General features: G+C 29.8%; 5 protein-coding genes across 8 annotated transcripts in view; 3 read left to right on the forward strand and 2 right to left on the reverse strand.

The window, feature by feature from the left end:
- LOC100160261 overlaps positions 1-4,596 on the forward strand; it is a 21,566-nt gene extending 16,970 nt beyond the window's left edge. Inside the window, exons 17-21 of the mRNA XM_001951933.5 lie at positions 297-479; positions 1,474-1,626; positions 3,050-3,287; positions 3,405-3,587; positions 4,338-4,596. Coding sequence (XP_001951968.4) covers positions 297-479; positions 1,474-1,626; positions 3,050-3,287; positions 3,405-3,587; positions 4,338-4,456 — 876 coding nt within the window. The 3' untranslated portion in view covers positions 4,457-4,596. The remainder of the gene's footprint in view (positions 1-296; positions 480-1,473; positions 1,627-3,049; positions 3,288-3,404; positions 3,588-4,337) is intronic.
- Positions 4,597-23,745: 19,149 nt separating this feature from the next.
- LOC100159915 (transcription initiation factor TFIID subunit 4) lies at positions 23,746-34,979 on the forward strand. 3 transcript variants are annotated; one of them, XM_001952631.5, is made up of 15 exons: positions 23,746-24,167; positions 25,141-25,400; positions 26,244-26,557; positions 27,124-27,288; positions 28,253-28,318; positions 28,383-28,604; positions 28,871-28,990; positions 30,502-30,633; positions 30,919-31,343; positions 31,435-31,601; positions 32,430-32,560; positions 32,622-32,804; positions 32,875-32,991; positions 34,168-34,212; positions 34,280-34,979. In XM_001952631.5, exons 1-15 carry the CDS (start codon positions 23,836-23,838, stop codon positions 34,391-34,393), a joined length of 2,793 nt encoding a protein of 930 aa, XP_001952666.2. In that variant the 5' UTR covers positions 23,746-23,835; the 3' UTR covers positions 34,394-34,979. The 3 variants fall into 3 exon arrangements, with proteins under 3 accessions (XP_001952666.2, XP_029344902.1, XP_008179199.1); XM_029489042.1 differs by lacking the exon at positions 23,746-24,167 and adding an exon at positions 24,191-24,930; XM_008180977.3 differs by lacking the exons at positions 23,746-24,167; positions 25,141-25,400 and adding an exon at positions 25,419-25,861.
- Positions 34,980-39,892: 4,913 nt separating this feature from the next.
- Positions 39,893-46,789, reverse strand: LOC100161954 (blood vessel epicardial substance). 2 transcript variants are annotated; one of them, XM_003241840.4, is made up of 8 exons: positions 46,019-46,462; positions 45,532-45,914; positions 44,783-44,940; positions 43,841-43,943; positions 43,634-43,774; positions 43,373-43,538; positions 41,395-41,507; positions 39,923-40,783 (listed from the first exon to the last, which is right to left on the reverse strand). In XM_003241840.4, the coding sequence occupies exons 1-7, from the start codon at positions 46,056-46,058 to the stop codon at positions 41,404-41,406; spliced, it is 1,095 nt and encodes a 364-aa protein (XP_003241888.1). In that variant the 5' UTR covers positions 46,059-46,462; the 3' UTR covers positions 39,923-40,783; positions 41,395-41,403. The 2 variants fall into 2 exon arrangements, with proteins under 2 accessions (XP_001952663.1, XP_003241888.1); XM_001952628.5 differs by lacking the exon at positions 41,395-41,507 and having other exon boundaries at positions 39,893-40,783; positions 46,019-46,789.
- Positions 46,790-58,491: 11,702 nt separating this feature from the next.
- Positions 58,492-61,656, forward strand: LOC100165359 (hsp90 co-chaperone Cdc37). The gene is made up of 7 exons (XM_001952373.5): positions 58,492-58,822; positions 58,886-59,019; positions 59,086-59,239; positions 60,252-60,530; positions 60,593-60,708; positions 60,967-61,156; positions 61,223-61,656. The coding sequence occupies exons 1-7, from the start codon at positions 58,790-58,792 to the stop codon at positions 61,427-61,429; spliced, it is 1,113 nt and encodes a 370-aa protein (XP_001952408.1). The 5' UTR covers positions 58,492-58,789; the 3' UTR covers positions 61,430-61,656.
- Positions 61,600-62,963, reverse strand: part of LOC100164008 (sine oculis-binding protein homolog B) — an 18,092-nt gene continuing 16,728 nt past the window's right edge. Inside the window, exons 3-4 of the mRNA XM_001952625.5 lie at positions 62,393-62,630; positions 61,600-62,304 (exon numbers count right to left, since the gene is read on the reverse strand). Of these exons, the coding sequence (XP_001952660.1) occupies positions 61,683-62,304; positions 62,393-62,630 (860 nt within the window). The 3' untranslated portion in view covers positions 61,600-61,682. The remainder of the gene's footprint in view (positions 62,305-62,392; positions 62,631-62,963) is intronic.

Genomic DNA, 62,963 nt, shown 5'->3' on the forward strand with positions numbered 1-62,963 from the left:
AAACCCAAACCCCCCTGGCTACGCGACTGGCCACGCTACTTATGTGTTGAATTTTTATTTAAACTAGGTGCCTAGGTATATAGGTGGTAGTTTGATGAATTTATGTAAAGGGGGCTATTACCTATTATGGTTCTGGTACACAACGTATATTCAATGTTTAATGCAACTAACTAAAATGTAACTAATATTACGTGAGGGGGCTAAACAAAAATCTAGCTCCCCCCATTCTACTCCTATGACTAGGTACATATAGGTACTAACAATAAACATTTTTTGTTCCATTCTTAATAATAAAGACGAACGACACACCGACACCGGAAACGAAGGCGAAAAGTGCATTGCTGAAGAAAATGAACCTAAAAGAACTGATGTCCCATCAGTGTGGAAAGCGGTTGGTGACGGTGCCAAAGTCAATGAGTATGATGCAACAGAGAATCGCGTCGGGATTTAATACCGAGAGAGGGGACCATCCTTGGCAGGTCAGCGCATTATATAATTAACAGAATATATTATATAAAATACTATAATATATTATAATATATTATAATATATTATAATAATTATGTTTTTTGAATGATATAAACTAATATCGTTTGATCCGCGCCGTTACCCGAAGATATATGACTTTACAAATAATATATAGTAAATAGTAAATAGTAATATATTATAGGCTAAATCTGCGTGGGTGACATAGCTATTGCCTATACCCTATTAGCTACTATGGTCCTTTGTATAGCAAAATACAACCAAAAATTTAATTTTGTAATTTTCACGATAAGAGAAAACATATACAATTCCATTATAAGTAGGTATTAGCCCTCAAAAGAATTTGGATAAAATATCAAAAATCTTTGTAAAGAAGTTAAAGTCTACTTTTTAATAGATTCAAATTGTATACCTATTATAGGTACCTTGATTAAAATATAGTATAATATGCTATAATATATAACAAACGATGCTATTACCTATTAATTGTAGATAGATATACCTAACTACTACCATTGGTTATGAATACTACAGTCAGTGGCGCCGAAGTTTTCAAAATGTGGTCGGGTAATTTTAAAACTTCCCGGCCTCAATATCTTAATTATTAAATATAGAGGTACCCTAATATACATTTATTCATAATCACGGTTTAAATATACTCATGCTCATTTTAAAGTTATGAAGTAAATAAAATATGGCCGGCCGGCCACATTTTTTAAAAAAGAGGTCGGGCCACGGCCCGACGTCAGCATGGACATCGGTGCCACTGACTACAGTCTATGCAGTCTAACCTACAACTAGTATTTATAATCAATGCTACTACTACCTCTTTACCTTTAGATATAGGTACCTATAGTACCTACCAGTAAAATAAGGGAATTCATATTTTATTGGATCATCTGAATAATTGACTTGGATTGTATTATCCCACTGTTATTGCTGTTTACTATCTTCGATCATCGGCTAAACCATGTTTTTGTTTTATAGGCAAGTATTAGATCGACGACACCGGCTGGTCAAACAGAACACGTTTGCGGAGCGGTAATCATTTCCAAGTACCACGTATTAACGGCTGCACATTGCGTACGTGATTTGGATAAAGACTTCTACTACGTTAGGATCGGTGACTACAACATGGGGGTAAGTACTTATCTGAGTTACCTGCAGTAGGTATTATTATAATTTATAGCTATTAATTAATATATTATATTATTATGAAGCAGGGGCGTTAGTACCGTGGTGGATATACACAACCAGGGCTGTGAATTTAATGTATTTGCATGTTTTTTTTTGCTACACTGTATAATAAAATGGATTCGGCCAAAATTTGTTTTGACTTATTTATAGTTCAAATACCAAATCTTAGTTTGCATATTTCATGGGTTAGGGCATATAAAATGTGTATTATTGACTTTTGTACTATTGATTATTGAAGTCGAGATTAAACAGTTCTCAACAAAAACAAAAGATATCAAATTATGTGTATTATTTCAAAAATGTTAACTGGTGAAAAAAAGATCGTAGGTTTGGATATACCAGAAGATTTAACCAGTAGTGACATGACGTATTTCAAGTTTTCCCAATAACTTCGTCAGATGTAGAACGCTCATTTTCTTTATATAAAACTTTGTTGGCACCAAACAGGAGGTCTTTCAAGTTTGAAAATCTAAAGAAATTATTAATTGTACAATACAATAACTACTTTAAAGGTAAAATATATAATTGTAAGTAGAAACATAAACTATTCTAAGCATATTTTTTTTATAAATCTTGTATACGACGAAGATCAAGACTAGTCAAACTCAAAAAGTCATATACTCATATGAGTCATATCAATAAATAACAATACTAATATTTAAACTAAAACTAATAAAAAATTATAATGAAAAAAATAAAAATAGAAGTTATATTTTTTTGGTTTTTTTGCATGTTTTTGAAAAATTAGAGCATATTTTAAGAATTTTTAGAGCATATTTTTATGCATATTTTGTCAGTTTTTAGTGCATATATGCATGCATATTTAATAGTTTTTAAGTGCATTAAATTCATAGCCTTTTGCATAACTATATATAAGGAATAAACCCACCCCCATATGTTTTGTTTATAAATAAAAAAAACCTGATTCTTAATATACATAATATGTATTACATATTATGTAACAATAATAATAATTATGATAAAATAAAAATATTATTGTCTTAGTTATGTATAGGTAATGACAGTTAAAATCTCAGGTAGTATAAATAGTAAATACGCCACTGGTTTAGCGGTTACTTGTTAGTTGTTACTATAGATAGCAGTATTGGTATAGATACCTACTGACGAAAAGTCCGAGTACAAAAAGTCCGGATTCGTTATTTGATTGCCGGACAAAAAATCCAAAACTACAAAATTGTCTATTAAATTTATAATGTATACAATATACGTGTAATATACACAATATACGCATACTGCCCACCTACCTTACCGAATTACTGCAACTGCATAAATATTGTGGCCATTACTCATTACAATTTACTGAAGCTGCGTATCACTAAACGAATTATTGGTGTATTTTATCTAGACGCTTGAAGACTCCGAACAAGATATTTATATCGACAAAATTTATATTCACGAGAATTTCGAGGTAAACGTTAAATTGAACAACGATATAGCCGTAATAAAATTGAAAACTAGCGGCGCGGGCATCAAGTTCAATCAATACGTGCAGCCAATTTGTTTGCCATCGGAAGTCATCAAATTAAAATCCAATATGAATTGCACCATCACCGGATGGGGATCAGACGGTTCCATCGGTTCGAGTATGTATAAGTGTATAACCTATAGGTTTACCAGCTGTGAATGATAATGCGTGGTATAACTGCAGCAATCGACGTACCTTCGGTGTTTATAATTTTGGTCGATTTATAATTTTACAGGTTTCGCTAAGACCATGAGATCGGCAACGGTGCCGATAATAGACATGAAAATTTGTAACGCTGCTTATGTGTATGGAAAACAGACGATTAGCAGCGGCATGTTTTGTGCGGGTAACTTAGACGGCGGAGCCGACGCCTGTCAAGGCGATTCCGGCGGCCCTATGGTCTGCTCTACGGAATTAGGTAAAAGCGTTGTAAAACAATAAATGTAAATTAAAACCTTATACAATATGTAATTATGTATATCCGTATTTGAATTAGTTTGAAACATTAAAATTTTTTTTTAATATCGAAGCATCATATAATAATGAAATATGTGCCGAACTGTTGAGTACCTATATGGCTATCCGAGTAATAGATATACGTCATCTACTTATCTATATATTATATACTTAAAACGTGAGTCGATTTCTTTGGACAGCTATATCTGAAATTTTACCGAACCTTTTTACGCGTATTTTATGATAAATTTAAAGTTTAGTTACACAAAAATATAAAAGTACATTACGAACTTAAAGTTTAAACATAATAATATGTATACTTACGTTTAAAATTTTAAATCAACCGGAAAAAAGTATGTAAGACATACATGGGCTTGGCAAGTTTGGCCAATGTATACAATAACAACGTGGTAACACAGTTTTTTTTTTTTATTTAGGGGCCTACCACTTACTCTATAAAAATTAAAAATTCCGCAGTGCGTGTACCTTATATAATTAGATATTGGTAGCTCAAGCCAACGTGATTTTCGTATATTTTAATGAATTATTTTTATATTTTTATAAATCTTCTAAATGTTTTATGTTTCTATATACAATATGCGTACATTGGTATATCGTTTATATGCCTGTGTGCGTTAGATTGTCGTGTTATAAAAATATCATACATATTAGTATAATATATATATTGTATACTTAACGTGTTTTTATTCAGGTGAAACTGTTATGGGTATAACGAGTTGGGGTTATGGCTGCGGACGAGCCAACAAGCCAGGAGTGTATACCAATGTCCAGCATTACGAAGATTGGCTGTCAAAAACTTTATTGAAATGAGTTCGGAGCTCAAACACCGAAAATAAAATAATAGCAAATATTAATCGTATCGCAACGGACAAATATAATTAAATCATACCTTTGGGCTTTAGCCTATATTATATAAATACTAAATATACCATATAATTATAATACATACCTATACCTACCTGTCCTATATAATATATATTATGATATAAAACAATACCAATATAACTTATGAAAATAATATTTTAATTTGATTTTACACGATGTTTAATAATAGGTACCTATAATTTATTATATTATAGTTAAAAATTAATAGCTAAGGACTTTTTATATCTTAACGATGTATAAAATAAAAATTATTTTGTTTTCTCGAGAAGTAGACTGTTTCTAAGAAACAATCCTTGTTCTAAAGTGAATAATATAGTATATGATAGTATAGTATAATAATATCCTCTATTTTGTCCTTTTTTCTTCTTACTATATTATATCACACAATATCACAATAATTTTAAAGTAATGTAAATTATGGTGGTGTAATATCAATTTAGCTTTCGGCATCTACTAAAATTATTCAAAAGTTCAAACGAGTGCATAGAAAAACTTGGAAAAATATAGGTTTGAATTAAATTTTGTAGATTCAGATTTTTGTTTTGTTCGGATCTAACTATATAATCTGTTTTCAAATGTCGGTTCCAATTTTGTCGATTCCAAAAATGTAGTTTCAAATATTTATTTTTCAAGAGAATTTATGGCACTTCGTTCAAAACATATATTATAAACTTGGCTATTAGGACGAGTCAACTTAATAAACATATTGCAAAGTTCGCTAAAATACAGTAAGTTTTTGTATAAAGTGACCTAGTTTACTTGTAAAATTTACGTTTGTATTATGTGTAATTTATAAAATATAATATCAATAAAGTCAAGATCATAGACATAATAAAAATAATAACATAATATAAATATGTCAATGGATATTAATAATATGTATAAAATATTATATTATTATTATATCAGATATTAATTTATCTATACACCTTATTCCTGATTCCTGTACCTATATATATTATATATATAATAATTCAATAATATGCATACCTACTTCTGATGGATACCCGTATTTACTCAATACTCATAATATAGTAATACGAGACTCAGTAAATATTTATTGAAATTATTGTTACATATTTATATCGGTATATGACCATTATAATACTACTCTATAACTTACTATGGTTATATTGTTATTATTATACTATGATTATATTAAATATTAGTGAAATTATATTTTTATAATAAATGGCCATTAACAGATTGACTAATACAGTATTATTAAAAATTATAATATCAAAATATATAAAAATATGTATTATGTTCATAATATTGTATAATGTTTAATATATATTATTGAATGATTGATTAATTTCGGGCAATGTGAATGTAAAAAAATTAATATTAATTTATAGGTATTAGCTGTTATTCGTAGAGATAAATTATGCTGTTGAGTTGTGCAAAAATGTAAAAACTATTGAAAGTTTGGAAAATAAATTAAATTTGTGTTTAATTTCTTGTTTTAGTTAATTTATTATTAGAGGTATAGACCTGCAGGTAATGCGTGCTACATAATATAGTGTTGCGATGAAGCTAGTGTTAGGTTGATATTGACTCATTAAACTAGGTATCAAGTTAGGTATTAAAGAACGTGATTGCATTCGATAATAATTTTGTCAATAATTAATATTATATTCTCTATTTTTATAGCTATGGCCTTGATATTTCCAAATTTCTAAAATATAAATTGTTATTTTCGTTCAGTATACCTTAGGGAGTTACTAATGTTAGGTTTATAAATAGACCTTTTCAATTATAAATATTATATTTATTAATTTAATATATTATCTACAAACTAAAACTAGCACTACGTTTATAAATTATAATTATAAAGGTACCTATATTATGTTATTACCTATATTATGTTCTATATCTACAAGTATTTTGGTACCTAAATATTATGTTCTACTGCATGTTGTCTAATTGTAAATAAAAATGTCAAAGTCGAGTATCCCCAAATCAAGTCCTCGTCAAGTGGGTTGATCTGTATTCATAATTTGTGTATGATATTTAGTAAAATGAGCCAAAAATGATATTATAAAAATTTGGTTTTCTGAGTAGGTATAATATAAAGTTTTAAATTTAAATAATACTATTTTACGATCTGAGGGCTATCAAAAATGATAATATTTACTGTATATTGTTGTCTTTTCCAGTTTTCCATACACATAGTGGTATTGTATTTAAATAATAATAATAAACATATTAATTTCAGCCTTCAGGTATGTATATAAATATATAATAGTTATAGTCTCAGTATATCATACCGGAGACATTCCTCACACATTTATTTTGTTGTCAAACTATTATAGATGACTTAATTTCATGTTTATTTAACAATATTATGTTATTATGTTATCCCAACAATAATCTCTGTAAAAATAGTAATAGAAAAAAGAATAACATAATAATATAGTATAGCTATAATTGTATACCTACTATACGCTGCACATTGCAAGTTGTAGTTAGTGGACAATAATATCAAACTCAGTTATCTTTAAAGTACTTTCATTTTAAGTACTTTAAAATGTAATTATTGAAAACACTGGTTGTTACCCACATAATATTTTAAGTTGATTTCCTTATAGGCACTTTTTCGTATTTGTATTATTGCTGTGGTTTTTTTTTCATGTGGAGAGTAGGATAGAATTCATAAATCTTAGGTGGGTAGATCATTTTGCATACAGATCACTGCAGTTACGTTACCGGTCATGGAAGTATATAATTTATGTACGATATCACCGATACATCTTCTGATATCCAAATCAGAATAATATGATAAAATAAAACGATATAATCAATATCGTTTTAGACTTTAGTCCATTATGGCATTACCTATGATAATCCAGTAATCCATTAAGTACTACTCAAAGTTTGGTGTAGGACAACACTGTCAACTGTCTTTCGGTTAATGAAAATAATGAAAATAATAACTTATTTAAGGTCGCACCTATTAGTGCTCAGTGCTCTGCTAATTGCTATATCAAATATCAATGTGTTCACTGTTCCGTGTACTATGTAGACTGAGCGGTTCGTATTAGATTTACAATTTTTTTCTCGGTAATACAGACTTACAATTTAAAATATGTACAGTTAAATATTTAATAGATGATAAAAATAATTTTGATTTCTTTCAAGTTTTTCAGTGCCTAATACCATTGAATATTTATCATACTATAATATTGTATATAATCAATGGCTAAATGCCAATACGACAATACCTACCTATGAACAATCTAACCATTTTCAAACACTCGAAATAGTTGAACATTTTCAACTATAGTTGAGTACAGTCGGTAGTGAGTTAACCAAAATATTATATTGTTCCAGATAAAATCAGCAAATCAGATTGCTCAATTATTGAACACGGACATGGTGACAATACTACAATATAGTACTTAAAAAGTCTATACCTGGTGGCTGGTACCACAGAACAATACCTACCAACCGGCTACAGCTGATGCAATACACGCCAGACACGCGTAACAATAATATAATATAACATAATAGGTAATGTCGTACTGACGACGTTTTATGACAAATAATAATATATTAATATACATAATCATAAATCTGCTACTGCAGCCCGTTGCGTTTTCTATTTCAGTATTCAAACAACCATATTGACATTTACGATTTATTAATAGACACATTGTTGTACAGGCCTTGGGTGATCCATTTTTTAACGTATCATATTTAAAAATCATTATTTTGTTTATGAAAAATTCGTTTTTATAATAATTATTTAATCAAGTCATTATAAAACAATATTTTTAGAAACAATTACGTTTTTATATTATGTTCCACTATTTTTTTTTTTTTTTTTGTTTAACTTTGAATACTACAAAGTTATAACTCTAATGCTTCATTACGACTCGTCCAACATTTCATTTTTATGTACCGTTGCACGCAGTACTTACTCCAAAAAATATTGTGCTATGGAGTAAGAAATTAAAAACGCATGTTTGTCATTCAAAATGTAAACAAATTAGAAAACGATAAACACAAACATTTGTAGAACACGTATTATTTTTTTCTAAAACCTTGTTTTTAATAAATTAAAATTGTGTTCACATTTTGTTGAGAATTTTTGAAATAACGAGTGTTTTACGTTAAACGGATCACCCGGTATTATAGAATTTTATTTCAATTTTATGGCCCCACATGCGTACAGCTATAGTAGGCCGATATTCGATATTAATAATAAATTACTATACAGTACTTACAACAATATTATCTCAGAATATGATAATGTTCAACATTCAACTATATTATTTTCATATAGGTAGTCTGAAATGGACTGTGGTAATGAGATATAATTATATAGTACAGTATAGACGGCAAAGTTATCCATTAGTGGGCAATGATCAACTAAATATCGAACTGTTCAACGAAATCCGTTCCCATAAATTGTATTATGCATTAAATATTAATGTATAATGGTTAGTAATGAATTATAATAGTATTACAGAACCTTATAAAAACCGTACTTGGTTTATTTTTAATTGATCGTCTTTAAATATTATAATATTAGTTAACGAAAATAATAAATTATACATAATAATATTATAGTGTTATGGGCATTGCTCGGTGATTATAGAAACGCTATCCGTATATAATCCGTATCTACAAATTATTAGTTATATTATGCGAAGATTAGACATGTCGATCATAACCAAACTACCTATATAAATTATGTAACTTTTATTATACTCATAGATTAGATAAAATATCGGTAGTAATAATTATTATTTGATAACCCACACGCCGTGCTAAAAATGTGAAATATTAATTACGTAATCTATTATATACTTACATGACAATGTGTATAATTTTAAGTATAATATGAAGTACACTGTGTATAATAATTATTATATTATACGTAATAACCAACGATAGTATTGATAATATAGGAGTAATAATAAATCGATGTCAACGATTTAGTTATTATTTATTTTAATACCTATCTATCACGTTTGATATATTTTTCATAAATTATTTTAGTTAAATCAAATACCACCTCCTATATTATAGTTAATAGTTTAAATTTATTTGATGGATAAACTATATAGGTTGCAATATACAGGGTTATTCGCCAAGCATTTCACCCCTTTTTTCTTCTTCAATAACGCAGTTATTCACGAATTTAGCTATTTTGGGAATTTTTAAATATACCATGGTCGATCATATTTTTAAATTCTTGAGATTATTTATACTGTGTTTTAGTGTCCTGTGGAGATATAAACTTCAGTTTTCCAAATTGTTACACTTCTTTACTATATAGGTACAGTAAATTATTTAGTGAATAATTTTTTTGAAAATGTTGACGTATCAGAATTAAAAAATAAAAATCGAACGAGGAGTTTTTGAGTTATCGTGTACTGCTAAGGATAATAGGTCCCATGATAATGGGTTTGTTAGATATGAGGGCTATGGTGATTTGAATCTATCAACATAAATAATTTGTAAAAATGGCCAAAGTATAATAAATTATAGATCCAAATATTCCAATATTACATCTATATTTTAGTTTTGTAAAACCATTTTTAAGGACTAAATTATCCTTAGACCTTAGCATAAATATTTTAATAACTGAGAAACTACTCGTTTGAATTTTAATCAAAATTTTCAAAAAAATTATCTACTTAATAATGAATAGTAAAAAAGAGCGTTTTCATTTAAAAAACAGAAGCTTGTATCGCTACACTCCTTGAGTAGTACAAAAAAATAAAACATTAAAAAAAAATGGTCTTTAAGTATATTTAAAAGTTTCAAAAAACAGAGTTTGAAGAAATGAATTGTTAAAGGAATACATGGGCTGAGCATGCTTGGTCACCTATACAAGGTTGTATAATATCCATGTTTAGCATAGTTTACTGTATTATTTCTAAGGTAATTTTAATTAATCATTATTAAATATTTATTATTTGTAATAATAACATAATACTTTTGCACTGAATTTGTGTTTAACTCGATTACTCACGAATTGATTATTTGAATATAAAATAAACATCAAATAAAAAAAAAGTTTTTATAGTAATTTATAGGTTTTTATTAGTCACTACAGTCATTAAAATAACTATGCAAGTATTTATTTTACTTTATTCGACTCGTACGCAGATAAAAAAATTCACTTCAATTTACAGAAAAATTAAATATTATATTAGTTAGGTAACTATTATGTTTCTTGTCAACTAGAAATTCTCGAGAAGTTTTATTATTATTAGAATTGTTTTCATTAATTTTCCTTAAGAGTTGAATTTCTATATTATGTTGTAATATAGAAATAAATAATTTAGGTGTATTTTAAAAACATATAAATAATATTATACTGTATGAAATTATGGTGGGTACTTTTTACTTTTTAGTTTATAACATACATTTGGTAGTATAATATTTAATTTCAACAAAACAAAATGTATAAAACATTTTTTATTTGTATTTTTTTTTCTGAATAACAAACTATAATTAGTTTAATTAGCCTTTTATTAAAAATACACGATGCGTAAATTCATGATCGACTCGGATATTTGGATAATATAATACGCTCGTCGTTTGACAATACAATTTAAATTGAACACTAATACACTTTATATTGTACAACTATTTTAATTACAATTAATTCGTAACTATGTAAAATTTTCCTTCACTGAACTCGAAAACTGATTGTTAGTTATTTTTCATCAATTGTATTCCCGTATAATAATTTAAACTATAAAAATAATAATTTAGGGCTACACTTTCAAATATTTTAAATTCAGCAAACGATCATTTTTTAACGGTACTTACATATTATTATAGTGTAATTTATTATAAAATAAATAGGTAGTACTTTATTTATAAACATTGATAATATTTCGGTTTCATATACCATATATTATTATAACATTTTATATTATGTATTTATGTTAGACTTACGGCAAAAACATGAAATAAAGTATAAAATATTTTTAACCTGTATCTCATGAAATATTACGTAAATACCCATATGGGTACCGTAAAATGGGGTGAATTGCAACTGCAAGGTGAATCAAAACAAGTATTCAGTAATTTGTTTATTATTATCGACAAATATTTAATTTTAGTGTTATCACTTTGAAAAGATAAGATATATATTCATTGCAAGGTGTATTGATACACCTTAATTCATTGTAAAGCCCCGTCCAGACCAAAGAAAAATTTGTCGGAAACACGTGTTTCCAACATTGTCATCGACAATGTTTCTGATTTCCTGTCATAAGCGGTAACATAAATATTTGTCGACGACAATGTCAGAAACATATATTTCCCACAAATTTTTCTTTGGTCTGGACCGGGCTTAATAAATGTTATCTATTAAAAAAAAAAAACATTGTGATCGGATTATTTCTACCTCCAAAGCAAAATATTTTCTTCGCGCTTATCAATTTACTCATTTTCATTACCTCCAAAATCCTAGTTCAGTTGATTATGTTAAAATGTCACTATCACAAACATTTATTTTTCTGTATAGAAAATATTGTACATTTTCCCGAAATTTACAAAACAACAACGTAAGTACCTACATTTTTTTAATTTAATATAAATTTTAGAACCATCAATTTCTAGTAGTAAACCAAAAACGTAGACAGTACATATACCTAGTAAAAATTTGTTATACACTTTATTGAACATATATTTATGTATACTTGATAATTAAGTGTTACGTTTGTATTTTAATTCTTAAAAAATACAAATTTATTTTAAAGACCAAAATTTGTCAAAGTTTGTTATATTTTGATGTTAATTATACTTGAGATACTTATTATGTTGCCTATAATAATCAGAAAAAAATTGAAAACTATACCAATGAATTGGAAAAATTTCCTATTTTTTTTAAAAGTTATGTATTTAGTGTTTCAATTCACCCCAGTCAAATGTGAATTGCAACAGTCATAAAAAAAAATATAATAAAAAAAGTTTATAAGTTATATTTCTGAATTATACTTATAATAATAAACAAGGTAACAATAATTCTAAAAAAGTGTTTTCCTTAACGGTACTTTAAACGAAGTTCAAAGTTGGGTAAAACTCAAAAATCGTTGCAATTCACCCCATTTTACGGTACGTATCGAAGTGATTACGCAGGGTGGGTGTACACCACACACATCAGTCGTTGTCTCGCTGTCTGATCTGTATGTACCTACTATTTTATTATTAAATACAAATAAATTAAAACTACAGTCCACTTTAAATTAAATGTTTTGTTGATTATAATTTATAATAACAATAGGGTACCTGGTACACAACAAGGGAGAACATAATATAAACGAGGAGTATTATAATCATATGGAACCGTATTTATTCATAATTTAATTTTTCTTAAACATTTTTAACTGATCAGTGAAAATGTAGTTTGTGGTTTTTCAAAATGTGCATTTTACAAAACATAGACACTCAATGTTCCAATAAACGATAAGAATAAAATTGTAGGTACCTACTCTTTTAAACGTCACACACCACAAGCGTACTTATATGTTAATATAATAGACTAGTACCTATATAACCAGGATTCGACGTTTGCAGGTGTGTGTCACGGTAGAGGATGGACCTTTGGGTGATTGTAAACTTTCCCTATGGTCAACTCTCCCGGGTTTAGTCCAATACTATACCTGATGCGAACATGTAAACTCTCCCGGGTATTCTTCAGTACTACCTGACGGGAACATGTAAGCTCTCCCGGGTCTACTTCAGTACTACTAAGCTCAGGCGCGGATCCATGGGAGGGGGCTAAAGCCCCTTAGTCCCTTTTGGCCGTGTATATCTAATATATAAAATTCTCGTGTCACAATGTTAGTCTCGATACTCCTCCGAAACGGCTTGACCGATTTTTATGAAATTTTTTATGCTTATTTAGTAGGTATGATAATCGGCCAACGTCTATTTTTCATACCCCTAAGTGATAAGGGTTGTCCAGAAAAAAAAAAATAAAAATATTATTATTTACGATAGAAATATTTGTTTATAAACGGTTGCTATTGGTTATATACCTATATAAAAAATAATAATATTATTATTAAAAAAATAATAGTGTATTATATATTGGTTGCTATATTGGTTAATCGAGCATGTTTGTTGATTTGTATGATTATTTTTTGTCAATATATATGAATGTTTGTTGCTAGATCAGACCACTGGGAAGAAGATAGGCTAATTTAAAGAGGGTTAAATTTGGTTTTTTTTACTCATCGGATTTTAGTACGGTTAGGTTAGGTTTTTGTATTAATTGATTATATTAATCCATCGTAGGTGGAATTAAGTAAAAACGACAAACTTGGTATAACTTTGATATTTTAGAGTTAAATCATACACTTACGTACAAACATCACGGAGTCCGCGATCTACCGCAGGTAGATTGCCTATCTGATAATGTACTGCTGTGAATCAGAATTTTTATCCTGGGCAACAGAAAAGTTAAGATAAATCTAGAACATCACACACCGAATATTAAATAACGCATTGAACAGAGTTTGAGTTATATACAGTTTGTACATTTAACGGGTAACGAAGTGCACGGGACCAGCTATACTCCGTACCACGAGAGAACGCATACGGCGGCCGACGAAATGTGTCCTCGAACGACGGAGCGCAATCATTCGGATGCGCGGAGCCGTATGCGTTCTCTCGTGGTACGGATATAGTACTTATATATTATATATTATAATAATATATTACTTTTAGACCCTTAGACTAGGACTTTGGTACCTAAGATATTTCAAAAAATAAGAAAGCCTTCGTACAAAATAAGTAATTAAGTACATTTTTTTGTACTTTAGCCCCCCCCCCCCTTTTTCATTTCTAGATCCGCGCCTGACTCATAGATATTAAAAATCTTTAATATCTATGGCCTGACTAAGCTAGAGGAACATGTGACATTATTCGTATAACAGAGTTGGTAACACTAAAATAATTCTGTTAATAATAAAAATCATTGTTGCTATATGAGCTATAATATATTATAGTCAAACTACTTATTATCGTAATTGGAACACACTGATCTCAAAAAACTTAAGGTATAAATAATTAATATTTAAATAGAAAATACAGGTTAACAGTAATACAATTGATAGAAAAATTTTATATGACATTCACAATCTCTGCTGTTAAGGCAATTGATAGAGTAGCAATAACATTTAAAACAACTCGGGAGAGTTTACACATTTCGTTCAGGTAAACATGAAGATTACCCCGCGGGAGAGTTATACATTTCCTTCAGGTGAACATAGATTGACTCGGGAGAGTTTACCATACAATCGAGTGAGTTTACCACCGCCCGGACCTATATCCCTATTACAATAATTGCGTACGTTCTACCTACTACCTACCCAAAATCAGTGCAACGTTGTCATAGTTCACGATCGTGAAATTGTGTTATATATTATATTTTCATACTATGTATTAATTAAGAATTATTACAACCAAATTTTATATGTTTAGTTATTAGTTAATGCGGACTGAACCGCCGAAGAACCTATTCAATAAATAAACTTATTTTTATGAATTATAACCAAAATTCGGAATTATTCTTGTACCTACAATAACATTAAAGTTTACATTTTGATACATAATACAAATTAAGTTTCATAAAATAATTGTATTATTACCTACTAATAATTAAGTAATTTTTACTGATTTTATGTCACAACAACAAATGGTCCAGAAAATTTACACATAACTTTTATAGCGCTCAATTCTATAAACGCACATGCGCCATCGCGCCGATATATTTTGCCATTGAGTCATTGAAAAAAACCGTAGCACTAATTTTCGTACGCAATCGTAATGTTTTTGGGTCGATCAGAAAGAAATCGTACGTAAGTATAAAATACTTACCTACATGGCTATATCGCTGATTTGCAGCACTTAAAACAATATAACTACTCATAACTTTGAGTACCTACACTTAAATTTGAGCATGAGTACGCCGTGACCACCTGATCAGAAGCGGAACACAAGTGTCACCTTTTAACCTTTTAGTTGTGCACATCTGCAAGAAGGCTCGAGACAGAGCGGCGTCGGCGCTCAGCACGGGGCATCTACGCGCCGGGATGATCGTATCGAACTAAAAATTGGTGTACACCTAGTCTCATAATATTTGAAATTGTATTTTATTATATTATTAATATTATTATTATCATGTTAGCATGTTGTCGGTTTAAAAAGTTACATTGTAATGTCAATCACAGACGTAAATAAATTGATATTCTAAAAATATTTTAAAATTTACATATTTTAATAATCGCATTCAATTTTTACTAAAACTATTATTTGACTGTCTCAAATGCACGATAGCTTAATAATTAATAGGACGTGGCTCTTTTTTTCCGGAGCTATAGTAGCGCCCCATGATAACAACTGGATAAAAATTCATAGCATAATCTAAATCACTCTAGATTGTACCAAGAAAGGAAATGTGAGAAAGTTATAAACATTTTTGTTCATATTATTTATTGTTCGCGCCACGGTTATCAAATAAAACTATAATATACTTGTATAAGTTGTAAATATGTTAGGGTTATCGATGATCGTTCACCAATTTGTTTATTCGTGATTCATGATATCGTACATCTGGGCATCTGGCCATATCATCCCATATCGTATTATTTTAATTTACTTTTTATTTGCATTATTGTAACTTTATATTGCATTATCGTCAATACTAAATAGTCACAGTGACACTGTGTATTTAAATGTACGAAAATATATTCTTCAGAATATTGTTTTTTGTACTGTAGACAATTAGCAAGTAGCAACTACTATATACCCAACGTGAAAATTGTTGGGTGAAAATCAGGGATGGAAAATGTTTTTAATTTTTTCGTTTTTGTTTATTGATTTGAAAAATATCGTTTTTGTTTAACGATTTTAAACGTTTTTGATAATATTTTTTTTTTATATTATATTCTTATAACTTATAACTTTTAGGTTGTAATAGTAACGCGCAATATAGAAATGCACTTAAAAGTTGAAAATTAAAATTAATTATTATATATATAATAAACAATATTATCAAAAACGTTATTTGGAAACAATGGGAAAATAACGTTTTTAAAAACGTTAATCACAAACAATATATATTATATTTTTATAACTTATAACTTTTAACTTTTAAGTTATAATAGTAACGCGCAATACAGAAATGCACTTAAAAGTTAAAATGTTTTTAAAGTTCAAGATTAAAAAGTAGACAAGTGAATTTTTTTTCAAAATTTTGTTTTTTCATGGTATAATTTAATAATTTATACTATGATCTATTTTCGTTTTCGTTTTTGATTTTGTTATTAAATTTTTTTCGGTTTTTGGGATTTTTTGTTATCGTTTTTCAGTTGTTTTTCGTTTTTGTTTTATTAATTGTTTTCGTTTTCGTTTTATTAATTGTTTTTGTTTTTTGTTTTTTTCCGTTTAATAACGTTTTTTAAAAACGTTTTCCATCCCTGGTGGAAATCATGTAGCCTTTAACCATAGGATTTATATCTATTCACAATAAGTCATAAGACACTAGTCATAAAAGAAGTGTATGTGTATTATGTTAAAAATGGATCACCTTGTGTATTATTCTATTACCAATAATATATTGTAAATGTTTTAGATGAAGTCATATTTCATATTTACATATTCTATATTATTATTTTTTTGTTATGTACAAAAATGATTGTGCGTTTGTTAATTCTGAAGTTTCGGAAACCACAAAAGCTATCAAACCATATTCAAATATGAAGTTCAGTTCGCGCCCCCTTACGTTTTTGTTTTGGTTAGATATCACAAGTATAATGTGCCGGTCTAGTGTTAGGTCAAAATTTCGTATTTATGGGAATAGGGCTTGAAATTAATGAGCACATTATACAAAACGTCAACGGTCAACACACATAACAAACACGCAACGATTGTCGTGGATGTTGTGGCCAGACTCCATACAACATATGGTTTTAGTTTTTAATTATTTCGTAACCGAAGCTGCGCCAACGCACGTTGTCTCTGCATCAAAAGAAGTGTTAAAATATATAACTAACATTTTAATATTCAAACATCACAACAATAATTATTATTTTTCCATGGTCGCTGCAATAATATGGGCGATTTGTGTTGGTGTGTAATGAATGATGATTTTGTGTACATCATTACAATAATATTATAATATCCCTTGATATTTGAAAATCAATGTATGTCTAATATATTATTATCATCGTTATGACAAAACGTTCACATACCTGAAATTACAACAAATATGTGTGTGTAACTTCAAAATGATTTATCTGCTGAACAATTTTGAAAACAACTGTTTAACATTGGAAATGGAAAAAATGACTATTATTATAAGGGCGTCAGAGCCGGTGCGGTTTTAGTACAAAAACATATCTTACTGCAAGAAAACCTCTTACGCACATTAAAAAATTAAATTTCCTATTTTTGTATCCTTATAGTTATTACAAAAGAATCATTGATTGCCAGTGTGTTTCCAAGTATTCTAGTAAATTACAGAAATCATGAATGGCTAAGACAACGCACCATATTACCCGTTAAAGATACTGATAATTTATTAAATGATTGTGGGTAAAGAAAACGAAGCTGTACATTTCCCTAAAGAATTTTATAACTTTCTAGATTTGCCAGGTCCACGACTGCACAATTTATAAATAAAAATCGGGTATCGCTCTGCTGTGGTACAGTAGGTTACAGGCTGGTTGTGCGTTTTACTTTAGGTAGTTTGGGGGAGATTGATATAAAAAAGGTACTTTTGAGGTCGACTGGTACACGCCCGTTGCCCACTGTAATGGGTGGTATTATATTTTAATTCAATGTTATATGATATATTCTATACGAAAAACGATTCTGAGCGGAGACAGTTTTTCAGTCTAGGATATTTTGTTTTATATTCATATTGTTATTACTTATGATTAATACAGTAGCCGGTAAGTTGAATTAATATTATAGATTTACAAAAAAATACCTAAAATCGTTATTCTTGGTTATTTGATAGGTAACTTCGTCCTAATTTGAGCATAAAAATAACTGTGTTTATATTGTATATTTTTTGGTTATAGAATTAACTTTGAAAAAACATTAAATTTGTTTTAGAGTTGCCTAGGTACACCAAAAACCAAAATTGATTTTACGTTAAAATTCCAGTTTTACCTTAATTCTTTTTTGTTTTTCCCGGCGCTTCCCCAACCTTTAGAGTCTAAAGTTTAGACCATTTGACCTCCTCTATCTATTCTTCAACTAGTTTCACTTTCCCATCAAACAAGATACTAAAGTTGGAATTTGAAACATTTTTACTGCTCCAAAATGTTTTTTTTGCTACATTGTATAAGAAAATGGATTTGATCAAAATTTGTTTTGCGTTATTTATACATTTAATACGAAATCTTATTTTGCATATTTTTGCATATTTAACCGGTAAGGGCACATAAATGCATGATTTCGCGAGTTCCTCTTGTTATTGCTTTTTTCTCATTTGAATAATATGTTTTTCTCATTTGTAAAATTTCTTGAATTTGAACGATACAATTTTATGCTGCGTTCACACGAGACGTGAATCATGAGAGTGAACCACGCCACGCCACCTTCGTTCGTTTTTCACGAATGAAAATCAAACATGTTTGATTCTATCACGCTTAGGTCGTGGGGCCAAAAGCGTTGTTCACTCTCGTGATTCACGTCTCGTGTGAACGCAGCATTACAGTTGTAATTTTATCGCGGTGGTAATAATAACAGGAACATGTGTTAAACCCGGTCTAGAGTGGCATGAAATTATCTCCTGTTATTATCGCAGGTCTATCTGTGGTCAAAAGTCTAACTTGAAATATCTTTAATCTTAATCTATTATATTATGGTTATAACAAACCGACGCGCGATAGTGTTGTCGTCGTCTCGTGAGTAATACGTTGTTTGTAATATTTTCGTTTAAATTTTCTATTAGTTAACACTTAAAAAGCATAATTTTAAAATGCCAAAAAAAAAAGACAACATCCAGTCGTTTACAAAGTTATGTTACTGAATTTGGAACAGAAATATTTTCAACAGATAACAAAATTTTATTTTTCAAAGTATGTAATACGAAAGTTTCAAGTGAAAAACGTTTTTCTATAACTCAGCATATCGCAACCGAAAAACATCGTAAATCTGTTAAACGCGCTGAAGAAAAAAAAGATAAATCTCAACAGCTTTTATTTCAAAATTCTTCAACAAAATCGTCATTCAAAACTGATTTATGTAAAGCTATGTTGAGTGCTAATATACCTTTCAATAAACTGAGCAATCCACATTTCAAAATTTTTTTAGAGAAATATACATCGGAAGTTATACCAGATCAATCAACTTTACGAAAATCATATGTCGATAATTGTTACCAGGAATCTATTGGAGAAATAAGAAATAAAGTGGCAGAGAAAAAAATTTGGGTTTCAATGGACGAAACGACGGACGCTGAAGTACGCTATATTACCTCCGTTATAATCGGAACACTACTCACGGATCGGCCAGGTGAAATCTTTTTATTAAATGTCGAGCAATGAGAAAAGGCTAACCACAGTACTATATGCACACTATTTGAAGATTCGCTTTGTTTACTTTGGCCTGGTGGCATACATCGTAACGACGTATTATTATTTTCGAGTGAAGCCGCGCCCTATATATGGTGTAGGCAGGAGATACTTTGAAAGTGTTGTACACAGAAATGGTCCATGTAACATGCACAACACATGGATTAAATAGAGTTGCCGAATATATCCGTATTCAATATCCCAAAGTAGATAAACTGGTTGCTAATGTTAAAAAAGTATTTAAAAAGGCACCATCCCGTATTATAAAATTTAAGACTGATGCGCCTAATATACCTCTACCCCCCGAACCAATCCTGACACGGTGGGGAACGTGGATTTCCACTTCAATATATTATTGTGAAAATTTCGAAATTGTAAAAGATATTGTTGAAAGTTTTGATGAAGATCATGCGCTTTCAATTAGAAATGCTCAAAAATATTTTAAAGTACCACAAATTAAAGGTAACTTAGCATTTATAAAATAAAACTTTGAGTACCTTCCTACGGCTATAACACGTCTTTAAAAACAAGGCATGGCATTAATAGAAGCGATACAGATTATTGAAGATGTTTCAGCCAAATTCAATAATTTAAAAGGCCAGACCGGAATCAAAATTAATGAGAAATTACAGACAGTTCTTACTAAAAATAAAGGGTTTAAAATTGTTTGCAATATTTCAAAAATATTAAACGGAGAAGAAGAAAACGTTGGTTGTTTAGATATACCTGAAAACTTAACAAACAAGTAGTGACATGGGATATTTCAAGTATGCCACTATCAGGTCAGCTGATGTAGAGCGTTCATTTACTGTGTACAAAAACCTCTTGGCGCCAAATAGGAGATCATTCAAGTTTGAAAATATAAAGAAATCGCTGATTGTACAATGCAATACTTATTTTGCAGGTAAACAAATAAATTGTTTAAATATCTATAAAACAATGTGTTCTATCTATATTTAATGTTTTTTTTAGGCGTCGAAGAACAATAGAACATTGGAGCATTTATTATTATTATTATTATTATTATTATAAGTCCATTTTTTAAGTCATTTTATAATTACAATATTTATTTAAATAAATTTTTTTATAATTTATAGTGCATACTTTAAAGCATATTTCACTTGTTTTTAGTACATAAATGCATGCATATTCAAGACTTTTTTAGTGCATGAAATTCACAGCCCTGCTGATTACAGACACAAAAACAACACACATCATTCTAAAACCAATACATTCATCGCTCTGGTCAGAATCTAAAATTGGTTCACCAATAATGTTATTGAGAAACATAAATCTGCCTAGACTTTGCAACGGAACGCGATTAGTTGTCAAAAAAAATCATGTGAAATATATAATCACATCAACAATCGTAAATGGTAAATTTAAAGGGGGAACATGTTTTGATATCGCAAATACCAATGATTCATTCAAATTCGCCAATTCAAATCAAAATATTGCTGCAATTTCCTATTCGTCTAATATTTGCCATGAACTTCAATAAAGCACAAGGACAATCAATGCAAATATGTGGATTGGATCTTGAAAAGGCATGTTTATCTCATGGAAAATAATAATGATATATTGACTGATCACGAGTTGACAAAACTCAAGAATTATTAATTTATGCACGATATGTGGTGGAACTACAAATATTGTTCACGATTGTTATCATTGCAATAATATTAATACTAAAGTATTATAACACAAAAACAAATTGTATCTCAATTTATTCAAAATGTTTTTATTATTGTACCCAAGACATTCAAATTTCTATAAGCACATCAACTATATTTTATTTTAAATAGGCCAAATAAATATTTCATGAATAATAAACATAATTTAAACGCATGTAAGAATAAAAATTCTTTACGTGTAAAACGTATTTAATTTGAGCCAATGGTAATTGAATTTTTTTTTTTAATTTTCACGTCTAATTTTTAAAAAGTAAAAACAACCCTCTCCCCCACAAGTTGTTTTCTGCATGCGTCCCATCGGTTTTTGTGCTTATTATTTGTTAATTTATCACTTTAAGAAGACGCTACACCCACATGTGTTGTCTCCGTCTTACAAATGTAACACAACAAATAATGGATTTTGAAACAATAATAACTTTCTTCGTATAATAGTGATATCAAAAAAATAAAAACGATATTTCACAGATAATGTTTTGATCAATATTATACATAAATTTGGAGTCTTAACTATCATTACAGCCTAAGACGTTCTATCCCGCGCAAAACAGTTTTTGTCATGTTGTACGCGTCCTCTTAATTGCATATTTCACAGATTCTGCTTCCCCCAAACGCATATCTCGTTCTTGTATATACCAGTGGAAGTCCGTAACTGTCCAATAGTTTGCAAATTATTTGTACATTTATAAATTTTAAATTGCGTTGGAACTAACTTGGTAACTTACTATTATTTATTATGTATGAGTTGTCTTCCAACGCTTGTTGTAACGTCGATTATCGTTACTATAGTATATTAGTGATCGCTAGTCTAGATTATTTCACGCAGATATTCTTCTCCAGACGTATGGACGAATTAATACTATTCATTACAGTATGAAGAACAATATTTAGAAAATGTAGAAAAGTTAATTTCCCTAGTAAATGGAGGATAACTTTTTTTTATGGACTATACCTAGATATATACGAGTCATTTTTTCATAAAACTCATAAAATAAAAGTAGTCCCTCGGGGCTACCGATGGAACATGTCTATCTTCCGCTGGTTACGTCCGTTACCCACAACGCGTTCGTGAACGCACAAACGACAACAATTATTACTGATGACACGTTTTGGTCGTCGTAATACCGTTACCTTGTAACATATAACGTTGAACATGATCAGAGATACTACTACGGTACTCTACAACAGTTGACAGTTGTACTACTACTCACTACAACTGGTTAGTGGTTTTTATAAAATACTACTACTACTACTACTACTACTACTACTACTACTACTGAACGGCCCGAACGCACAGGTTACTACAAGATACTACTACTATTACTACCACTACTATATTTACTATTATATTACTACTATACTATAGTACACCCACACCCCGCGACGCATAGACACGCAACGGTAAATTAATTATACGTTTTTGTCGTCGCGTCGGCTTGGCAACACTGCGCGCGGCGTGCCGAATAAAATAATATTATGAATAAATCGGCTTGTTCGTTTAGCGCGCGTCGTTACGAGTACACATATTACGCGTACGGTGGTCGCGCGTATTCCCCTTTCCCCGCACCATCACTTAGTTTGTACGTTGATGAATTACGGGAGCGGCGGTCGCGTCGACGTCACCCGCGGCGCGCGGCCGTAGGAGGTATCGCGGACAGCAGCTGGCCTGCGGGTGTTGCGGCGGCGTAAAAGCAAAGTTTGTAATGTTAGGGAGATAACGACGCTAGCGGAAAATTATTTTTCCGAAAACAAACAATAACAACAACGAACGCGCTAACCGTATACGCATATACGTTACACTGCGCGGACGACGTAAAAAAAAATTGTAGAAAACGCGCCTTTTTTTTTTATGCTACCGTATGGTTGAGGTAGAGGGTGGGGGTCGGTCTTTGGACGAGTGTTCGAGGAAGCGCGACGTGGAGGGGAGCGCGCGCGACCGACGACTACGTCCGGTGTGCGCGCGCGCCACAGTAGCGGGTCGAGCGCGGTGGGGCGGGGGAACGCCGCGTACGCATGCGCACATCAGTCTGCGATCCGAGTCGGTCAGAAAATGGCGTCAGTCAAGTTTCTGGAGGAAGTACTCAGTAAGGACGTGGACGAAAACGCGTTCAGTGCAATCGTGGTGTCGCTGGAAAGCGAGCTGGTCACCAACACGTCGGTCGTGTCCACCGGTAACAGGAGTCACCACCACAACAACACCAACACCAACAATAGCACCAGCAGCAGCAGCAGCACCAATAATGCTGTCGCAGCTACAGCGGCCGCGCCGCAAAAACAACAACAGCAGCACGTCTTGGTCAACGGTGCCCGGTCCGCCGCCTCCTCGATGAACAAGTGCATAGCTTCCGTCTCCGCCAACAACAACAACAATAATCTTATAAGGTAGTCGTTCGTTAGTTTCGGGGGGGTTCCTCGGCCGTTTTCGCGCACTCGACGATGACGACGACGTTTTTTGGCGCGCGCCCTCCGGACAGGGATCTTCTGCCTCCGCCGACCCGTTGGCCAGACGACGGCCGGGGGGGACCTTCGTGAGCGAGAGTGGTATGGTGCAAGGTTTCGCGACATAACTTAAGCTCGGCATGCCGTGTGCGGCCAACAGCGAGAGAGCGCGAGCTATTTGACCGATACGGATCGACGACACGCACTCTGGCCGTCGAGATCACAACTACGGCGTCGGCACGGATCACGGACGACGAAAATATTAATACAAATAATATTACAATTATTGTGTATTATTAATATTACGTTTGATGTAAAACGGTAGGTGGCCGCCGCGGGGACGTACACCACCGTGACGACTGACGACTGAGGACGTCTCTCCGTCTCGTAAGTCGTCGTCTACGACCCTGCCGGCTAACGGCAATTGTGGGTGGTCACTTCACGCGCCGTGGGTATTCGAAAACCGAGATAACCCGTAAACAGCTTTCAGCTGCGACATCCGAGTTTTTTTCCTTCTGATAACAAAACAATAATATTTACCTTTCACTCGTTCGCGTACGAATAAAACGGTCGCGGTTCCGCGCACTATAAATTAACATTATTGGTGTACTTACAAGTTTAATCGTTCCGCGCTCGTACTACACTACACTGCAATGCCCACTGATAGCGTTTCGTAACCCTGTCTCCCGCGATATGACGTTTTGAGGTTAGACCACTACCGAGGTGCTCCTCCGAGTGGGCACGTCGTTACGAAATGATTGTGGATAATAATAATAATAATAATAATTTGGCGTACACCACGGACTTGGATACGTCTTGTTAGTGTTTATCTCAGTCCGTGGTGAACGCGCTCCAGCGTTAAACCTGTGCTGATCCATTTGTGTTATTTTTGTTTTTGCTCTCGACGTGTATGCAGCCACTGCGATAGTTTAATGCCGGGCATCAGTCAGGTGGATTTTGTTGGCCAACAGCAGCAACAACAACAGCAGCAGCAACAACAACAACAACAACACCATCACCATGTCGTCAATCCAACGCTGGCGCACAATTACGCGGCACCCCAACCCATGAAATCGCTGGACCAGGTCAAAGTTGTCTACTCAAACTCGGCCAACAGCCGAAATTACGTGCCGGTCAACTCGCTGCCAAACGGCACGATTAATTCTACCAGTACAGGTTAGAGTTTGTCCCGTTGCGCGTCGTTGCCCTACGCACCTGCTAGACGTCGTTACCGAACTCCTTCCTAAACCACCGGACGCCGCACACGTTACACCGACACTATATCACATAATATTATAGGGATAATACTACTTACTACATGCCCTACATGACTTCTGTCCGGACCGCCAATGTTTCATATGAGTAGACTACGATCGCTCTACTGTGTAGCGCACCGCCGCATACAGGTTCCGGCTTGTTTGCCGCCTTGACTCCGTTCTTTCCACACTCTTCGCACTATGGAACTGTGTTAAATAACATGATCCGTAACTCGACGGTGACTTGCATTGTCAATGTCGTGTTATTTCATATTGCCTGTACGCTGTCTATTAGCGGAGTAGCTTATTAAGACCTATTTAAGATAAGCCCGAACATGAAATGTTCGAATTTTATGAAAACAAATAATCATCATTACATAGGTACGTGGTAATCCATTATTTCTTTATTATTTATACGTTTTAAAATGTTTTTTATAAAATCTCAGTCAATGTTATTATCGAGAATTCTGATTCAAATGCTGATGATTCATTAACTGAATTGGATTTAAATAAGTTGGCGTTTCTAATTAGGTATTTGCCCCGTATCTCGTTGTGTTTTCTATTAAGTCTGGTGATATGTTTAAAGCTTCAAGTTAGTTTTTAATGCCAACTTGTCCTTTCTAACATAAAACATTTTTTTAAATTTTTTGTTATGCAGGCTACCACTTATGATTAACATGGAAATTACCGAGAAAATTACTATATCTCTCATCACTCCAATAATTTATGAATAGTTTATGTTACTAACATGATTTTTTTACAGGTTCTGGAACCGCTGTTGTAATTAAGTCAACATCTCAACAGCATCATCATAATTCACCTCCCGTTTCCACAATGACTTTACCTGGACAAGTATCGTCCAATCAATCCTCTGTATCATCAAACGTTATTACTGTTTCCAAACAAATGGCACAAGGTGTAGTTACTGGTAACTCTCCTCAGACAATTTTGCCAGCAAATGTACAAATACTAAATGTCAATGCACTGCGGCCGCAAAATTCTCAAGGCGGAGTTAATAAAAATATGTCAAGAGTAATGATACCTCAAGTAGTTGGATCCCGTCCTGGTGCACCTGGGGTTAGTTAAACAATTTTAAGCATTGTACACTAATTTTTGCTTGTATTAAATATAACTTCTGTATAATAACTAATAGGTAAGCAATAACAAATAATCTCTTGCTCAAATATTATTTAAAACATTAGGTTAAAATAGTAGATCCTCAGTAGTATGGATAAATTCAGATAAGTGTTTTCCAGTTAACTAGAGGTTCTTCAAGAATTAAGAGTACTCTTTAACTAAGAAATTTTGTTTCACACACTTAATATGTCTGTTCTGATAAAAATATTAAAAGAAAAAAAAACATTTACAGCACTGAAGCTAAACAACTAAACTATACCCCTTTTCAAAAGAGAATATACCGCTTTCGCGCATGTCAAATGATTCATTTGGTGCATCGAGAATCACGCTAACAATGAGAAATTGGTGGGGAATGGGCGCTGCTAAACATAAATTAGTCGCCGGCCGGTATATTGTCTTTTGAAAAGGAGTATATTGATGTTCTACTGGATATATAATTAAAATATTTGAATACACTTTCTAAGATATTAAATATTATTGATATTTTTAAATTCTGTTTTATGTAGCTTACTCTACAAACACTCCAACAAGCACAAGGTGGACACATATTGTTAAAGACTGAAAATGGCCAGTATCAGTTATTACGAGTTGGCCCAGCACCTAGTCAAGGGAATACTATTACTCAAAATAATGCAAATTTTAGAGTACAATCTGTTCCTTCGGTTGCAACTGTAAGTTATATTTGAATTTATATTGTAATTTGTTTTTATGCAATTTTTGAAACGGTGACTAGGAATTTAAGGTAACATTAATTGTTGTCAGTAATGTATTTATCTATAACAATGTATTACAATATAGTAGAAAAATATAGGAATGTTAATAATTTTAAAAATAAATATTTTGCAATGTATTTTTTCTATTATGATTGGAAAGGCTGTAATCTAATAAGTTAAAATAACCTGTAAATTAATTTAAAATTATTAAATGTGTAATATTAGGTTTAATTGAGAAGCAAATAAGTTAAAAATTGTCACGTTACAATAAATTGCTATAATATTTATTATTGAATATAGGTCATTGACCTCAATTATTTGTTACCTGTACATTTTTAAGCTTTGGTGCAGGTTGTGAGTTATCTCTGATTTTAATGCTCTAAAAATTTAAAATTACCTTAAAAAGACCTTAAAAAGACCTAAAATCCTGAAAAAAATAATTTTAATAAAACAATAAAATTATTATATAAAAAATTGTATAAATAAAAATATGGATTGACTCATGTTGAAGTAATAAAATTGACATCCATATGTAATAGTGGTCACTTGACAAATTGGTCACTAATATAAATATGATTCATGTAATTTTAATACCGGATTAGGGCATGTGATAGTACAAAGATAAAACTTATAATTCAATTTTAAAGCTGTTTTTTGATTTTATTATATTTCTGCTATTTTTACATATTTTTCATTATTTATGATGTAATATTAGCTAGCCAAAATAATTTCTATTATTATTCATAATTAAAAACTTTTAACTCTATTAATTTATTTAAATAATAGTTAACTGATAAAATAATAAACTTCCCTTCGTAACTTACTTTTCAAATAGAGAGCTGTAAATATTTTAAAACAAGTCTTTATTAAACCATGTAAATCTATGTGTATGTTTAAATTGATTGAAGAATTACTATTTCAGAACAATGTTTCCATTGCTGGTACACCAACTACAACACCAACCCAAACGATAGCTCAACCTCAACAGGTATTGTTAAACAATTTATCTAATTTAAGTTGATAGAGATATTTATAGTTTATTTGTTTTTCAGGCGCATCAAAAAATTCAACAAGACAATACTAAAGAAAAATGCCGGAAATTTTTAGCCAATTTACTTGAATTGTCAAGTAAAGAACCTAAACCTGTAGAAAGAAGTGTGCGAACCCTTATACAAGAACTGGTTGATGCCAAGGTGGAGCCAGAACAGTTTTGTGATCGACTAGAGAAACTTCTAAATGCTTCACCACAACCGTGCCTTATTGGTTTCCTCAAGGTATCATTTATTATAATATATAATTAACTCTAAAGGAGCACAAAAATTATTCTTTTTTAATTTGTAAGAGTGTTCAATTCTATATTCTGTAAAAAATGAGATCGTACCCCGGCAGCCAAGTTGTGCACATGGGCGTTGCTTTGTTCCGTGGCAGTGCCCGATGCTTTTTTGAAGAAAACATTTTTTTGTGTCTTCTGATCCTTTATTTAATTTGCCTTTGTATATTTAACATTAATAATTAAAATGTTTTTTATGTTTGTTTATAGAAAAGCCTACCACTCTTGAGGCAATCACTTATGTTAAAAGAAATGGTGATTGATGGAATTCGACCACCACAACTTAGTGCTCAACCTACTGTTGTTTTAGCTAATCAGCAGCAAGCAACGGTAAAGATTATTTTATTTCTTCTTACGTCAAATTTTAAAAATTTGGTTTTTGTTAATTGTTACAAACCATTTTGGTATGATAAAATTAATGTTTTAGTCCAAACTATTTTATATTTGATTACATTTATTATAGCATTATGTTAAAAATTGATTAAATAGTTTACATTTTTAAATTGTAGATATAAAAAGTTTAAATTATAATCATTGAAAATAAATAATTAAAATTCTTATTTATTTAAATGTATTCTACTCGTATGTTCATTACGTGAGATGTATAAGTCAATGCTCGTTTTATCTACACATTTGTTTTGATGAAATTAATTTCATGTTCTTTATTTTATTTATTTGATGTTTGAAAATGCATTTAAAATAAAATTCATTTAGAGAGATTATTATAAATAGTAATAATTTCCATGCAATATATCCTTTATCCCATTACTTTTCACAATATTTTGGCAGAATTTAACCAAACATTAATTTATATTTATTTTTCGGTGTGTCATATAAGATACACTATATATTTTTGTGGAATGACCTAATATTAGAATCTGGCGTCTTCCACAAGACACTTTTGTTGTTACACAGTCCGGAAAAAAATCTATTCAATTAATATAAAAAAAAAAAATTTTTTTTTAATTTCATACTATTGTTTTGCTTCCTGAACAATTTCAATAGGTTTTTGAGATTTGTATCTCAAACTATCCTATTGAATATTTCAAAACTGTATTAAAAAATATCTATTTTTCTTCATATTGTTAAAAAAGTTTTTTATGGATGCAATTAGAGTTTATCAAGCTGTTGTTTTAAAATATTGTGTTTATACAATTTTGAAATTCAAAATTTGTTTGAGGGTCAACATATTGTCATATTAGATATGATTGTGTTCTAATTTTTTTGGAACAACCATTATTTATATAATTATATTTATTTATTTTAAATTAAGTCTATACCTTATAAATCCACCCAGATTTTTATTTGTATCTTAATATTCTTACGGAAACCCTGGGTATGTAAATATTTTAAACTATTTGTTCAATATTGAAATATTTTTTGTTTAAACAATTTTATTTTATGATAATTGGTTGATTTGAAAATGTAAAATACAAAATTTGGTCGGTTTTTTAAAAAATCTTGAAACAAAAAAAAAAAAGACTGAGAAATGAAGCATAGCACATTTAATAGATAATGATCTATTTTAGATTATCTATGCAATGTTGTTAAATGTTAAGTTATAACTCTGGCAAAGATGGCATCTGAGTTATATTCAATTTATACATAATAAGTAAATTGTGTCCATTATGTCTCGTTAATCTTTACAACAGATCGCAGGCTGGGGATCATTAAGAAGTTTCCTATACTCTCTTTAAACTGTTGTGATGTTATATTTTGATTTTACTTAACAAGATGTATTGTTGAAATCAAAATAATTATTATGTATTAGTGTTTATAACCCACTTTAATGTTTTTGGTCAAATTATTTATTTAATACAATATTATTATACTTTTAATAGAATACACAAGTAATGGGAAATATCTTAAGTAATGCAGCATCTAACCAACAAACGGTTAGAATAATGACTTCCCAACCAGCCTTAACACCAGCAAGGACAATTAATTCTCAACAACAACATAGAATTGTTTCTGTAAGTCTTTTATTTATTACCTTCCAAATTTCATAGGCCAAAGAACCTAAAGTGTACTAGGCAATATTACAATTGCTTTTACTTAACTCCAGTTGCTTGAAAAAAATAATATTTTACGGTATGTAAATGCTTTTATTATTATATATGGCGGTATATATTTTTAATATTTCATATTTTGAAATATTAAATAGTGAAAAAATAGTTAACTATCCCTACAAAATTGAATTTTCAACAACTGATCAAATTACCATTAATTTCTTAATTTGTTGTAATTTTAAATTACAGCAACAAGTCAGGGTACAAACCCCACAAGGTCTCACAGCTGTTAATAAAATGGGTTCAATTCGTATTCAACCTCCAGTAGCAACTTCTCAAACTACTACACTTCCTCCACCACTTACATCGACATCATCCCCAAGACCACCAGTGGGTGGTGGTCGGCAAATGCTTGTTAAAGCAGTACCTCTTAAGACGACACCAGTTGGATCGCATATTAAGATTAGTACTCCTTTAGCATCGACACCACTACCAACTAATAGTATAACAATGCCTCAACCTCGGATACCACCATCACCAAATATAATAGCACAACCAACAACGATCAACAAAATTTCAACACCAATTACCGTTGCTCCGCCAATAGTTGCATTGTCTAAACCTCCATCCAAGGAAAAAGAAAAGAAATCTTTTTCGTCATCAGCAGCATATGTGTAAATAAAATTTATTTTATTCTGAGTTGAAATAAAACTATAAATTATCACTCAGCAGAATTTAAAAATTATATATTCATTTTTTAATTAGTGGTGATGATGATATTAACGATGTCGCTGCTATGGGTGGTGTCAACTTAGCAGAAGAAACCCAAAGAATTTTAGGTTCTACTGAATTTGTTGGAACACAAATTAGATCATGTAAAGATGAAATACTTTTACCGCAAAATCCATTAGTAGCAAAAATTAAACAAATTGGTAATTATAAAAGTCATATACATGTTTTATTTAGATTGATTTTATTGTATACTTGAACACCTAATGGTTTTTGTTAAAGTAAAAATATACTCTTGATTGAAATCTGATCAGAACTATTTTTGTTATTTAGAAGAATTTTTTTTGTAAAAATTAAAACATTTTGTTCAACTTAAAATATGAAATTTTCTAATTCTTTAGACATTTTTCTAAACAACAAGGATGATTTTGATAAGATTTCAATTAATCTAACAGAAATACATAAAGAACAATATATAATATTTTAAATTGAAAATCTTGTACTATCAATTTTGTGGAAAAAATAATTTTATGTGTTATAACAACAAAATGTAATTATCACTAATAATAAAATTAGTGTAAAAAAAATGTAATATTGAATTAATAATTAATAATATTTTATATTAATCATGACCACTTTTTATTAAATTTAATGAACTATTTATAGTGTAATAGTTGAACATTTTACATTTCAATTATTATTTTTCCTATCAAACATTTGAAAAAAAATTATTATTATTATTTTACTGTCAAAAATAATACATTACAACTATTAATAAAATGTAACTATGTTTAAAAACACACAAATATACTATTTTATAATTTGTATTTGAATATTGTTCATTACAATTTACAATTTAAAATTATTTGTTACTACGATATCTGTTTTTTTTCTTATTTCAATATGCGCTATATGGTCTTATGAAATTTAAAGTTAGCTGTATCATTTTTTGAATTTATGTATTTTAGTTTCAATCTATTATGATCATTATCTTATATTTATATAAATTTATTTTATAATTTTATTCTCAGTAAATAGAGAAGGTTTAGAAGATGCTGCCGCTGATGTACCAGCATTAGTATCGCATGCAGTCGCTGAACGTTTAAAAGATCTTTTAGAAAAATTTGCCGTTGTAGCGGAGCATCGTTTAGATTTTAATAAAGTAAGATTTAAATAATAATTAGGTTATAAGATTTTTGAACATAATATATTTTAATGTCTAGGCGGATAAACGTTATGAAATTACTAGAAATATTCGAGGTCAAATCAAATGTCTTGAAGAAATTGACAAGGTTGAACGTAAGAAGCAAGATGAAATGGAGCGAGAGCTCTTGTTACGAGCAGCTAAAAGCAGATCTAAAAACGAAGATCCAGAACAAGCAAAATTAAAAGCTAAAGCCAAAGAGGTAGTATTGATAATTTTGTTGGTATAGAAATTAGGATTAATCAACAAGTCCTTTTTTTTTTAATCTAAAGATGCAAAGGGTGGAGATGGAAGAACTACGACAGCGAGAAGCTAATTTAACTGCCTTAAATGCAATTGGACCTAGGAAAAAACCAAAATTAGAACCAGGAATAAGTCCTAGTTTACAGGTAAATTTAATTTTTTATTAATATGTATCTATTGAGTTACATATATTTTAAATTCATTTAATTCAATGTATTCTATTAAATTAATATTATTTCATTATTGATAATATTATGTATTTTATCTTTCAAATTTGATTAAACTATTAAGTTATTATTTTGAATAACTGCAAAGTAAATAGCTATAAAAATGTATTCTATTGATAGGTTTGGTGAATGCGATACCTGTATTTATGGTTACATTAAAAATAACCTGCATTACAATAGAAAATTTACATTATTATTATAAATTATAAATCTTAAGAAGACGTCATACCCGCATGGGTTGTCTCCGTCTTACACACGTATGACATAGCACATTTTTGTTCAATATTTTCCATAGGGTGCTGTCAATTTTGATATTAAAGTGAATTGATCTATTATCAAACTTAAGTAACAACATTATCTGTATATTTGGTTTTTTTACAATATTTAAATTTTTAAGTAATTTATGAGTATGTAGAACATTAAGAGGACGCTGTCACCGCATGTGTTGTCTCAGTCTTAGAAATGTAAAACATAGAAAATACTATTTTGGCATGGGAAAGAACCAAGAAGGCTACTCTAACAGTTATCATAACTAAGAAACAAAATGTTCACCACATAAGAAGAAGAACTTTGGGTATGCAATATCGGTTTTTATTTTTTAGATGTCTGTACTCCAAAAAAAGTTATTTTAAGTTTGAAAAACACAAACAATAATGGATTTTGAAACAATAAGACCGTTTCATATATAAGTGATATCAAAAAAATCAAAATGATATTGCATAGCCAAAGTTCCCCTTTTTATGTGGTGAAAATTTTATTTCTTAGTTATGAGTGAAGCTTTTTCACATGACAACCTAGACAACATATGCAGGTGTAACGTCTTTTTAATATTTTAAAATGCTCATAATTCACTTAAAACTTAAAATATTGTAAAAACTAAAAACCAATGAGAGAATACAGATAATGTTGTTAGCTAAAAGTTTGATAATAGGGGTCAATTCACGCTAATATCATAACTAACAGCACACTATTTGAAACTGGCAAACAAAAATGTGTGTGTAAGAAGGAAACAACACATGCGGGTGCAACGACAACCTCTTAACAATTGTTTAAGAACTCATGTTTCATGATGTTTAAAATTTATTTTTTTTTCAGAACCAAAATTCTAGTATTAGTACCAGCTTAACAAATAGACAAACAGTAAGTAGAACAATGGTTGTGAAATATTTTAATGAAACAAAAAATAAATATGTATATATATTAACAGATACCTAGACAAAGGATAAAACGTGTTACCATGCGAGATACACTATTTGTACTTGAACAAGAAAAAGATATTCGTAGGAAGGCAAATTTCATGTTCAAACCATTCTTGAAGTGATATTTACCATCAGATTGTCATTGTAGCCGTTCCTTATTGCGGCTGCTGGCTAGTCATGTTGACTATGTTTTCTGCCGCACTGTCGAACTTATTCAAATTGTTGTTAAAACCCATTTCATGCATATTCTAGATTAATTTTATCCACAAAATTGTTAATTTTTGTTATATTGTTTTTTTTTTTCAATCACTGTTAATTTTTCTCTTTCATTGTTAATCGCAACACAAATCAAGAAAAGAGGTTATAGACCATGTTCATGTTAGTTATTAATTGAATGCAGTGAAAAAAAAACTTTTGCGATGTATCAAATATGGATATTTATATATTTATATATATATATGATATCACTCATTAAGCCCATGTTGAAAATAATGTATTTTTTTATTGTAAATAACACTAATGTATTGTATGTATGTTAAAAAAGAATATTTTGTTAATGTAAAAAAAAGGGAGTTACTCAATTCTTATTCTGTAAGTTATGATCCGATATAAGTGAGCACTCATTATATTATTTTGTATAATGTATATATTTTTTTATTATAAATTAATAAAATTAATAGGGTTCAGTGATTTTCACACACAAAAAAACTGTTACCTCATTTTTTAATAATTTTATATTTATTTTTATTGTTCAATGTGTGATGAGTTTAGTGTACAAGTATATTTTCAAAGGGAATTTTCATGATTTGATTGTTAGTTGACAACAATACAGCATGTGTTTTACTTAACAATGTTGTATATACTGGGTAAAAGGTTAGAAACAGTGCATACATACATGCACATGAATACGAAGATAATTTCATAGTTCAAATTACAATGTATCTACCTATACTTTATTATATTATTCTAATAATGGGTACTCTTATTTATGGATTACACATTTACACTGCCTATGTCTTTTTAATTATTGCAAACTATATTCTTAATAATAATTTGTCATTTACATACCTACCGTCAACATAAAATACTGGCATACAACCCCTTCAAAGGTAAGTATTCGGCGACACTGTAGGCCTTATTAGGTAAATCAGGTCAAGGTGCAATTAATTTTTTCAAAATTGTTTAAATTGTTTATGTATCTAATTTTAGATTCTGAGCAAAGCGATAAATGTATTTATTTTCAATGATGTGTGTTTTTATTTTTGTGTGTACACGATAAGTAGTCGAAATAATGCTTCGATTTTCAACTTTAGTATCTTGTTTGATGGGAAAGTGAATATTGTTGGTGCATTGGTGAGGTCATAATTGAAAATTTCCAATAGTTTTCAAAATCCCCTGGAAAAACAACATAAAAATTAAGGAAAAACGTGAATTTTTACGCAAAATCGGTTTTCCACAAAATTGATTTTGGTTTTTAGTGTAACTATAAAACAAATGGACGTATATACATGAAATTTTCACTGGTCGTTTATATTTGCATTTTCTATACACGATAAAATTTTCAAAATATTTTGAACTGTTTAGGAACCAATATTTTCTGTTTCCAATTTTATTAGTCTTTTTTTCTACGAATGTCAATAAAACTTTATTTGTTGGGTAAAAAAGCTTGAAAAATTAATACAAGGCTCCTACTATATTTTTACAATGACATTTGAATAATATTAAAAATCCTTAGTCACAGTTTTTATTTGTAAGCATTGAAAGTTCAGATCTTGACAAAATACGTAAAAATGACTAAAATTTGCAGATTATTTTGAGTTAGAAATTCATGAAAAATTTTCTTTTTAAGTCTAAGATTTGAAAATGTAATACAAGATTCCTTATAAGTTTGTCTACATTTATCAAAAAAACAAATGTCTACAAGCAAGTCAAATTAAATTTTTATGAGCGTTTGAAATTCATATTTTTATAATATTGGATATTCACTCGTTTTCTCATGCAGCGGTAGATAATGTTATTCAAAAACGAATAACTGTAGATACATGAAAATTTTACTGAATGCTTATATTTTTATTTTCTATACACCTTACATTTTAAAATTATTCACTCTTTTTGGGCTGTTTACGGACAGCTGTTTAGTTTTAAATTATTTTATAAATATCAATAAAATGTTATTTGTTGGGTAAAAAAGCGTGGAAATTGAATACAAGGTTCCTGATATTATGTTACAATAGCAGTTGAAAAATATTAAAAATACATAGGCACAATTTTTTTTTATAATCATTTAAAGTCCAAATTTTGACGAAATTTATTAAATTTAAAATTTAATAATTATTTTGTAGTTAAAAATGTATAAAATGTTCAACTTTTATAGCCAGGTAGTGAAAATTTAAAAGTACATCCTCCACGTAAATAGATACATTTTAAACATATAAATTACTATATTCACAATAATATCATCAAATATACTTAGTAATATCATAGGCTGACTGGTCGTTTTAGCTCAGAATCGTTTTTCTTATACAATGATTTTATATCATTGAATTCAAATTTAACACCATCCATTACAGTGATCCACTTGTAACCTACTATACAGCGGAGTGACATCAACTTACCCACCTTTTTATTTCTGGTGATACATAAAAACTAAAATTGTTATTTTTATATTTTATTGTAAATAAATTCAATTCATCCACAAATACTATCCTATCTAAGGAGTAAAAATTCCCATGGTGTGAAGTCAGTCCGACTTTTTTATGTATCTCAAGAAAGAGGGGCCCATATGCATTTGTTTGCACTTGGGTCTTTGACTCTCCAGTTACGGCACTGATACCAGGCAAAGTACCATCTTTTATTTTTCGTCGTCGAGACTTTTTAGATAGGATAGTTGTTAAGTCTGGCCTATACAAAGTTCTTAGACGGTCGTGGCTATTTCGGTAACTCCTTCTTTGTATTATACAAAATAATGAATAATGATAATTCAGTGATAATAATTCCATCATAGAACAATAACATTCAATTCATAAGAGTATATGCAATTTTTCATCAAGGTTTTCTTATGACGTTATCACGTAAAATTATCGTTCGTAAGCCGACGAATATTATTAAAATATTATATATTATATTTTGTATTTGAATAAAATAAATGTACGAAAACATTATTATGCTTTGTAAATATGTACAGTCGGGCACAGGAATGTTTATGTTAGTAAATACTCGCGATACTATTGTCTTAGCGCTGAGTCGCTGCTGAACTTCACAACTGATAATAATATAACCGACCACAACGACCGGGTTTAGTAGAAACATTGGAAAATAATGATTAATGTTCTAAATAGATTTGAATTCGAAAAAATGACAATTGTCGAGTTCATTGTTTCATTCATTATACCCTGATACCCTCATGTCTGATGATAAACTGTTTTTGGTTTTTTTGTTGTTGTTGTAAGGATAAGTTTTGTCTGTTTTGACACATATACACATAAATTATTAGAGGGTGCTAATACCCCCCCCCCCTATTTGCGCCTATGTAAGTATATACATATAATTCATAAATATTTTTTTAACTATTGTCGAAAAAAATTTTGTAGTATGTCATAAAACTTTAAAATCTAATAAAACGTTCCTTATAAGTTGATGTTAGTGGAAATTAAAAAAAAGTTGAGCGGAAATCCACAATAATTTTTTATGAGCGTCTGAAAACAACATTTTGACAACATTCATCATAAACGATTGGCAAATTATTTTGAATAAGAAATTCATATAAATGTTCTATTTATATCTAAGATATGAAATTTTCATACGAGATTCTCCTGAGTAATAAGTTGATTTATTTAGACATTTGAACTTTTTTAGATTTTTATTCTATATATGTCAATAAAATTGTGTTTGTTGGGTCAAGAAGCTTAAAAGTTATACAAAGTTTCTCGTAAGTTGATATAATACCAGTTAAAAAATATTATAAATACATAAGCACGATTTTATTTTTGGGGGATTTAAACTTTCGAGTTAAAATTTTTACCAAGTTCGTCATAATCTCGATAATTTTAAATTATTTTGTATTCAGTTATTCATACAAAAATATCGTTGTATAGGTATACTTAAGATATGAAAATATAATACAATGTTTCTCATAAGTAGTTTTCATAGCAGTTGAGAAATAAATAATATTTAAGATCCATAGGCATAATTTATTTTATAAGTATTTAAAGTTCAATTTTTGACAAAATGTATCATATTAAAAATTTACAAATTACTTAGTAGGTAGTTAAAAATGTATAAAATGATCGACTTTTATAGCTAAGGATTGAAAATTAAAATCAAGGATTCTCATAGATAGATCATACTATACTCAAATAATCTAATATATATATATTATAAACACAGATATTTTTTACAGGCATTAAAAGTTCAAATTTGGACGAAATTATATGCAAATTAAAACCAATAATAACAATTTTAGTTATTTTGTAGTAATTTAAAAATATTATTTATGGATATTTGAAATAGCCGTGCTTCGATTTTCAACTTAAGTATCTTGTTCGATGGGGAAGTGAATCTATTTAGTGCATTAGGGAGGACAAAATTTAAAATTCCAGTATCTTTCAAAAACGCTGGGGAATACAAAAAAAAAAGGGTGTCGGTGCCGGTGCGTTTTTTGGTACAAAAACATGTCTTACAGGAAAAACTCTCACGACCTGTAGAATTGTCGGATTTCGTTAATTTTTTTTTATCTTAAAATAGAGAACATTTTGTAGCTCGGATCAAAGCCCGATTTTGAAAACTATAATTATAAAAACTGGAATATGCATTTGAAAAATGCATAATATTTGTCCTTTTTCAAACGTATTTTTCTACCACTATTCAAAGTAAAATAAAAGATCGAGCTTTGATCCGACCTGTAGAAACTTCTCATCTTTCAGATAAAAAACAAATGAACGAAATCCGACAATTCTACAGGGCGTGAGAGTTTTTCCCGTGAAGTCATTTTTGTTGATATAATACACCGTATCGACATCGTCTAAATAAGTATCGAGCTGTAGATTAGTGGAAAAGTATTATAATTAAGGCAATAACTAAAATATAAAACATAATATTCAAATAGCATAGAAATTTCGAAAATTGGAAATACTGGCACCGACACCCTTAAGGAAAAACTTGAATTTTTAGTTTTTGACAAAATCGATTATGGTTTTGGTGTAATTCTAATACATATCAATACAAAAAGGTACAACATTATATTTTCACTGAGTGTTTATATTATCAGTTTCTATGCACCATAACATTTTCAAAATATTTTTTTAGCTGTTTACGGACATTTTTACTTTCCAATATTTCTTTAATACATGGCTTTTAATATATTCTTACAATGACAGTTGAAACATATTAAAAATACAGTCACGGTTTTTTAAATAAAAATTTAAAATTGAATTTTGACAAGACGTAAACATAACGAAAATGTGCAAATTATAAATAAATAAATATAGACTAGATAACTTGAAATTGATTTGGCTATTTTAGCCTCAAAACATAAATCAAATATTGACATTTTATTGTACCATTGTAGTCAGCATCCAGACCATATGAAATAGTTAATAGTTTCAAATAATATAAAGAAAAAATATTTGAACATAAATTTTTATTTCATTCATCACACTTAATTTTTTTTTAAACCAAGATTTTGTACAATTACAATATGATTTTTATTATAAATTATAACAATATTCATACAATAAAATATGTAATAGGTACCAGATGATCCATTAAACACAATATTGTGTTAGCTGGATCATATTATATAAAAATTATACAACACAGTGTCCCAATGCCTCATATATTTTTTGGTAGCAGGAGTATTATTATTATTAATTATTAGTAGTTTTAATTGGATTTTCATAAGTTTACGTTGCATAAAACAAAGTCCTGAGGATCAAGGGACACTCTATATTATAAATTTTATATATTATATATTATACACAATTACATACACATTTTATAATAATTAATAATGGACTAGTTACTTTTATAAATATCACTTTAGTAATACATTATCATATTAATGATTAATACATTATAGTATTTGAACAACAATAAACAACATGTAATATATTTATTAATTAAAACATTTGAATATCAGTACTTTTGAAACAAAACAAAATGTATGTTATTACTCAAAGAAAACAAGGAGCTAGCTTACAAGTAATATTTGTTTGGTTCATTACATTGTCAATAAATTTCTTTTTTTTTGATCTTACATCAAGAATAGTTAATAAAATAAATTGATATTACTACAGTGATTGTTAAATTCGATAGGTGCCAAAAATCAAATCTGACAGAGGTAAATTTAAAAACAACACCAAAGTGTCAGAGTTAAAAAGAAAACACAGATACAAACTTATCCTAAGATCACAAGATTATTAATTGTTAAAGGAAATATATTTTATATATTTTTTACACTGGAGTCTCGTGGTCGACTTCTTCAATCCTACTCAATTTCCAGCCATTTGGGTCGCCTATAACAAAATTTAATTGATTAAACAAACAAAATACTAATGAAAAATTGGCCAATATTTCTTTGACATCTTGAGTTTATTTAAGTTTATATTTCTGTTACCACAGCTTGGTCTGTAGAAAACTAAAATATTGTTTAACCTTAAGCTATATTGATACTCTTTAAGTATATTCTATCATAATATACAGAGCAGAGTGATTACATTCAGGCATTAGGCAATAGCAATTCAGCTGAAGTATTTACACTATTCATAAAATATTGGGTGTGTGTATTTTACTTTTAAATCTTAAGTTACTATAATTATTATATGTCAATTAAACTTTTAGTTAGATTCTCTACTTCCACCGCAACCATTGCTCATAGAGAGTAGGTAGGTATCAACATTGATATATTAATATATTATTTATGCAAACACATCTGTAACATTTTATACAAAATGTTTTGATGTTGTATAAATAAAAATAAAAATATCTATCCAGTTCACCAAAGTATAATTATATACAGACATACACTTATAAACAAGCACGCAACCATAAAACGTGGTATTGAATACTTTAGAATAGCCAACAAACTAACAATATACACATTCTGTAAAAATCAAACTACACTTACTTAATGCTGCTATCTGTGTAGAGTTCTCAACACGTTACGTAGAGTCTGTTGCGAGTACCACGAAGACTGGTCATTAATCAATGGACAGTGTTCCAGACATGCGTTTTCATTCTCTGATAATAACACAAGTAAATCATGCAAAAACTAATTTGATAACATATTACTGTTAAAGTGAAAATACATGCTTAAGAAAAAAAAACTGTAATTATAAAAAGATATTTTAAAGTAAAAAAAATATGTTCCAACAATTTAAACAATTTGCCAGCATATAAAAATAATCACACATTAACTAAAATAATGTAAGAAAAAAAAAAGAATATTAATTATAAACTCTATACTGTTCAAGCAATTGATAATATTCAAATCATGGTGAACAGTTTTCTAACAGATGACAAAATTGTAACACAGTTGAACCTCGGTATCGTGGTCTTAGGGGACCAAAAAAAAAAAAATTAGAACATATCGAAAAATTTGAGTTGCCAAAGTAATTTAAAATATGTGAATGAATGATTGGAACTGAAAATAATATTCTATAATCAGACACTTCAAGTTACCGGAGTTTGAGTTACCAAGGTTCAACTGTAATACCTAACTACTAGGTTATTATCACATTTGAAAATGTTTTTCTACCGTTCCAATTTATTGCTAAGTAAGTTTTAAATGTGTTTCAAGTTATTATGAATTAAAATCTTAACATTTTAAGTGTAATTTATGATTTTTTTTTTATTTTATTGCAACTTTATGAATTTACTTATTTATAAAACAATTTCAACTATTTTTCAGTTTTTTTCACATAATATTACTTAATGGCTCCAAATACAAGAACATTTGAACATGAAAATTTAGAAGACACACTTTTAGTCCAATTAAATTATGCTTGAGTTAGGTGTAGTATAGATTGTTAAAATAACAAATAAAATATTTATTTCATCTGTAGAATTTAAATATTATTTAAGAATAAAATTAAGATAAATTAATTAATCTCATCAATTAATAACAATTTAAATATTAATAACAAAACATAGTTATTAATTAGTGCAATTTTTAAATTTTTAACTGCAATTTTTGGTATTTTTTAGTGCAATACTGCAATCAATTTTAATAGTTATTTACTACAACAACATTATTTTTATACTTCTTAATTTTTTATATAATTATTCTTTATAGTAACATTTCAAGAATGTTACTATAGATATTAGATTACTTAATCCAAAAGCAGATAGTTCAGCTTTAATATGATTGGCAATTTAGTATTTACTGTTGTTATAATCATGTATTATAGAATAGAAAATACAAAATCATAGAAATAAAAAGCACATAATACAAATGCTGCTTACCTTTTGGTGGTTGCGTTAAACACTTAAATTGTAAAGCAATAAAATAATATTAATTTAGTTTCACACAATTTATTTGTTTAGTGATTAAAAATTATTAAACAGTCAATATATTTAACATAACTTGACTATAAATTTATAGTGAAAATATCTGATATTTTGTACTAAGTAATAAACTCATAAAATATAAGTAATATTATTTATTGATATCAGTTTAATATAATAGGAGGTTTAATAAGTGAAAAAAATAAAATATATTTAACCTTAGACATTTTTCAATGTACCTTTCTGGACAAAATAATTGGTGGAAAACTTTATAAAGTAAGTTTTTCATTATTTATCTTTTATCTGGTACATGGAGGTGAGTTGATATCAAACATGCAACTAATATAACTTTAATTTTAACAAACTTATTATTGGCTAAAACAATGCTAAACATTTTTGATTTATATTGACAAAGATTATTTTTATGAGTTTGAATTTTAAATGAATATTATTTTATTTTTATATATCACAGAGATAAGTTACAACTTATATTACATTAAACTAACTTCAAATGAAAAATAATGAATATATACATATATAGACAATTATTAGCTGATTATTATAAAGCCATTTATTATGATTTTTTAATGAATACATACCTTGTAACTCTCGTTTCAATATAGTTTCAATGCCTGCTTGTCCGTCACCGTTACGCTTTAAATAAAGAACTGTTTGTTTCTCATCATTTACATTATTTGTCATTTCAGCTTCTTCTCCATCATACCACTGATTAGGTAAATGGCCATTAGACATAGTTTCACTTACCTAAAAACACATTTACAATTCATGTAAGTTTAATACTTTTATGTGATGCATATAAACTAATGGAAATGGTAAACATCATTAACATATTTAGGTACCTGCATAAGTTTTTTTACAACATCTCGACCAAGAATGTGATCAAAAATAGTGTATAAAAATTTATCTGTAATTATTGACAATCTTAATTTGTCTCTATGCCATAATAATACCCTGGAATCTTCTACAGCTGTGACTGATACCTAAAATTATTTTTACATTTAATTATTTAATATTTTCTATATCTATAGAACAATATAATTTATTACTTGGAAGAATTCATCAGTAGATACACCAAACCACTCTGGAGAATCTAGGAATTGATATGGGAAGACAATATGCAGAGCATTACCGTTCTGTGATATTACTAATCTTTAACATAAAAGAAAAAGAATTAATGTAATATAGTATATTATACTAATATTAAATATTAGGACGTATACTCAGTCCAAAGAGATCTTAGATCATACGAATAATGTAAATTATTAAGCAAAACCTTTAGTTTTTATTTTTAAGACTGTTCAAATTTCAGAACTACTAATAATATTTTTTATTTCCAACACTAAGTAGTCAAATTTATGTTTCTCGGATTAAAATTTTCAATGTATTCATTTATGTCTTGAATCTTATATATTATGTAATCAAAATAACAAAAAATTAGCAATATTATAATATATATAATTCAAAAATATTATTTTTATAATCTATTATTGACTAAATTGCTACCTCGTTCTTGTCATAAAATTTGTTTTATTTTAATAACATAAGAATTCATCTCGTTGTTTAAGGTTAAAAAGTAATATTTCATGTATTTAATCAAATAATATGGTTAGTTCTTAATTACCAACTTGTTTTTAATATTAAGTTAAAAGTTTATAGATTGTTATTAATTTATTAATTATTTAGGTAGGTATATTAGTTAGTATTTTAAATTGGTAATTTAATATGTATTAATTTAAGTTAAAATGTGATGTGTTAATACAGAAAAATATGTATAAGGACAATTGACTACTCCATAAAACTTAGGCTTTTGGAGACAATAATATTTTTACCTATTGTACTGTAAACATGTAACAATACAATTTATACTACTAATATTAAACTATTGTAATCATCATATTATTATGTATAGGCTAAGTTTAAGTCATAGCACTTGGGTATAAAACAATTTTATTAATATTTATTTATAAGGAGACTTGAGTTACACTTACTTTCCTGAAAGCACCAACGATAAGCTGTCGACCCTCGTTACTTTTTCTTCAGCAAATATCTCAAGAGTTTTTAGAGGCCGTATCATTTTCATGCAGGAAACTATTTTACTAAATTGTTTACGGCTAACTTTTAAAGGGTAGAAAAGCGTTTCGTACACCTAAAAAATGTATAGTAAAATATCAAATAATCAACGCACAATTTGTATTCTCTCTCTGATCCACATGCAACATAGCAAATTTTATTTGCGTTCAGCAGAACCATAGCCTTAAATAGCGTTTGGGATTTGGGGGGGGGGGCTAAAGCCTTACTATGTTAATATTGAATAAGCTTAAATAAAATGTAGGAAATGTTTGGGGGGGGCTTAGCCCCTAAAGCTCCCCTATTTGTGTCTATTAGCAGAACCAACCTTGTGTTGTTAGCTTTAGTATTAGAGTGACTTCACTTATTATAAAACTTTAAGTTAAAAAACATTAACTGTGTTCTTATGTTGTATTTTTTAACAATACATTAATTTTTAATAGTATTTTAAAATTATTATATTTGACATACTCTTAATTTCAATAAAAATTAAAATATAAAAAAGCCAATGTAGGAACATAGACAATTTTAACTGTAAGTTTGATGGTCAATTCACTATTATACTAAATCTAATAACACACCTTTGGTACTGCTTAACACAAATTTGGTGTGTTATGTGTGGGTTAGAGGGAAAACTAATCCTTTTAAGACAAAAATCAAATGCATTTACTAGTTCTAATTCATCATTAAATTTGATCGGCCTCAGTTGATAGAATAACACTAAAATGTGTACGACATTGACAGCAGCAGATGCAGCATTCCACAAGAGGCTGTCAACCCAGCACTGGACATTCCTAGCCCATAATGCCATAATGGTAGTGGCACCAGCCAGGCCAATGCGAATGAGGAGAATCAACTGACAAGGAGATCCAAATGGTAGCATATAGCAAATAAACATGATGGCATGAGAAAAATGAAAATAGGGATGGTTGAACACCGAATGTAAACAAGTCTGGCTGAGCATGGCCACGGTGATAGAGTCCAGTACTGCACCTAACGGCGCTACAGCTGTGTTGTTTCCGCAGCCTCCTCCGTCGTAACAACTGTAGTTACCTGAAACACGGTCATCATTGTTAGATACTATATATATATGTATATAGATACATATCGGTGTCGGTCGGACGGACGGTAAATGACAAATAAAGGTGAGGCCATACCTTCGGTTTGAGCAGTCCCGTTGACGTCGTCCAAATACATTGTCGGTGTGTTTGTTTTTCGCTACTATTTAACGTGGGAGTTACTAGGGTTTTTATCTCCGACGTTGGCACTCTAGATGAAACTGTACACCGCCGATTTCAATCATCCTGCGACGCGACCAATACCTATCGACGATGGTCGTGCGAGATCACGAGAGCAGCCGGCCGAGAATCGATAACACGCGTCGTATTTACGATCGCCGGCCACGAACCGCTGAGTTGTCGTCGTTACTCGTTACCCACTCGGGACAGACACCAAACGCCACTCGCGACCCTCGTAGATTGAAAGGCACTCGTCCAAAAGCGTCGTTAGTCGTTATCGCAATCGCAATCGCATTCATGTCGTCGTCGTCGCCGCCGTCGATCCGCACCGCCGAGGTACATCGTCGCGGTGCATGCAAGCGAGTGGCGACCGCCGATTAGAGATATTTTATCTCGGCCGGTCGCGACGGTTTTCCCGACAGAATATGACGGACTGTCTATTTACCTAGCAACGCGGGTTCCCGACGGCAGACGACGTCGCCACTCGCGATTCTTGACATTTATAATATTATATGTTGTTACGTCTTATTACGTACCTAATTAATAACAATAACTATTATAACGATATCGTTTCGCGTTCGCGCAGCTGCTGATGCTGCCGCCGCAGTGCCGCCGAGGGGGTAATGGGATACTGGGAAAACAACGATAATACGAGACCGACAATCACGCCGGGCACCGCGGCGACTGGCGCGCGTACTATAATTTATTATTATTAATTGGCGGTACCCGGTGCCTGGTTGAGCTCAGAGGCTAGAGCTGTAGCCTCACCTATATAGTCTGTAGAGTGTGGAGGATAGTTTCGGGCCACGGCTGCTGTAACCAAGCGGGGGTTTGATGAATGAAAAAAAAATTACAATGACAACGGACGTCTGGGCCCGGGGGTGTTTTATTTTTTGAGTATGATCTCGTACGAAGGGTGGCATTATGAGCTCTAGGTGATGGTTGTGGGGAGGAAGTAATAATACGACGCGCGCATCGATAATGCACAGAGTGCCAAAGGGCATAAAAGTATAAAACATAATAATTACCTAACTATTATCGTTACCTAATTGTTATGATTTTATGAATTATGATGATGTGTATACAAACTGGTCCCTGTGTACACCATCGGTCGTGAATGAAATTATGTAAATATTACACAACATTTAACAACACTTTTGACGTAATATTATCTTCGGACGGAATATAAAATATAAAATAAAAAAATATATTAGCTACCTATATAGGTACTTATAACTAGGTACTGTATAAGAATATAACATATTGGTGTAATCTTTTTAACGATCCAGACCGGATTTCCACATGGTCAAAGTCCAAACCACCTAACTGGGATCACCGTACAGTGTGGCGTAATTTGGACATGTTTGTAGCGAAGGGGGGGGGGTATAGATTGAAACATTTACTCCCACACCACCCACCGACCACCGATCACCAAAAAAAAATTTGGTTTATATCATAAAAAGTCCAACCATAGTGATCTGTATAATACTATAATGTATAAATTAAAATAATAAAACTTCTTTTTTTTAAGCATTAATTATTTTATTTTCTATTATTTTTTTTTTTTTATATTAAACAGTTATTACTTATTTAATATTTTACTTATCATTTAAAAAGGAAACTAAAAGACTAAAGTGTTAAAATTATTACTATTAGCTATTAAGTATTACTATTTACTATTGTTACTTTTTTTACATTAAACATTTATTTTATTTATTATTTAGAAAAAAAACCAAACGAGTAATTTATGTTTATTAAAATTGTTACTTATTACTTTTCTTGTTGACTTTGTAATTACCTACTTTTGAATTTAATTCATATTATTTTTCTTATTTGTTTGTATTAATAAGATTCAATGTTCAAATAGGGGATGGACAATGGTTGAGTAATCAAGATTAAATTGTATATATGTAATTTCAAACTTGCATATCTTTTAATACAGGATTTTATACCGTATAAAATGTGTATAATACAAACAATTATAATACATTTATACCATATTTAAATACAACAGTATTATACAAAGTTTAATACACGTATAATACAAGGTATAATACAAAAATAATAAAATACCGTATTTTAACATCACTATGTATAATGTAACATGGGTACCTGCCTACATGTATAAATGCATGTATACATGAAAATATAAAAATTACACACTTTTTAGTTTTTAATAAAGTTTTAAATGTACTTTTTCGAGTAGATTCGTGGAATAATCTGCGTAGACGTAAAATACTCAAAATTTCAATCTTCAAAAGGTTATACCTTGAAACTAAGTCTGACCAACGAATTCTGATTACACCATTGTATACAACTCGTTGAAAATTTGAAATATACCTAATATTTATTAGTCATGTTTGAATGTTTCCGAATAAATCACCGGCGACCAAACACCGATGATAGGTACACGGGGCCGGTTCCCGCGTAAAATATCAATAAAATAAAACTATTTCCCACGTATTCCCACAAATCCGTATCCACATCCGTAATCCATATAATATGGCATATAATATAATATGACTAATTTATATAAGTACATATTTATTTATTTTTAGTAAAAACAATGTACGATTTTTGGAAATAGATAACTTGTCATTTGTCAATTTATAACTTATTATAAAATCACTTTGTATGTACATTTTATAAAAAGTTAAATATTTTCCTAGATTTTCTTATTTATTTTATTTTAATAAGATTATAACAATGGCTGATGGTGGTACGAGCACAAAAGATTGCCAATATTTAAGTACAAAAAGAAAATAATATTTCAAACAAACTTACAAAGTACAAAATAATATGTATTATAATATGCATAATATGTATTAAACAAAAAAAAACCTGATAATTGTGAAAGTACTGTGAAACAGAAACTCAACAAGTCGATCTAAATACAACCAACCCTTGTCCCTTGAGGGCGTCAATTGGAGGGTCGAGGCCCAAGGGTGGACATGTCCCATCTGGCCTTTCCGTGTCTATTATACATTTATACATAATATATATACAGGAATATTTATCAAAAGTTTAACTTATACATAATAGTATACCTCTTGGCTCTTACATAAATAATTTAATAATGTGTAGCTGATACAAATTATTATTTGACCATTTCATTTTATTAAATTTTGTACGATTATTTCAAAAATGTTATACATTTTATAAATTTCATAAGTTTTATAAATTTTATACATATCATACACCTTCGACAGAGCATAGAAATAATTGTTGTAGATTGTACCTATACCTACGGTATATTAACGACACATATGAAAGCATCTACAATTGCACAACACTACAACAGCAATTGCTCGGAACTACGCGCAGCACAATAACCGTCTGAAGAATTTTTTAGTACGTTTCCAAAATGATCGACTGTAGGGATTATCAAACTTTAGATAAGGCCATAAGGGGACTGGAGCGTGATTCTTTTTCGGTTGAAAACATAGCTCACTACTTCAATCACTACGCCAGTTCGCCCAATATAATGTTCTGTTCTTAATTTTGAAAGTAGATTTGAATTCGTCACTAAATTATCTATATTTTGACAGTTACATTTTTCTGATTTTTATTTTTTTACTTAGAAATTAATTAACAAAAAGTGTAAAAATAGAGCATATTCATAATTCAAATTTAAATATATTGATATAGAATATGAAAAATGTACGATAGTTAAAGCATAGGTATATTGGTGTAACTCAAAAACTAATAAAATAATGATTTTCCTCTACACTTATATGACCATTTTCCATACATGACAAAATTTTCAATATATTTTGTCTCTTTTTGAAATACCTATTTATAGATATTCTCAATTTTTAACTTTTTAGTTTTTTTTTTCTATAAATGTCGATGAAATCTTTTCACGTGAAAAATAAGCTCAAAATTAAAAATTGTAATACAAAGTTCTTCATAAGTTGTTAAAATTCATCTAAATCATGAAAATTTGAAAATTAATCTGAATAAAATGGACAAAAAATTAACAATTTTTGTTCCTCAGTCAAAAATCTTAAATTCAATTTTAGGTCACATTTTTTTTAAAGCAGTTACAATTGTTACAAAAAAACCGAAATTACTAGTCAATTGATTTTCACACACTAAAAATTAATTTTACATAGAGTTTTGGCGTTTACTAATAAATAATAATACATGGATACGAGATTTTATATGCTTATTATGTCCGGAACACATTTTAATTCAAATTGAGCCAATTAATTAAATACAAGAATATACAGAGGGATTTACCAGCATGCTCACCCTCATTTTTTTCTTTAATAATACATTTATTCAAATTATAATTTTAAATATGCTCATAGACCAAATTATTATGTTAAATTGTATAGATTTTTATACCATGTAAGAAGTTTTCCTGAGCGATACACACTTCTTTTTTTCAAATGAGACCCACATTTTTTACTGTTAATTGTAAGGCATATGAAAATTTTACAATTCAATTTATTTTGATCAACAATATTATATTGTATTTAATTCTTTGTCGTTAGTCGTTAGTTATCGCATTAATTCGTTAATTTTATTTTTTTGCACTTCAGCATAAATTATAAAAATATTTTCAAATAAAATAATTTATATAATAACTAAAAAGTACATTTAGTATTTTAGATTCTGAGTGGAACGATGAATGTATTGATTTTACAATGATGTGTGTTTTTTTATTTTTTTATTTATTTTTTTATTTTTTTTGTGTCTGTGTACACGATAAGTAGTCGAAATAATGCTACGATTTTCAACTTCAGTATCTTGTTCGATCAGAAAGTGAATATCGTTGGTGCATTGGGGAGGTCAAAATTTAAATTTCCCAGTAGTTTTCAAAAGCGCCGGGAAAAACAAAAGAAAAATTAAGGAAAAACGGGAATTTTTACGCAAAATCTGTTTTCGAGAAAATCGATTTTGGTTTTTGGTGTAACTTTAAAAAAAATGACCGTGGATGCATGAAATTTTGACTGAATGTTTACATTTCCATTTTCTATACACGATCAAATTTTCAAAATATTTTGACTTATTTTGAGCTCTTTACGGACATTGCCAGTTTTCATTTTTTTTTAGTTTTTTTTCTAAAAATATCAATAAAATTTTATTTGTTGGATAAAAAAGCTTGAAAATTTAATAGAAGGCTCCTAGTATATTGTTTCAAAGGCAGATGAAAAATATTAAAAATCGTTAGTCACAGTTTTTTTTTATAAGCATTTAAAGTTCAAAAAATGACAAAATATGGAAAAATCACGAAAATTTGCAAATTATTTCGAGTTATAAATTCATAAAAATTTTTCTTTTTAAATCTAAGATATGAAAATGTAATACAAGATTCCTTATAATATTATCTACCTTTATCAAACAAAAAATATCTATAAGAAACTCAAATTAAATTTTTATGGGCGTTTGAAATTCATATTTTTACAACATTTGATATTCACTCGATTTCTTACGTAACAATTTTCTTATTTTGTTGTAATTAAAAAACGAGTGACTGTAGAAACTTGAAAATTTCACTGAATGTTTATATTAGCATTTTATATATACGATAAAATTTTTAAAATAATTTGACTCTTTTTGAGCTGTTTACGGACATTGTAAGTTTTCAATTTTTTTAGTTTTTTTTTTCTATAAATATCAATAAAGTTTTATCTGTTGGGCCAAAAAGTGTATAAATTTAATACAAAGCTCCTGATATATTGTTACAATATCAGTTGAAAAATATTAAAAATACATAGGCACAATTTTTTTTTATAAGCATTTAAAGATCAAATTTTGACAAAATTTATTAAATTTTAATTTGAAAAATTATTTTGTAGTTAAAAATTTATAAAATGTTCAATTTTTGTATCTAAGAATTGAAAATTTAAAACAAGATTCCACGTAAGTTATTAATTCTGTTACCAAAAAATCTAAAAAATACATTTACGCAGTTTATTTTTATAGTCATTTTAAGTACAAATTTGGACGAAATTACATATTAAAAACCTAGGATAACTATTTTAGTTATTTTGTTGTGATTGTATAATATTATTCGTGGGTACTTGAAACTTCTAAAGTATACTATTATATATCTATGATAGTACCACGGTTTTTTGTTGATGTATAACGCGTTATAAGTACCTAATAAATATTATGATATGATTAATTTGGAATTTATTATAGGTACCTAATATAATATTATGTCTTATACCTAGACTAACATACCGTCTCCGCTCAGAATCGTTTTTCTTATACAATGATATTATATCATTGAATTCAAATTTAATACCATCCATCATTATACAGTGACCCACTTGTAACCTACTGTACAGCAGAGCGAAATCCACTTACCCACCTTTTTAATTACGTACCTACATATATTATGTAATGTATTAATGTTTAAGCTATAATAATAATCTGTTTTTGATGAGGAGATGAAATTGACTGTTAAATTGAAAGCACATTATATTCTTCATCATTTTTTTTTTTTAGTTGAGACTTCAACAACTCAGGTCATTAGCCAGTGGAACTGTGGGGAAGGTCTGTAGGTTTTAAACACGTGTGTGTTTGTTGTGGCAGATTTTTTAATTGGGCACCCGTAGGTATCTGCCATGCCCAGGTGGGTATCTCTTCGGATACTGTGACTGCCCAAAGAAAAATGCCACCCATGGCCGAGTTTGAACCAGCGATGGAGCGAGTCGCCACCGACGCCTTAGACCGCTCGGCCACTCCGTCCCCCTATACCAGCGTTTCTTAAACTTTTTTATCCGTGCAACCCTATTTGACGTCCACTTTTATCGTGGAACCCCTACTTTGTTTTCTAGTTTTTAAGCTTTTTGTTAGGATTATTTGCAAAAAAAAATATAATTATTTCATATACTTATATTGTGTTAAAGGTACTTAATTAAAAAATATATTAAAAAAAATAATAAAAATAATAAAAATTGTATATAATTTTACTGGTGACTGGTTAGAGTATAGAGATAGACTATTCCATATGACATATACATTATTATTTAATATACAAACATTTTTTTTCCCATTAATAATCTTTAGTTAGACATTTTTAAGTAATTTTCCTGAAAATTTTGAAAAAAATTACTTAAGCTTCGCGGAACCCTGAAGTGATCTCCGCGGAACCCCGGGGTTCCGCGGAACACAGTTTAAGAAACGCTGCCCTATACAATCATTATATGTGGGATACTGGGATAATACATATATCCCAATTATGAATAATTATGATTTTCTGAATTATAAAATAGGTAGGTACTGTTTGTTCTCATGAGTATTCAAATTCATATTAATATATAACTTAGACAAAATGTTTGACACAGAAGAGTTTATATTGTTGAGGTGTCGAATAAAGAGGCAATATAGGTAAGTAATCATTTATATATCAGTTTATTACACAATACCATATTATAAATATTATTAAATTAAAAATGTACAGAAAGCAAACTATATCATAACAAAAATGTCAAGCATGTAAGTTGGACAAAGGTGGCTAAAAAAAAGTTCAAAGACTTTGAAGATTATGGAGAAACCGTCAAAATGAGTAAAAGTGAGCATTTTTATTTTTTAACTACATTTATGTACCTATTCAAATATGATAGTATAAATAATAAAAAGGTGGATTTCTCTCTACGCTGTACAGTAGATTATAAGTGGGTAACTGTAATGGATTGTGTAAAATTTGAATCCAATGATAAAATGAGCGAAGAAAAAAAAAATTAAAAAATTGAAATTTTAATTTGTCCGTAAAAACTAAAAAGCTTAAAAGGAATCAAAATATTTTCAAAATTGAATGGTGTATAGAAAATGAGAATATAAACATTCAGTGAAATTTTTATGTATTTACAGCTAAGGATTGAAAATTAAACCAAGGTCCCACGTAAATAGGTTATAATATATTAATAACTTTATTCACAATAATATCATCAAATATACTTAGTAATATTATAGGTAAGGTTAAAGGTTTAATTAGAATAACACACTTTTAAATTTCGTACTACAAAAAGTGTGTCGTAGTACACACAATTTTAGGGACTAAATTTAGGGCCATATAATTTATTACTATATTATTTATTTTTAAATTAATTAATCAGTTTTTAGTTCGATTGTTGATTTATTGAATTAATCGATTGATTAATCGGATATTCGATTAACCGGAAAAATCGATTAGATCCTATAATTGATAATCGGTTGTGTCAAAGAATAATCGCGCAGGCCTAGCTAAGCCCCCCCTCCAAAAAAAAAAAAAAATCTTCAACAATACTCGTACTATACAACCATTTAGAAATTGTTTGAGTTACAGAAAGTACATTACCTACATACAATACACTTTTTATTTTTTATTTTTATTAAGACATGCACGATCTGTACTATTGTCTATTTAGCAGTTTAGCACAATATATAAGTGTATGTCGTATGTGGTGACAGAACAAAAATACAATGAAAATAGGAATACGAAGCCACCAATTAGTGGCTCTTGACTGGGAGTTGTTTGGTTATCTAACTATATTCATATATATTAAATAGTAATAAAATCGTATAAAAAAGTTTTTTTCCCCCTTAGTAGTTTCCTAACAATTCACGGCACCAGTTATATTATATAGACGACTCCTGGGGTTGCTAGGTAAGGTTTGGATGGACAGGTTTTTAATGAGTGGGTTTTGGTAAGTTTGGAGACGGGTATGAACGTTTTTGTAGAAGCGTGCTGTTTCTTCACATTTTTAATTGAAAGGTCTTTATGTAAAGTGTGATTTGATATAAAATAAACTAATTTGATTTACTGATGTCTGAACTTTGATGTATACGCAGATAATAATGACTAATGAGTGAGTGTAAAAAGTACTAACAACTAAAAAGTATCACTATATTCACTGGCCACCCGTCATAATAATGATGTATTGTTAATTATATACAATGGTAATTGTTTAAAGAACTATTTTTAATTTATAGTATTTTATTTTTATAATACCTACGGGCTACGGTCTTGAACATAATTTATAATAAAATAGTAAAAATGAACAACGTGAAATACATGTTATATTTTAGGAACATGATAAGTATAGGTAATTTATTATCAAATTTTAATTATTGTGATTCTATGTGTAGACATTGGCACATTGGGCATACGTAAACTGCACCCGAATTTTTATCTATGTTAAAAAGTTATAATGTACACTGCGCCCGAATTTATTTGGTAGATGTATTTATAAATGAAGAAGCTTAGTATTCACCTGAAATATGGGCTCAAGTATCAGCAGAATCAACTTTAGCCACTAATACATGCGAGTCATTTCATTCTCACTTTAATTCTAACTTTTATACTAAACATCCAAATATTTTAATTTTCTTAGAAAAGTTAAATGAAGTTCAAATAGAAACACATATCCAACTAAATAGTATAAATGAACCCTTTAAAATACCAAAATTCTAAAACAAAAAATAAACGCGAAACGTTACAACATTTAATTAATAAATACAATAGTGGTCATATCCAATTGATAAATATATTTCAACAATATGTTTTTTTTTGTCCATTAGGAATATTGTACTTTTTGAGATTATATATAATTTTTATTTTTAATTTAACGAATTAAATATAAATTAAAGATTGTAATAATTTTATATTAGTAATTCTGTAATTTTGTTTAATTTTGCAAAAATATAGCTGTTACCTACATTTGATAAAAACTCGGCCGCAGTTTACATGTATTATTTTGTGTTTACCTGTACCTTGGCGCAGTTTACAATCGTAGGGCACATTCAGTGTTCGGAACGTTCACTAAAAAAATGAACTCGTTCACGTTCACGTTCAATCCTTAAAAAAGGAACTCGTTCACGTTCACGTTCGTGTTTTTTTCAATCGAACGCGTTCACGTTCACGTTCTTTCAAAAAATGAACGCGTTCATTAGGTCGTTCATTTATTTTTTATACATTTTTTCTGTGAATCATTTACCTGCTGTAAAGGCTCAGTCGAACAGAGGGTGACTTTTTGTCCGGCAATCAAAAAATGAATCCGGAATTTTTTTACAACTTTTTTCATTCCGGACTTTTCGTCCGCTATGGTTTATGGGTACGCGGACCGCGACGGTCAAGCGGTCTTTGTATTATTTTACAGTGCCCGCGCGGGCAGCCCGCTTTCTGTTTGACCGAGCCTTTAATATAAAAGCCTATAAACATATAAAACTCAAGCCAAAAATAAAAATACTATTTAGGCTTATATATAATATAATTAATTAATATATTTTATAAATATATTTATTAAAGGGTAAATAAATTGAACGTCTTAAAAATCGATCAAGTTCGTTAAAAATATAAACGTCGTTCACGTTCACGTTCTATTTTAATAAAACGAGTGACGTTCACGTATCGTTCACTAAAAATGAACGTGAACGCGTGAACGTGCGTTCATGAACGACGTTCTTTCCAAACACTGGGCACATTGCAGTAGAAGATAGAACGTCTGAAATTATGATATAGGAACGATTACGCCTTGACGGTAGTTCAACTATAGGACACCGGTAATCGGAAAAAAAATCCCCGGATAAAAAATCATACATTCATAGGACCATCAGAGTGATCCGTATGAATATTATTCTATTGACTTTTGTACAGTTAATCTTAGTATGTAATCCATTTAGCATAGTATTATAGTTCACGAGCAAGGTAATTAGGGACAATGGCCCTGTAATCTATTACATGGTCACACGGATTGGGGCTCAAGCCGGGATCCCTGCTTTCCTGCCGGCTTCTATTGTCAGAGTGACTAGGTATAGACCATTTCCTTTCTGATATTATTCGAGAGAGAAAACGAGGTAATTTTGCTCCTCATTTCCTCCAAAAACCAGCAAACAGCGTGAGGTAGCAACAGAAAAATGATTGGTTCATTAGTGTTCCCATAAAGTATATTCCAATGCAATTTTGTTTTATCGATGCCAGTTTTTTCAAATTGCATTCATTTTTTTAAAAATGTCTATTTAATTTTTGCAACCTCTAGTATTTGCAGTATTGGTTAAATATTATTATTGGCCTAATAAAAATATGAATAATAAGACATATTAATGTTTTCTATTAATCTATAATTCAGTGGTCGGGACTCGGGAGTAGCGCGCTAATTGTCGCGACGCTACAGTAGCACGTTACTTTAGCTGTAGCGATTAACATAGCGTCGCTACAATATATACAATGTAGCGGAATACTATAGCGCGCTAGAAATTTACAATTAGCGTAGCGAAAATGTTCATTATTTTATCGTTACTTCTAACCTATTTCATGATAATTAATATATTAGTATCTTACTTTCACTATTTTTATTTTTGTTATCCGGCGTTTTCTGTATTTCTTTTAAGTATCAAATTTTATAGGTATGTAAAAAAACAGTATTTAAGATTCTATGTATCATTGAATTCAGATTTAACACTTCCATCACAAATACCTACACAACGACAAGGTCCACTTGACACTTACACTATACAGCGGAGCGTAAGATGTTCTAGATCCATGCTTGCCATCAACTTTTTTAAAACATGTTTAGCAGATCAAAATTCTTTGTAATCAATAATCCCCTTGCTGTATGAAATCATTTCTCCCAGTGACCGAATGTCTAATCAGTACAAACTACTAATTGGAAATCTTCAATAAAACGTTTATCTGTTTTGAGTTTTGTTACAAAAATACATGAGATACATTGTATAAACCTGCCTTCCGAAATTACAAGAAAATAGTGGTGGGCATTAACAAAATAATAATGACCAAGTACTCAAGTGAATTCTAAATAAATCGAAAAAATGGAGCGAAAAAGTGGCGCGCTACATTTAAACAAAAGCGTTAGAAATAGCGCACTATATTTAGAAAAAAAGTAGCTTTAGCGATAGCGAGCTACTTTTTGGGGGGAGTAGCAGTAGCGTTAGCGTGCTACAAAAAAACAGTAGCGTCCCGACCACTGAATTCTATAATATTCTGTGAGCTAGCGAGTGGTGGGTAATGGGACCGCCGAGCGGATGGGCCGGGACTCGACATAACTACCACGATTAAAGATCACGATTAAAGATATACCTTTAATCGTGTTAAAGATATATATTTAATCGTGATAACTACACTACATTACCACGGTATAGAAGATATCTTCTATACCGTGACATTACTACATTACTACCATCATGACAAAATAAATTACTACCATGACAAAATAAATTGTCATGAATACTACTTAGTACATACTACATATAATAGATCAGGCCATCAGGGAGTTCGGGATATCAAGAATTTCAGGACCGTCAACATATTTTACGGATAATCTGATAATGATAATGGTACTAAACATTCAATTTGCACTTTTTCATCCATGATGTTGATAAGGATAACGAATTACGAATGTTCCAGAAATCGCTAATCAGAGTATTGTACATTTGTGCTTGTTCCTTGTGAAGTTTATACTCTTGATTCTACCTCTATGTTGTATAGTAAAATACATTGCAATAGTGCAATACATTGCATTACAGCGTAGTTTATTATTCTATACTTTTAAATGTTAAAATTATTAATTCGTAACAAACAAATTATTCATTTTTAAATATTATTCTACCTCGTCAGGAAATAGTTGCGTCTTGCAAATATCGTGTTGTAATTGATTTCACAGTTTTTTGCTGTCGATTAGATTATCCCATACCTTTGAATCGTGTACACCCAGTCAAAAGAATAATCTATCTATAATGGTTGACTATAGCAAGTGGAAAAATATTGAAGTATGTATATCTCGTCTTCTATAACTTTGGATCATTTGTATGTTTAATGATTTTATGTTATAGGTGTCCGACGATGAAGATGAAACCCACCCTAACATTGACACTCCGTCATTGTTTCGTTGGAGGCATCAGGCCCGTGTTGAACGCATGGAGGATATAAAACGCGAACAACAAGAATTGGAAATTAAGAAGAAAACGTAAAATATTTCATTAAATTAACAATGTACAGTAGTAGGTAATTTGTGGGTATATTATTGTTTTAGTTTTCAAGAAAAGTATGAACAAACCAAAAATCAGCTTTTAGCAGTTGGACAAGAAGGACAAAATAAAAAAGAACTGGAAGAAGCATTAAGTGCATTAAGTGTCGAAGAACAAGAATTAAAAAAACGAGAAGAAGAGTTCAAAGTTAAAGAAAAGGTATTGACATTTACTATTTATATCTTTTACACATTTGTTTTTTTTTTATTTGAATATATCTTTCAACTGGGGGGTTTACCTGTAATTTTCTACTTTGTACTATTTCGCTAGACTATAAAATATAATATTATTATATAGATATATTACTATAGATATTCTATTCTATATTATTTTGCATTATACCCTTAAATTGTGACTCTTGATAATGTTATCAGTTGCTATGGTGCCATCATTTGTTGTTACTACTATTTATTGTTGCATGCTTGATCAATCAACAATCGACAGAAAAATGATGAAAAAAGTAAAGCTTGGAGCTTAGTGGGTGGTACCTACATTTGATTTCAATGTGTTTCAGGCTTCATTATATATCTCTAACCTGGTCTAAAACATCCAACAACTAAAGTCATCTGTTTATAATATATAAATCTCTTTTATTGATAGGTATTGCATTTGTTACCAATCACTTTTTAAAATTCAGTAAACTTGTGTTTCTAAAATATATTATCACAAGACTAAAGTCTGTAACATTGATAAATGTGTAAATAATATGTCATTAAAAATAATATATCTCTTTATATTTCTGAAACAGTGGACTCGTCTGATTTTTAACCTTTCATCACTTAACACATGAATTACCATGTATATCCTTCTGAATTGCCTCTGCTCAATGACGGTGCCTGTATACCGTATAGTAATGTGTATAATAAATGTATAATATGCCATATTTATTTATTTATTTATTTATATATATTATTATCATCTTGTTTTTTTTTTAATCCAATCAAAATTACTTTTTAATTTATTGTAATTCAAAAGACATGGTCATGATTTAATATTCCTAACAAGGTTTGGTTGTGATTTTGCCTTTATTAAATATTTTAATATTTTTCTCAACAGTAATTCATTGTTCTTATAAGCAAGTAGCTCGTAAAATAATCTAACGGCTATAATAAACAAAATTATAATATGCTGTATTTTGTATTAATATAATATTATGTATAATTTTAAATAGGTAATGCCATGGAATGTTGATACTATAAGTAAACCAGGTTTTACAAAGACGATCGTGAACACCCCCAAGGCTCCACCAACCGAAGAAAATATGACTGAAGAGGAGAAAGCTAAGCGATTAGAAACATTTATCAATGAAAATAAAAGTAAATTGAAAGTATTTGGTATGTTCAAAAAATATAAAGACAGTCAAGACTATTTACAAAAAAATCCTCAACTTGTATGTGAAGACACGGCAAATTATTTGGTTATTTGGTGTATTGATTTACAAATGGAAGGCGTAAGTTCTGTTTGAAAATCATTATTTTTAACATATATTTATAACAGCATTTCCTTCCCTAGAAATCAGATCTAATGGAACATGTAGCACATCAAACAATTTGTATGCAATATATTTTGGAACTGTCTAGACAACTAAATATTGATCCAAGAGCATGCGTACAATCATTTTTTTCAAGGTATTTACTATGATTTATTTGTTATCCACCATACTGCCTAATATTTTTATATTTCTAACATTTAAATTGTATTATTAAAATTTATTCTATGCTATAATATTGAAAATTTATTTACTAATTTTATAGATTTTACATTTTAATTTGTTATTTATCATGTTGTGATAGTTAATTAAGAAACTCGTATACTCTAAAATAAATTGATGTGTGCTATTGTAAAATTAATATTCATGCATAATTTAATCAAATTTAACTTTTTAGAATACAATTAGCTGAGAAACAGTACAAAGATTCTTTTGAGGAAGAACTTAATATGTTTAAAGATCGTATCCGAAAAAGAGCTGAGGAAAAGATCCGTATAGCTCAAGCTGAAATAGAAGAAGAGGAACGAAAAGCAAGATTAGGACCAGGTGGTCTTGATCCAGTTGAAGTTTTTGAGAGTCTTCCAGATGTAAGAAGTCTTTATTAATCATAGGCAGTAAGTAAATTAGTAATTTATGTACATTGTTTGTTTTAGGAGTTGAAAAAATGTTTTGAATCGCAAGATATTCAATTACTGCAAGATACAATTAAAAACATGAACCAAGAAGATGCTACTTATTACATGAAGCGCTGTGTAGATTCTGGATTATGGGTACCTGACGCCAATAAAGATAAGAGCAGTGCTGAAGACGATGATAAAACACAAGAAGAAAATATTTATTCTGAGATAAACAGCTCATAAAATAATCTTATATTATCCTATTCATTGATTAACTTATAATTATTAGATTATAATCATTTTTCTGGTTCTAAATTTATCTGTTTTACATAGACAAAATATGAAATACTTTTGGTTGCATTATAATAGTAAAACTAATTTTTTATATAATCAAATATTGTTTGTTAAGTGTTTATAATGATAATAATAATAATATATAGAAATAGTATTTATAATATTATTTAAAACAATTTGTTCATTAAGATATACATAATTATCATTTTTTTTCATCTTTTTCCTTATTACTGCTTTTATCACATTCTTTTCGTAAAAATGGTAAAGGTATGGGTATGGGAATGGGTATTGGTATTGGTAACATAATAGGATATGGTACTAATATCATGGGTGGTGGTAATAACGATGGTGGCAAGTTCAATGGGTAAAGTGGCGAAGGTGTCGGATCAGCATTTGTTGGAATGCTGCTATTTGTCGTCTGGGATTGTGTGAATGCCGGTGACCTACATATCGGTGGTGTACAGTAAACTGGCGCATGTGGGGAAAATTTAGGGTAAACAGGTGGCATAGTGTCTTCGACTGTGGGTCTCTTGCGTTTTCGGTTTTGACGGTCAAAAAGTTTATTGGATATGCGTAGCTGAGGAACTGCCGGTCCAGGCGGCGGTGGGGAATGAGGCCTTTGAGGAGACGGTGACCGGTCTGGAAGTGGCGGTGAATGACAATCGCGTAGCCATAGGTCAGGTGTAATAAGTGGCAAGTTCGGCTCTAGGGTTTTACATAGGTTTTCTGGCAGCGACGTATTCTGTAGGTGAGGGTGCAACTCTAGCTGGGCTTGAGTTTCTTTGCAAAATATGTTCATTTTATACTGGTTCAGACATTTATCACTGTGAATTCAAACACAAATTGCAATTATTTTACAATTACGCAGTGTTTTGAAATAAAATCAAATTAAAAACTCTTTACGTTTGTCACCTGCAGAATTGTAGCTGATGATCGCCGTCTTGGAAATCTACACAATTTACTGTGTGTCTGAGATGTCTACACCAGTCGCATGTCTTATTTCGTTTAAAATTGGCTCTACGGTAGTGTGAGAAACATTGTTCGGAACAAAACACTTTCTCATTGTCCGATTCTGCCGTGCGGAATGTAAACGCTTTGGCTATTAACGTTTTGTCACACCATCCACATGTCATTTGCTGTACTGGTGAGTCTATACAAAATACAAAAAAAATCGAATATTAATATGTACCATATAGATATTATATTCGGTACTGGGCTCAGTTGACCCCCGCCACTTACTAAAATGTATAAAAAAGGTACGAAAAGTATTTAAAGCATTTAACATTAGTAAAAAACGTTCGTGAAGTTGACCCACCTAAGTACTTACATTTTTTTAAAATCTATGCCATTATTTTGCAAGTTATTTGCAAGTATTTGCAAGTCTATTTTTATAATTTGCAAGTCCAAACTTTCATCGTAAAACCCAAAAATGTAAAGATGGGCCAAACTTCACGTAACCCACCCACAGTTTTGCAGATGTTTG

Source organism: Acyrthosiphon pisum, chromosome A2 (assembly GCF_005508785.2).
Source record: "Acyrthosiphon pisum isolate AL4f chromosome A2, pea_aphid_22Mar2018_4r6ur, whole genome shotgun sequence".
NCBI classification, from domain to species: domain Eukaryota; kingdom Metazoa; phylum Arthropoda; class Insecta; order Hemiptera; family Aphididae; genus Acyrthosiphon; species Acyrthosiphon pisum.

Excerpts from the sequence above, each read along its gene's own strand:
- LOC100159915 (XM_001952631.5), top strand. The coding sequence starts at position 23,836 with ATGGCGTCAGTCAAGTTTCTGGAGGAAGTACTCAGTAAGGACGTGGAC. Across the intron at positions 24,168-25,140 it reads AACAACAATAATCTTATAAG|CCACTGCGATAGTTTAATGC; the intron begins GTAGTCGTTCGT and ends ACGTGTATGCAG. Across the intron at positions 28,319-28,382 it reads CGATAGCTCAACCTCAACAG|GCGCATCAAAAAATTCAACA; the intron begins GTATTGTTAAAC and ends TTTGTTTTTCAG.
- LOC100161954 (XM_003241840.4), bottom strand. The coding sequence starts at position 46,058 with ATGTATTTGGACGACGTCAACGGGACTGCTCAAACCGAAG. Across the intron at positions 43,944-44,782 it reads TCGTTGGTGCTTTCAGGAAA|ATTAGTAATATCACAGAACG; the intron begins GTAAGTGTAACT and ends TTTATGTTAAAG. Across the intron at positions 41,508-43,372 it reads ATTGAAACGAGAGTTACAAG|AGAATGAAAACGCATGTCTG; the intron begins GTATGTATTCAT and ends TGTTATTATCAG.
- LOC100165359 (XM_001952373.5), top strand. The coding sequence starts at position 58,790 with ATGGTTGACTATAGCAAGTGGAAAAATATTGAA. Across the intron at positions 59,020-59,085 it reads TTGGAAATTAAGAAGAAAAC|TTTTCAAGAAAAGTATGAAC; the intron begins GTAAAATATTTC and ends TTATTGTTTTAG. Across the intron at positions 61,157-61,222 it reads TTTTTGAGAGTCTTCCAGAT|GAGTTGAAAAAATGTTTTGA; the intron begins GTAAGAAGTCTT and ends TGTTTGTTTTAG.